Source organism: Manis pentadactyla, chromosome X (genome assembly GCF_030020395.1).
Source record: "Manis pentadactyla isolate mManPen7 chromosome X, mManPen7.hap1, whole genome shotgun sequence".
Lineage (NCBI taxonomy): Eukaryota > Metazoa > Chordata > Mammalia > Pholidota > Manidae > Manis > Manis pentadactyla.
The window spans coordinates 32,821,540-32,888,075 of record NC_080038.1 but is presented as its reverse complement, the minus strand read 5'-3'; the positions used below and the strand labels follow the sequence as shown (position 1 = coordinate 32,888,075).

The following is a 66,536-nucleotide window of genomic DNA, read 5'->3' as shown; positions in this document are numbered from 1 at the left end:
ATTTTTTTAAACAATGCTGCAGTGAATTTGGGGGTACATATATCTATTTGGGTTAGTGTTCTCATTTTCTCTGGATAAATACCCAGAAGTGGAATTGCTGGGTTATATGTTGGCTCTATTTTTTTTTTGTTATCATTAATATAAAATCACATGGGCAACATTGTGGTTACTAGATTCCCCCCATTATCAAGTCCCCACCACATACCCCATTACAGTCACTGTCCATCAGCATAGTAAGATGCTATAGAGTCACTACTTGTCTTCTTTGTGCTATATTGCCTTCCCTGTGCCCCCCCATGTTATATGTGCTGTTATTTGACTTTTAATAGCAGAGTTAATTGTCTTTCCAAGTGTTTAAAATTTGAAATTTTGGGGGGACAAACCCTATTTTGGTCCAATTTTTTTGGTTGGGTTCTTTTTTATTTATATTTTCCTTTTCTTCTCTTTAAACTTTGAAAAAGGCAAGCCATAGGCTGGGAGAAGATATTCACAATACATAAATCTGACAAAGGACACTAGCTATTTATCCAAAAGAAGTGTGAGCATTTGTCTGCCAAAAACCCCTTAAATATCCATAGCAGGTTTATTTATTAAAGCTCCAAAACTGAAAACAACCCAAAAGTACATCAACAGGTAAATGGGTTAATAAATTAAGGTATATCCATAAAAACAAACAAGTTACTGGTACGTACAACAATGTGAAATAATCTTGAAAACATTAAGCTGAGCAAAAGAAGCCAGGTACAAAAGAAATTTTGCAAAAGACAGTGTTAATTTATGACTGATGAAAAATCAGACTGGTGTTTTTTTTTCTAGGAGGTAGGAGTGAGGTAGGAAAATGTACATCTGGCTTAGGGTGGTAATTACATGGTATAACGGTACATACATCTGTCAAAGCTCATTAAAATATATACTTAAAATGGGTGCATTTATTTAACTTATGCCCCACTCAAGTTGACTTAAAAAGAAAAAAAATTTTTTGCTTCTAATTAAAAACATTTCAATTGTGCATTAAAGTACAGAAAATAATAGAGTAGTCACATATCCATCACTTTGATTGAAAAGATGTTATCATTTTGCCATATTTCTTTTAGATCTCTGTTCTTTTTAAGGAAGCAAACCATTTCTGACACTTAAGATGTGTCACTATTTATCCCTCAGCCTTCCTTCCTGTTCTAGAGGAAATGACTCTGCCTAATACGTTGTACCATATTCCCATGGATCATCATATTGTATATATGTATGTCTCTATACAAATACCCTTTTCCCCATGTGTTTAAATTTTTTTTGTAGATAAAATAGCATCATTTTGTATTCCACTTGGGGGAGCTGTTAGCAAACCAGCCCTTGAATGCCCAAGGGGCTGTGAGACCAAAGAGGCTGGTAAGTCCTAGCTATTATTGAGGGGGCTTACCTACAGAAGTTTGTCCTGGGTGGCGGTTGGACACGTAGATCTCCGCACTGCTTGGGGTTTAGGGAGGCTCATCTATAGAGGTATGGACAAACGGTCTATGTGCAGGGGGGCCATCTGGGTGCTTAGTCAAAGCAAGGGCTGATATCTTACCAATGTTGTTAGTTCCAACTGAGAGGTTATGAAATGCTCCCTGTTTGCAGTACATACAAGATGTGGGAAGGGAGTAAGGTAAGCTGTCATCATGGCAGATTTGTCAAAATGGCATTACTCTTGCTCACAGACATTTTATAATTTTATTTTTCTTAACATGAAGTTTTTGAGAATAGGGTTCATTTGTTCTAACTGCAGTAGGATATTCCTGTGTGCGAATTAACAGTCTAATTGTTCCTTTACTGATGGACATTTAGGTTATTTCCATTTCTTTCTCATTTTTCTAGGATAAACAATGCTCTGATGAATATCCTCATCTATACCTCTTTGGGCACAGGTTACCTTTTCAACTTTATTTAGTTTTGAAAAATTATTTTCTTATGTACTTGTACTAATTTACACTGTCACTGGCAAGTTTCTTGTATTCCTAAGTACTCAAACATATTTAAAGTTAATAATGTTATTTTTTGCCAATAATTTGAGTATAAAAATGTTATCTTATTATTACTTAGTCTGCATTGCCCTTATTTCCAGTAAGGTTAAACATTTTTTATAAGTTTATTGGCCATTTGGATTTTTATCTCTGTGGACACATTACCCTTTGCTTATTTTTTATTTCTGATGTTTTGGTCTTTTTCATACTGATTTGTTGGTAATCTATAAAGATTCTGAATACTAAATCCTTTATTTGTTATAATCACATTTACTGGCCTTTTCCTTTATTGTTTCTATAAACTACTTCTTATACTTTTCTGTAAGTTAAGCCTTTGCTATATAAAGTACATTATTCACAGACCAGTAGTATTAGCATCATCTGGGCACTTGTTGAAAATGCAGCTTCCTAGGGCCTACTCTAGATCTGCTAAATTAAAATCTGAATTTTAATAAGACCACTAGATGACTTATACATGAATTAAGGGTTTTCAAATACTGGACCAAATGTTTAAGAAAAGTGTAAGTTTTCCCCTTGGGGTAATAGCACCGTAGTTCCCACCTGCTTTATGCTGCTTTTTTATAAATAAAACTCCCTAGCTTTAGACCTGTGTGTCCTCAGTGCATATAACCTGGAGCTACAGTACAAAATTTCAGAGATCAAAGAAGCTATTAGAATCTGATTTGTAAATCTGGATATTTGTGCGGTTTCATGGTGGGGTTTTCAAAGTGGAGACATGCCTGTTTACCTGATTCCAGAGAGAGGAATAAACAGCGATCGAAGTTGCATTGAAATGCAACTCAAAATGCAAGCCTTGGAAATTTGTTGAATGCTGTCAAGAAAGGAACTAGTTCAGTGAGGAAGTATAATCCATCAAATGTCTCCCTTGTTCATATATGCCTCTATTTTTAGTTGATACAAAATGCTCCAGAAATGAAGAACAACTAAAATTAATAGGGGAAATTGCCAACAGTTGTACATGTTGTCAGATATGTGATGACTTCTGTACATCACCATGATTTCCTAAAGAGTGTGGGAGTGGTTGGCCATGTATGAAGCAGACACTTGAAGGAGCACATGGCTACAGTTGAGAATCATAAAATTATGCCCTGCCTTTTCCAACATGAGGGAGGTGACTCCACAGGTTGAAACCATCTGCCTAAAGGAATGTAGCAGAGGTATTTACTACTCACTGAATATCATGCGTGCTCCCACACTTCCCCACAAAACACTGGATCTGGCCAATAAGTTGTGGGAAGGCAAAATGTGTCATGTTTGACTGAAAACATTTAATGTCTTGCTTTCTCTCTCTCCTGACCTGCTATAGCAACCAAAGAGGTCAGGAGTCACCTATGATGTAGCCACAAAATAGTTGAGCCTCCATCAGTAACCTGGAGCCCTGAGTGACCAGGCAGAGGAGGCCCCCGGCCCCACTGACTCACATTGGACATGTAGGATGAGTTAGAAAGAGATGTTTTTATTTGTGGTAAGCCACTGAGATTTGGGTGTTGTGTGCATTGCAGAATATCCCAGATTATGCTAGTACAGTGAGCATAGCCAACTCTGCCTTATTAATAATAGCTAACACCGTTGAGTGTTACTCTATTCCAGTCACCAAGCTGTAAATTCTACATGCATTACCTAGTATCTCACAACAAGCTTCTGAGATAGACAATAATATTATCATATATCATATGACATCTATGATATAGATCTACATCACATATATCAATAGTATATAGGTCTATGTGTATAGATATATCATATATATCAGTAGTATGTTGTGAGAGGATGCTTTCCTTTTAGCTAAGGAGTCTCTCCTAGCTAAGGCCGTCCCTCCACATCAGATCTGGATGCCATCTCTTCCTCCCTTATATTAGTGATTATTCCTTTACTCTCCTGAATCTGTGTTTTTTCCCCTTCTATTCAGTTTGCACCTCAGCATTCTCAAGTCTCTCCAAGTTTAACAAAAGCCCTCCATCCACCTCCCGACCTTCTCCAACTACTATTACCTCTCCTCTCCTCTTCTCTCCTCTCCTATCCCATCTCTGTCTCCTGTCTCCAAAGCTCCAAACGCTCTCCAGTTGCAACCCTATTCCACAGGCTCTCCCTCTCCGGTTGCTCTAGCTCCTCTTCAACTTCATCAGCTGTTGCTGGGTGTTAGGTTTTGGCCTTCATCACGACTCATCTTAGCCTCCTTTTCTCCTCATTCTGTAGTCACTTTCCAGTCTTTCATCTAGCAGTCTTTCCCAAAGCTGCTGTGACTACATAGACCAACGCACCCCCAGCCATGTGGCTCCCTCTGGGGCTTCTGCTCACCAGTTGCCTGCTCAGCCCAGCACCTCCACTTTGATGTCAGTAGGCTGAAGACTGACCTGTCATGTTCTCCCCACCATACTTACCCAGCTCCAAACCCTCCTGCTCCTTCCTCAGTGTTTCCCATCTTAGTAAATGGTGCCATCCTCCCCCAGTTTGTTTATGTTGGAAACCTGGGAGTAGAGCTGCATCAATACCTTTGGGAGTGCACAGCAACAAAATGTGTTTTACTATAGTTTGAAATAAAAAAAATAAAGTATATCATAATTAAGTAAGTCTTTAAAAATTCGTATTCTCTTACTTCCTATAAGGATTGTCATGATGCTTTCAAAACGAATATACTATCCTTAACAAAATAATTTAGGGCCTATTCTTGGCTGTTGCTCTGAGAGCTATTTGGTAGCCCTGCACCGCCTAGGAGTCAACAGACACTATTTCATCCTGAAACAACTACCTCCTGAGTATTGCTGAATTTGCCTGCTCCTCCCTGGTACCAATGAACTGTATTCCAAGCCAGGGTGACTGCCTGTTTGAGTTTGGGCAATAGCCTCTGAATCCTCCTCCTTGCTCCCATTTATTTGCCACAAGGCAGCTAGGCAGAATGATTCCAGAAATACACATAAATGATCCTGTTACTCCACTGCTTAAAACTTCCCATTGCCCTTAGTATAAAATCTCAGATCCCCAGAAGGCCCAAGACGCTGCCACCTTGCCATGAGTCAGTGTCACCTCTCTGAGCTCCCTCCTGTAAAGAACCAAGTTCCTTATGAGCCTTTGCCCACAATTTACTCTCTGCTCAGAGTTCTCTCACCTTCCCAGCTTCTCCTTCTTTAGTTCTTAAATGTAATGACCTTTCTTCAGATAGATAAGCTCTTCTTAACCTCTCACACTAGGTCGATGCTCCTGGTTAAACACTTTCTTAGTAACCCCACTTTGATCTGTAAATAAATGATTATTGGTGTGTTGCATAGCTTCATTTCTCCTCCCAATTTTAATGCAAACTCCATGAGAAAGTCAGTAATGCACCCTAGCGCACACAGGAATTCAGGGATCCTTGAATCCAGCTTTGTCTGATTCTGGATCCTATGTCTACAACTACCACATGTAAATACATCTACTACATAACTTTGTTTTATGATGGCCAAGTGTTTTATGCACAGGAAACTAAGGATTGACCATAGAAAAATGTAACATCTCTGGGTGGATTCTAAAGCAATGATGTTCTGCACATGGTGAATCTCTTTGTGCATGTTCTTGTCAGTAGCCGATTGTACACCTCTGCCTTCTCTCCTTCAGCTGGAGGACGAAAGGCAGGTATTCAGAGTACTGGCTGGACTGGCTAAGCTGGACACCAGCTATCCCATGGCCTAATCTCCACATCCATAAATGAGGGTAACACTAACCATCTTACAGGACTGTAGTAGGGCTAACTCATTCCTAAGAATTTAATGATTAGCTCGTATATGCCAGGTCTTGGTTTAGATCCTGGAGATACACATGCGATTCAGGATGTTTAGCGGAGTGCCTTTCTCATTTAGTTATCGATAGTCACTATTACTAGTATTATTACGGTGTGTGTTGATGTTTGCCGGTGTTACACAGCTTGAGAGAGTGTATTTGTGATGTCTGTCAGTATCTGGACGGGGTCCCTAAGGGGCCTGTGTATCCATCAGTGTAAGCACGCGATCTCCGGGGCAGCTCTGCGCCGCGTGGCCGCCACTTTCCTCAGGCGAAGGGGCGCGGCTCCCACCGCCCCGCCCCCGCTCCGCTTCACGGGCGCCCGCCCTTCCGGGCCTCTAGTCCGCCGCCCCGCCCCTCCCGGCCTCGCGCCCGAAGCCCCGCCTCCGTTGCTCTTAGCTGCCGTTTGTTGACTTCCGGGAACGCGTGAGCCGCCGACGTTCGGAGGGTCGCTGTGGGTGTCCAGAGGACTTGCCACAGCCCGCGTCGGATCTGTGGCGCTGTCTTAGGCCCCGCCGAATCGCCCCTGCCGCTTTCCCGGCCCAGGGGCAGGCTCCCCGTGCCGCCCTGGGCATGGAGGAACCCGAGGAGGTGGTGCCGAGTGAGTCGCGCCGGCGGTCCGGGAGGGAGGGTCCGCGGGCGGCCAGGCCCCGCCCCCGGGTCGGCCCCATCCGGGCACAGGCCTGGTCCGCGGCCGCCGCACTGGGGCCCGAGCTCAGGCTGCGCCCTGGCGGAGGACTGCGAAAGAGAGGGAAAGGGGAGGAACGGGAGGGGTGACAACGGGGAAAGGGGTACCTGTCTTTAGTCTTCTGTTTAAATAAGCATTCGATGAGTTTCTCGAAGGCAGAGGGAGTTTTTACCGCCCTATAAACTTCCCAAAGTACCTGTTTCAAGTCCCCAGGACAGTTATGTATTGAATGCAGTAGAGAGTGGGTGGCCGGCAAATGAGGTAAAAGAGTATAGTGAAAACGACTTGAAGAAAGGGGGTAAAGAGAGAGCCACTAGCGAACATTTCTGAAAGACTTTTCCCTGAGTTCCAGAAATCCATATGCTATCGTGACTTGGTACCGCGTGCATACTGTGTCACAGAAATAGACATTTCATGAAGCAGTACTTACTCTAACTACTTGGGATGCGTTCATATCTTTTCTATAATAACATCCTTTAAAAATCGTCATTGTGACCCACTAAATTGATTTTCTGACCCACTAATGGATCATGACTAACAGTTTGAAAAAACACTGGATTAGGGCAGAATCATGCATACACTCAACTATGTATTGCATTCTGCCATGCTTTTGGTTTTCACATGATTAAATTCCTGCGCTCTTGAAGTTCACAGCCTAGTGAGAGAGACAACACAGTAAACAAAATGATAATTCTGTTTAAGATAAGAGTAAATGCTAGGGGGCCAGAGCAGAGCTACCAAACCCTGACTTGCGAGGGTATCAGGGAAGCCTTCCTGGGGAGCCAGAGCAGGACAGAATAGTTAAAATTATTCATTCTAGAAAAACCCAGAGTTGTTTTAGAACCTGGCCTCCCAATTCTCGATTCCAGTTTGAACTGACATGCCTCACAATTGTTCTCCAAAGCTGGATCTGGCCCGTGTGTGTGTATTTAAATAGTAGTTAGAAACTGGGGTTTTGGTCTCTTTCTAAAATGGTACTGGACCAAAACGATTTGTGAGTACTACTCAGATCAAGTAATATTTAATGACCTAATTTCAGAATGTTAAATCTCAACATCCTGCATCCTTATGATGCTAATGATGAAACTCAATACTGTCCTATTTCTCTGTGTGGAGAAAAGCCCTCACTCAGGGACTAGACCATGAAGGTCCAGTGCTGAGTAGGGCACTGATGGTAACAGCTCATTCCAGGGAGCCGATAGTGTACCTAGTGACAGCAGGACTATTAGTGATCAAAGACTGCTATCCTTGTGATAGTACATTTTTTTATGTTACACCAGTAAATGAATAATAGGCATTTAATTAGTAGATTTCATAAATAAGAGTAGAGTGAAATCTGAGGAGTAAGACTGAAGGTCGAATAAGGAGGGTGTAACCCCTGCTAGAGTAGAGGCAGAGCTGTCATGGGACAAAGAATCTATGTAGATAATCGGTATAGACAACATAGTAAAAATTGTAAAGTAGAAATTATTGTGTATTTGCAGGTTCAGGTGCTTTGTTTACATTTGGAAAAACCAAATTTACTGAAACTATTCCCAGCAAATTCTGGTTTAAAAATGATATACCTACATTTCTTTCATGTGGAGATGAACATATTGCTGTTGTTACAGGTTAGTACTAAAATCCTAAATGAAGATAGCAATCCATAGAGAATCCTAAATATTACAGATATGCTCTGTTTTAAACATGTTTAAAATATACAGAAAGTGTTGGGTGTTTTTGGCTTTACCAGCGAATTCTCGACAAATTGATTCATCAAGGGAGTCCTTTATATTCTGAAGTTCCCTTACTATATTTAAATGTTTTTTACATATTACTTGGAATAAATATTTTAATATGTAACTACTGTATAGTCTTAGAAATTCTTTACACCTACCAGAACCTGGTAACCTGTAGATAGATGGTTAAAATTATTCATTTTAACCTGGAGAAGGTAATCTGTTAAAACATGGAAAAGCAATGACAACTTTTAAGTCTAGTTTTTTTATTGCTTTGTGATGACTTCATCACACATTACTTTGTGTTGAAAATGCTTGTTTCTTTTTCTTTCCCACCAGGAAATAATAAACTTTACATGTTTGGCAGTAACAGCTGGGGCCAGTTAGGATTAGGATCAAACTCATTTGTGGGCAAGCCAACATGTGTCAAAGGTTTGGAGTCTTTCCTTATCACTTTAAATAATTAATAAACTGAAAGTCTTTAGCTCTTTATTTTATGATATTTACTTGAATAATATTGTCATTTAACTTTATTTTAGTATGATATTCAGAACTACTTTTATATGTTGGGGTCTGAAAATCACATTGATTTTAAACCCACAAGGGAAGTAATGATTATACAGTATTGTACTAGAACATCCTTTTTTTGTGTCTGTTTGTAAATCTACTTAAATATTGCTGTTATTGTATATACAGAGAATAAGCAGTATAATATGGTAGAATCCTGAGCTCTGTCTCATTTGTTAGGGTTGTGTATGTAGCTGCTGGTTTTATAAAACACACTTGAGCAGATGTACTGAACAAAACATCAGAACTAGGGGTGAGTTAGTCCTAGTGTTCTTAGAAGAACAACAGGACAAAATATTTTAAAGCAGAACTGTCCCAGGAAATATGGGACATAGAATATCTTCACAAAGCTTTCTTGCAGTTATGTGAAAAGCTTCTGTTTGGTTATAACCTTTGAACATCAGCTAAACTTGAATGGCGGTAGAGATTCCTCAAAATGTGACAAGAGCAGTATTCTTTATCTTCCTAGCCGAATTTTTAATTTCAGTTCACAATTTCAGTGTGATTTGTCCTACCCATGCTATTTATAGATAGTGTTAGAACTTTTAAGTCTTCCACCTGGACAAAACAGTATTTATAGAGCATAGTCTACTAAACCCTTGGGTTCTTTCACAGCACTGATGATCCTTACTCTCAAATATCTGATAGACCAGCTAACAGGATTGTCTACACCGTGTGATCCTTGAAACCAGGAACTCTTAGTGATCTTTGCAGTCCCTGTGCTAAGCACTTAGGAGATGTTCTGTAAATGTTTTTGAATATGTAAATGAATGAATAAAGAACTTTAACTTAGGTGTATGCCTATGAATATCGAACTTAAAGTGTTTCCTTTCAGAAGGTGAGTTTGATGATGGTAATGGCAGATTAGGGAATAGATCAGGTTGGTGAGGAGGCAGCATAACGGTGCAGTAGATCTCAGCATATATTAATTACTTGAGGGGTTTGTAAAAATATATAGGTGTCTAGGCCTTACCTCAGATCTACCGACTTAGATGCTCTAGGGGTGAGGCTGAGCTATCTGTATTTTTCTCAAAGCTCCACTGGTTATTATGATGCACAACTAGTTTTGAAAACTTTTGGTTTATTAGTTAGGAACACCAACTTTGTAGTCGGACACACACAGGCCTGGGTTTAAATCTCAGTTGTACCACTGAGGTACCATTTGATCTGGTTTATTTATCATTTTTCATAACCATAAGATATTTTAATTGTCATCTTTTTGTATTTTTAGCTTTAAAACCTAAAAAAGTGAAATTTGCTGCCTGTGGAGGGAACCACACCATAGTTTCAACAGGTATAGTATTCAATCTGTATGAGGATCTGAGGATCGAGGTCTCATTCCAGTAACATTTGTGGCTGTCAAATTAATAGAAATGGTACCTTGGCAACAATAAGATTAGGATTTTTAAAACTGCAAATGGTTAGCACCCTTGTTTGCCTTTGAAAATGTGTAGGTAAATGTTCAGTGGCTGAAGATAAATCTTTTCTTAGATTATGGCAAAGGACAGCATCTCCCTACCTGTGTGCACACCTCAAGGGCTGCTTGCTTCTGACCTTGTTCTTCCCTCTTCTTTTCTGAGGATGAGTGGAGACCACCCCCAAAAGGCTATTGATGTGAGTCCTCACAGTTGCAATCAAAATCCAAACAGGCTCTGTGTGTGTGTATGTAGAAATGAACAGTGATACTAAAGTTTACATGGAAAAGCAAAAGACCTAGAATAGGCAAAACAGTTTTGCAAAGAACCGAATTGGAGGACTAGCACTGCCTGATTTCAAGACCTACTGTTAAGCTACAGTAATCAAGGCATTGTGCTGTTACCACAAAGGGGAACAAAGATTAATGGAACAGAAAAGAGTCCAGAAGTAGACCCACACCCATACATGCCCAAATAACGTTTGACAAAGGTGCCAAGCCAGTTCAGTGGAGAAAAGGTAGTCTTTTCAACAAGTGCTGCTGGGACTCTTCGACACCCAGGCTCTGAGCACTGAGCAGTCCGAACTCCTTTTCCACACACACAGCTGCCTCTGTCTGGAGGCTGTACTCACTGCCTTGGCTCCTCCTCAGCTCTCTGCCCTCATTCATACTTTTCCCTTGCTGAAATATCTTTTCTCTTTCTCTTATTCAGATTCTAATCTTTTATGATCCAGTGTAAGTCTTACTTCCTCTGTGGAGCTTTTTGTGACTATTCAACTTTTTACTCAATTTAGTTCCGTGAACTGCTTTAGTGTTCTACCAACTCTGGTTTGTGCTGCATATGTTAAATTGTGCAGTGCAATTCCATGTGGCCTTGTAGTATCTTCCATTTGAAAGCTAGTCTTCTTTCCTTGCTTAGGTTTCTTTTTTTTTTCAAATAGTATATAATTTTAAACTTTTACTGATTCAGGCTGATTTTTGCCTTCAGTTTCCCCTATAATTTTCATGTGCATTTTAATGACAGATATAACCAATTTTTAACATGTGTATGTTTTTTAAAATCTTCATTACTTCAGAGCTCGCTGGCAATATTATCTAGGCATGAGATACTACTTTAATGATTAAAAATATATTAATATTAATATATAATAATAGAATACAATGAGTCAAATGCTGTTCTGATAATTTTATCAGTGTTTACTAATTTAATCTTCATAACAACTCTGTGAAGTAGGCACCATTATTATCCCCATTTTATAGGTGAGGGAAATGAGACACTGCGAGGTTAAATGCAGCTTGCCCAAGGTCACACAGCTGATAAGCAGCAAGTCAGAATTTGCACCTAGGAAGTCTGGCTCTGGAGTCCTTTCTCCTAAACACAATGCTGTACTGCCTTCCTATTCAGCTAGAAAGTTGAAGTCATTACACAACATGGAATTTTCATGTTTCTAACTGTATTCTTCTTGGATTTGGCTCATTTTACTTATTGGTTACCTATTATATCTTACCTTTAATGGGTGTAGAAGTTAAAATTAATGAACCACATCTCTTTTGAAATAGTTTGGGATTACAACCTGCTTTGGAAATTACTTTTCCCTTTTGCTCTGAATTAATAAAGTGCTGTGTTAACAAGAAAATCCATTCCACACATTCTGTGCATTTCAGTTGCTCCTTAAACTCTAGAGTGATTTATAAAGTCTCACAGAAATGTATAGCCTTGCCTGTTTTGCTTTACTTTTGACAATGAAATGAAGCTGTTCCCCAAATTATAATTCCAGCTTTCAACTTTCTTCACTGTTAGTAGAGGAAATATCTGGTAACTGGCCTGTCCCACAAAGATGGTGACTATAGTATACTGATGTTTTCTTTTCTGTGTGCAGAAGGAGACAAATTATATGCAACTGGAGGAAATAATGAAGGACAGCTGGGACTTGGTGATACCAAAGACAGAAACACTTTTCATCTAATTGGTTTTTTTACCCAGCATAAGGTTAAGCAGCTCTCTGCTGGATCTAACACTTCAGCTGTACTAACTGGTGAGACATTTTCCCATTTCAAAAGGGATACATCCTTTTCCTTTCGACTAGGATATAGCAACTCAGTAAAGTGAACACAGCATTGCTGTTTGGTTTTCTTTCATTGACTATGTGTTTTCAGAAGACATTTAAAGTAGAACTTTAAATCCTGACATACATTACACTTTTATACCTATTTAGAGTTACCTGTAAACATACATTTAGAAGGTAATTGTTAAATAAATTCTAAGCTGTGTTGTCCATCTGCTCCTTTAGATTTTCTTAAATATTATCTTGGTGTGTGTTCTGAAAATTATAGTTGCAGTTTTAATGAAGTTGCTGTCAGAAGCATCATAGAAATCTACTGGATGTGTGTTATATAATACGGTTTGGAACAGTAGTCATGTTATCTCTTGGCTCTCCCTGCCAAAAGCCCGTATGAGAAATTTCTTGAAAACTGGAGCCAAGATATAGGCCTGGACTCAGAAGAAGCCGCTGGTGTGCTGCGTTGTTGCAGCTGGGAGAGCTGTGTAACTTAGAGCGTTACTCTGGCTGTCAGCAGAGCCAGAGTTGGTCTGTAGCTCCATGCCCTCAGTTGTGCCAACCATACAGTTAGCCCTTTGCCATCCTTCTTTTGGCTCTTACTTTCAATTTTCCTTTCATTTGCCTTGTTAGCAAACACTTCAAAGATTAAACATTTTTGAATTAATGAAAAAATATAAAAATAAGTCTTGATAATTCCTTTCTAAAATATTTTTCCTAGTTTAACTTTTTCTGACATTGAAACCTTTATCAAAAGGAACATAAGTTCACCTGTTTTTGAGATGCTTCATATATGCTGATTTATCTCCTGCTCTGAAGCTAGATTATGTATTTTCAAGTGTAAATTATAAAAAAAAGTTACTGAAATACGTTACTTTTTTTTTCTTCCTTTAAAGCATCCACAGTGTTCTCAAGAACAAGGTCTTCTGGGGCCTTTTGACCTGGGACTTGTGCAGGAAATGTCCAGTGTGGCTCATGCCGCCATTCAGTTCAGTTGCGGGTAGACTGCTCAAAAGGAGGAAACCATTTTATGTTTGGAGACATTAGAATAAGAAAAGCTTATTATCGGAAAAAGACATTCTGTCTTTGCTATTGAGATAGAAATACAGACATGATTTATGTCAGGTTCTTCTCAGTCCTTTATCATTATAGAAGCATTTCATAATAGAAATTGAACTCTTAAGTAGCTAGCTGGTATAAATGTCTTAGCAGTACTTTTCTTTCAAGACACATAATTTTTCTAAATTAAAGAATAAATGGTCTGTTGGAAATATAATAACTCGATAGCCTTGCTATCTCTTAAAACCTTTTTTCTTCTTTGTGTTTTCTGTATAGAGGACGGAGAGCTCTTTATGTGGGGTGAAAATTCTGAAGGACAAATTGGCTTAGAAGATAGGACCAATGTATCTGTTCCCTACCAAGTGACCATTGGGAAACCAATCTCCTGGATCTCCTGTGGATATTACCATTCAGCTTTTGTAACAAGTAAGACAGACCATTTTGGATTTATCATGTTATCTCCTATTTCTATGTCATTGCTAAATTAATAATAAAATGATATAACATTCTACAATTCTATGGAAGTAATACCATGGTAGTCAATGTAATGAAGTAGTTTTGGTCTGTTTTAGCTCACAATATTTTTCCATTTCAATAATAAGAGTTTAGTATTTTAAACTGTCCAAAATGTTGATTTTTTTAGTGACTATTAGGTCTATTAGAAGCATAAAATGTGTATGTTAGAAACCCTTCTCAAACTTCTTAGACTTTTTGGCATTAAAAACAAGACTGATGGTTCACTTTCCCCTCGATTCACTTGCCTCTGTACTTCAATCCATTCTACTCTTGTCCTGATAATTTGCTTTTATTGTTTTAATAAGTGAGTTATAGACTTCTGTTGCAGGAACAGGGATTAAAATTATATGGGAAAGGGAGAGAGCCCAGTATGGGATATGATCTGCTTTGGTGGAATTTTCTCAGCATCCCCAATTTTTCTTCCCTCCCTTCAACTGCAACATTTCCTACATTAATTAAAATATTTGAAATGTTATAGTGTACATCTACACTAATACCAATAGGAGAAGTGTGATCATGGCTTTCTATCTACTGATGGTGTTTTTCTTAGTAAAATCACCTAGAGGAAATAGTTTTGTGGCCCCTCTTAGATATCTTTCTAAATCTTGTTTAATACTTTTACTCCTTATTCCATGCACCTCAGGTTCAGGTTTAGAAAGTCCTGGTTGATCCATCCCAGTGCCCCCCAGGTATACCAGTGCATTGGTAGCAGCTTGGTACCGAGAGAGGGCAACCTTTGACTTGGCTGGTATTGTTCACCAATGTATCACTTCATGTCTTGAACAAACTGATGATCAGTAAATACTATCAAATGAGGGAGTGAGTAAATGAATGAAGAATTGATTGTGTTCCTTGGGGCAATACCAACTTTAGGGCTCCTGGGGTTGGTGTAGTCTGTGCTCACAGTGTCTATGAAACAAAAACAAGGAAAAAAAACCAGATGGAAGACAACTGAAACAAAAATCCCAAGCGAAAACATCATCTTATATTTGGATTTTAATAAAACTGCCAGAATCAGTTTATGACTAAACTCTGCTTTAGCCAGTAGGGGAACAAGTGGAATTGTTGTTCATCTTAAACCAACAGATTTTATACTGAGTTTTGTTTTGTTTTGTTATGCCTTTTTAAAAAAGTGGAAGTGAAAAGAAACAGATCTGGACTTAGTAACTTCTTTCATGTGAGAGGCAAGAAGCATGAGGAGAAGGGGAAGGGTGAAGACTTACTGAGCACTTTCTGTGCCAGGGCTTGTTAAATACTTCATAGAAAACTGTGCTCAGAAAACTTTGTTTTCTGTGCAGAACAATACAGAAAATCAGTTTGTGATACTTGACCAAGTTTTAAGTAGCACATACCCTGTGTGTTGGATGTCCATGGCACATACCCTGTGTGTGTGTAAAGGGTGCAGAGCAAAAGCAACAGGAAAAAGACACGTATCCTCCAAAGGCCCAGCGTACACTTCCTAGTCCTTCCTCTTCTGAGGCTGCGCAGGGCATGCTTTCTCTTTGGCAGCAAACTACAGGGATGTGTGTGTAATGTTTACCTGGGGAAGCCCATTCTATTCTCAGGATCTGAGGCTTTTAAGGGGTGGGGGGAGCTGGTCATGTAGGCACATCTTAATAGCAAGTAGCCTCAGCAACTGAAACTCAGGTCCCTCAACACTGAAACCAGGATTGTATAATCAATGCTGATGTTTGTGCAAAGCAACCTTAACACTCATGCAGAACACTCATCGTTCCAGGTGTACATAACAAAACCATCAATCACTAATACAATGCACTCTCCAAGGGCCACCTTACCAGAGCTTGGGCAAGTGGTCGCTCATGGTAACCACATAAGCACCAAGACGTGCTGTGTTACCTTTGCTTCATACCATTTGTGATGTGTTCTGTGTCATTCTTTAACTTAGATTACATATTTACAAAGGCCTTCAAATTCCTGCTTTACAGAACTCAGTTCAGTACATACAAATGAACAAAAAAGTTTCTGCTTCAGCTCACAGTCTTACTATAATGTAGTAAGTGTAGTAACAGAAGCAAATGATTAGTATTAGTATGGACGAAACAGTGATTAAATGTCATGAGTTCCCTGATAAGAGAGTCTTTTCTGGAGAAAATGCCACCTAACTGCTATCTTAAGGCTCACTTAACATATTTACTTTACACATAAATGAGCTTCCTAAAACACGTTTCACTAAAAGCAAACATTCTTATTCAACAAGTGTTCATTCAGTGTTTAGTATACTCAACACTGTGCTAGGTTCTTAGACTACCATAGTGTGCAAGACAAAATCCGTATCCTTATAGGTGCTTAATGTCTAGTCATTTTGCTTTACTAAAAGGAAGTAGAAAAAGTAAGATCATTTTTATGTTTTATGAAACAGCTAAAATAATTTCCTAGTTTTTTTTGGTAGTCATGGTTGTGACTTCTTCATGAAGATTTTGGATTAGAGTGATCAAGAGGAAAATCTAGCTTTACCTCCTTACCATATAGTAAAAATAATTCAAGAAAGGTCAACTCTATTAAATTGTCATTTTCTAAATTTTTTATTGAATATGAGAACATGCACCAAAAAAGGACCAGTATTTTGTTCCTATTTTTGTCATCATTGGTCACTGTTTTTTTCTTTCAATAGCAGAGGGAGAACTGTACACATTTGGAGAACCTGAGCATGGGAAGTTAGGTCTCCCCGACGAGCTGCTGGCCAATCACAGAACACCCCAGCGAGTGCCTGGAATTCCTGAGAAGGTGATCCAAGTAGCCTGTGGTGGAGATCACACAGTTGTTCTTACAGGTATGCATGGAGCCTGTTGCTCTGTTCCAGGCCTTCCATGGTGGCTAACGAAAACATTATTTTTACACTCAACTTTTTTATTGTAATAAAATAATACTGAAAAGATAATTAACATCTGATCTACCCTCTTAACAAATTTTAAGTGTACAATACAGTATCAGTATCTACAGGCTCAGGGTTATACAGTGGATCTCTAGAACTTAGCTTGCATAGCTGAAACTTTATACCTGTTGATTAGCAGCAACCCTTCCCCTCTTCCAGCTGCTGGCAACCATCATTCTAGTCTCTGCTCCTAGGAGTTTGACTATATTAGATGCCTCATGCAAGGTGGCCTTGCATCTTTTTCCATTAAGATCCCCATCTTTTATTCCTGCAGTTCTGGCTTACGAAAGGAATTTTAAGTAGAAAAAATGAATTTTGCTAAATTGTTTTTGCCGACAGTTGACATTTTCATGATCTTAACACCTTTAATGGCAGCAGATGACATTGCTTTTAGCTCATTTGCAAGGACAAACTGTTTTTCTCATGTGTATATATCTATTCTATATTTATCTAAAATTGACAGTATTTTTCCTGAAATGCCTTTTTTCTCTGTTCATGCTATTTTCTACATGTCATTGATAACTCTTTTCTTTTGTATATATTCACAATATATAATGTGATTTCTCTCTAATTTTTATATTCTATTACAGCAATTCATTTAAAAGTGTTAACATTTTAAATTATAGCTAAAAGAAAGTTAGAACCTTAATAGCAGTATCACTTTTGGCTTCTGAATTTTGTATTGGGTATAACATCATTTCTCAGGATTCTAGTCAATGTATTAAAATATACCTACTCCATGATAATGTGCTTGCTAAATTGATTCTCTCAAATTTGTTTAGAATTAGATTTATTTTTTTTAGATGTATACAGATAATGCAATTAGGGAGTAAATTATGATATTTTTTGGTCAAAAGAATTTAACAATTTCTAAAGTTATCACTAAATCTTCAGTAACCCAAAGTTAGAGATGTTCTAGACAAATTTTGAATCATATCCAATTCTCAGATGATATGTTTAATGTTGCAAGGTGATTGAGCAATATTTTATCTTTAGATTTTCCTCTTTTACATCACTTTTCCTTGACTTCTTGTTTTAGTCCCAGTCATGTTTATTAAGCTGTGGTTTCCCAGAATTGCCATTTCCAGATGAAATATTTTTCGAAGTTAGATATTTTTTTTTCAAGGCCTAAATTTGGAAATAATTCAAAGTTTAAGATTTCTTTGAATTCCTGCTGACAAGATGAATTTTCATACATTTTGAAAAAGATTTGTTCTTGGAATTAAACTTTGAAGTGTATCTTTATAAATTATTTGAAAATTCTATAGAAATGCAACTTACTCTTTATGTGTCATATTTTCTCTAGTTTATACATTACAGAAAGAATTAATATATTAGGGGAGTGAGGGTTATTCTGAAGGACACAAATGTTGATTATATAATAGTAATGTCATTCAACTGTATAAATATTTTCCTATAAAATGAGCTCCAAGATAATCCATGATACTTTCAATTATAATTAAAATAAATGCACTTACTTAAATGTGATATTTTCTTGCACGTAAGTGTGATATTTCTATAATATATAGAAATATGTATATATAGAAATATAATGTAGAATATATAAATATAGAGAATATATAAAATTATAATATTATAGAAATATGTATATTACAGACATTTAGCTTCTGTGGACTTAGTTTTTTGAGGTTAAAAATCATGTTGCCAGAAAATGTTTTCTCTAGATTTTTGAAGACTTTGGGAATCACACAGAGCAGTAAAGCTTTTATATTTTAAGTTTTTAATTTTGTAAAAAAAATAAGAGAACCAACCTCCAATTTAAATTTGGCTAAATTATGGACATTGCAAAAAAATGCAATGTTTTCACCATCACAAAAGGAGCATTTTCAAAATAAAAATTAAAAAGCTCTTACTTTTATAATAAAAGATACCTCCTTAAATTGTGTACATTTATCTGTGTGGAAAATTCACTATTTTACCTGTTTTTCACATTTTTCCATGGAGAGCTACCTTATGATCTAGCCCTGGTGGGAAACCTATTCTAGAATGCACTGTAGACAGAAATATTAAGTATTTAGTCCTAACTGATGAAGAAATGGACCTGAAGAGTATATTGATCATCTATTTAACTAAGTACTAAATTGAATATGTAAGAGTTTTAGAATACTTTGCAAGACCTTAAAAGAAAGAATAGCTAACCATCTGTTCTAGATCATTCACTTCACTAAAGGAAAGGGCTTGGATTAGATGATTTTGTATGGATCCTCCCCAGCTTTGTTTTTCCCTGTGTGGGGTAAATTGCAGGATTTCCAGGAGCTCCCTTCTAGCCTTTGTCCATTTACATATCAGTAGGTGTTTACAGCTTCAGCCTCCCACAGCCTCCAGGGCAAGGGGTGGAGAGATAACAGCTATTTTCTCCCACCCCTTCTTCTTTCCTGGTATGTAATTGGTCTGGCACCTGCCAGTCACCAAGGACCTGCCAATGGAGTTCCTCCTGGAAGGGGTGGGTGGGAAGGAGAGAGCACTAGGGCAGGAGAGTAGGAGTGGCTGCCAGAGGAGAGGGACAGGGCTGGGCTTAGCTATCAGATTCCAGCAAACTGTGAGCAATAAATGGTTTCTCCTAACCTACCCTTTCCCTTGACTTAGTTTGGTTTCATCGGTTTCATAGAGGATACACCCCAAGCTGGGAACACCCTTACCCCCAGAGCCCTTGTTTCTGTAACTCTAATCTTAAAATCTATTTGAGTATCATTTATTAAAATACTTTAAAGGTAATGTAAATTTGTTCATTGCTGATGAGTTTATTCAAAACATAATATTTACTTGTGACTATGATAAGTTGGAAAATAACAACTACTGCTTGTAGTGATGTAGATTAGTTTCTCCTTAGACTCAGAGAAACAATGGATTGCTGCTGAGACAGTGTCAGACTGGAACTTGGGACACACTAAGGCCCAGTGAGAGACAGAATCTTGTATGTCATCCACAGCAGTTACCCAAAGACAAGAAAGCCCTGGTTATACTGTGGGGTTCACAATGAAGTCTGGATCCCAAGGAAAAATAAGAATTTGTATTAACTTCTCTAGATTATGCTTGGATAAACTTAAGCTCTCTACAGGGCAACAAATTACTAGTCAAGAAATCAAATGTATTCTGTGAAATTAGAGTATATTGATGTAAAGCCACCTAATAATATGTTTTCCAAATTTAGTATTATTTATTTACATTGAATAATGTGAATTGTTAAATATTTGTTAAATAACTGTTAAATGTTACAAAAGGGATATGACCAAAAATTAAGTTAGCTGTTTTATGTTTTTTGATAAAAGAGTCTCAGGTCATTAAAAAAAATAGAAACTATTGTCATCACTAATCATCTAAGCACCTGAAAGTGAACCTAGCAGGATAAGAAACAAAACTTGGCCAGCTGGAGATAAACTGTTGTTTTACCCAACATTCTACTATTAAGCTGAACATTCAGAACAGCACATATTCCATGTGATTATGAAACAGAGAGATGGTATTTCTTACACTAAAATGAGGATCTGTTTTTGCCATTGCCTCAGTGTGACTTCATATCCTTCACACTTTGACATAGCATATTTTCATTAAGAAGTGATATCTATATGTCTTATTTATGAAGTAAACATTCTTATTAGAAAAAAATAAAAACTATATGACAATAGTTATGTGTATGTCTTATTTATGAAGTAAACATTTCTATTAGAAAAAATGTAAAACTGTACAATAGACAGTTATATGTTCATAGATATCTTCCATTGTCAAAATGAGTTGATTAAATTACTTTTTAGAAAAATGTTCTTTACAACTCAGTGTTCTTTAATGTTTTAAAATCTGTCTGAATTTTTCTCATTTAAACCTTCCAGCAACTCTATTAGATAGGGATTGTAACATCAGAGAATTTAAGTTACTTGCCTATTTGCCACAGCTAGTACTATTGAAGGTTTGGGCTCCTGCCCTAATCCAAAGTTCTTGCTCTTCCCCTGGTACCCGGAAAGACAACGTACTCAACTATGGAGAAGCAGATGAATGTCAGAAACTGTCAGAAACACTACACGACCTCACATAGTGGCGTGTCTTAAGAGGGCCCTTTGCCCACCACTCATTTATCCTGGTTTTATGCTTTTCCATTACTAGAGCATATATGAGCTAATATGTACTAAGTTATAGGAGGTCCTTTGGAGTCACTTTTAAAATAGTAATATAGATAAGCTTTTTCCTTCCTTTCATTATGGTCACATTTCCTAGTAAAGGAACTTTAACTGTGAATAAAGCTAGCATATCTATTGTAAGTTTGAATTCTCATGCAAATTCTCTTCTGCAGCTGTTTTCTAAAATAGATTATTATATTAAACCACTTTTAAAAGTAAGGAGTTTTCCTATAGAAAATACTATTCATTTTTTTATTTAAGGCAGTGAAAAGAATTAGCCTAATGACAATTGATGCTTTATAAAGAATTAAGTGGAAATCATAGGACACTTTAGGTAGTTCACTGTGTGTCTTTAGCAAATGTGTCTTTAGCAATTCCTTTTATGGCTATATGTAAAAGATAAAATCAGGCCCATGCCATAATTTTTACAATTGTGTGTCTTGTCACTTTTCTCTTCCTTCATCATTGAGAAATGTATATTTAAGGATTAGGTATTCTTATATGGGTATTTCTTTCAGAGGCACTTAGCCTTAGTTATAAAACGTTGACTCTCACAGTTTTTCTAGCTATAATGGTGACAGTGTCTGCTTCCCTACAGTCCTGTTCTTGTGTCTCCCCATTGCTTTTCAGAGAAGGCCGTGTACACCTTTGGCCTGGGACAGTTTGGTCAGCTAGGTCTTGGCTCTTCTGTTTTGGAAACTTCAGAACCCCAAATGATTGACACTTTTAAGGATCAGAGAATAACTTATTTTTCCTGTGGAGGAAGTCACACAGCTGTGATAGCAGGTACAGATCAGAATTTCTGTTAAATAGTTATAAAACTGGGTGTATTTTATTACAAAATAAATACTGTATGTAATGAATGTATCTAACTTAAGCAAAGGAATTAATAACTGAAAAAACCAGAATTCCTTGTTTAATATGCCAACATACAAAGTTGTAAACTCTTTTTTAATATTTTAAATCAATTTAAGATAAATGTAAATGATCCAAAGATTTAGAACCTCAGAATATATCAGTGCTGTCAGAGGGAAGACCCTAGTATTCTACTTTGGCAGAAAGCTGAAATCTTTTTGAAATTGTATCAGTTTGGAGACTCTTAATTCTGCTTAGGCCAGAAGGAAAAATCCTACGAGAAAGAATTTACTTAAAACATTCCCCCTGTTCACAGACAGTGACATTCAGGCCGAGTAAATTCTTATGATGCTTTTTGCCACTAGGAGGCGTTTTCAGGAGTGACTCGTCCCTATTTCCACAGTGATAGAAAGGTATTTCAAAGACCACTAAATAAATACCTGGATCCTCTAGGTCTCCCACTCTGTAGTTTCTCCCTTATCAAGGAGATGCTGCTATGGGCCTACCTCTCAACCTCAGAAACTAGGTCCTGCTAATATGGACTCAGTAAACATTCTCCCCCAAGAATGACTCACTTACCTCTAGCTAATTGATAAATCCCACAATTTTAACTGCTTTGGAACAAAAGGCTCTATAATTTCATTATTTCTAGCCTACATTCCTATCTAAAAATGAGGTAAAGCATTAAAAAGTCAGAAATCATAGTATTTTGAAATAACCCAGATACTATTAGTTCTGCAGTTTTTTCCTTCTTTCTGATAAAGCTACCACTACTATGGAGCTCATCTAATGGTATCTGGTTAGGGGAAGTAGGAATCAGAAAATACAAGATACTACTATACACTGTTCCTTCTTCTCCAAAGAACCTTTCAGAGAGCGCTACCTGCCTATTTTCAAGTACTGATGTCCTTGTTAATGTAGTATGAAATAGAACTATACAGAGTGTAAAGATTATTATTCACACATAGTCCCGGAAGAGTTGTTGATATGTATCTCTTACTGCAGGGTCTTAATCTCAGTATCCTTACTACCATTTTTCATAAACTTTGAATTGCCATTGATGGTAAATATTTATTATGGATCATCTGACATATAACTGGATTATTTGGTTAAGCTTTCATACCTTTCCTCCTGATAAAAGGAGTTATAGCACAAAAAATTGAGCATAAACCTCATTTGCCTTTTTGCTCATGAATCTTCCCCAGGGGACATATGAATTTTCTTTCCTCCAGGTCTGATGAAAGGTGTGTAGTGAGTTATTTGTAAGTTCTTGCCAGTTCCCCGTTACAGCTAGTGGCTCATGTTTTAAAAAGCTCACTGAGGTTGGAAGTGCAACCAGATAGCTTAGATTAGAGTTTATTTTTTTCTGGCTAAAGATAATGAAGTTAAAAAATGAAGCTTGAAAAGCATTCTGGATAGTAAGAACTTTGAGTCTAAATTTGGAATCTAAACACTGTTTTTGCTTATTTATAAGTAAGCTATTTATTTTTGAATAATAATTTTTATACTTGTCACTTTACTGAACTGTGTTATTTTCTAATCATTTTTCAGTCACTTCTCTTGGATTTTCCTAGAATGCAATTTTTTGCCAACTTAAACTAGAAGTCCCCAAATGTGATCGTATTTCCTGCATTAAAACTGTTCATTTAGCTTATTGCCCTTAAGGTAGTGTTAAAAAATTCTTACTATGAACTAGTAGGATCTCCTGTGATGTGGTTCCTTCTTACCTCTGCAGATTCACCTCATGCCATCTCCCCTTTGTGCTCCAGGCTTATTGGTTGCCTTTTGGCTTCTTGACTGTAATGTTTTCTCTTGATTCAGAGCGTTTATATGTACTTCGGATTTCCTGGAAGTTTCTTTGCACCCACCTTGCAGCTAAAGCCCTAATCATCCTTTAAGCTTCAGTTTGAAAGCCTTTTCCTAATCCCCAGACTAGAGAGACATCCCCCTCCTCTGCACGCATACCGGCACCATTGCCTTCACTTCTGCTCCTGTGGCACTTACCCCACTTGAGATGGAGAGTGTAAAAGGGGGCTTGAGAAGAGTGGAGGTTCAGAGTAACTGCTTTAGCAGTGGGCAGAAGGGTTAGAGGGCTAACTGGAGAGAAGCAACAGGATTACTCATCATCATCATGGACCCAGCTATAGAGGGGACCCTGGTAATAGTATAGAGACTAGTCAGTATGGCTGGGGTATGGTAGTATTCCCTTCAGCAGCATTCTACAGCCCGGTTGTAGAATTAGTAGGAGAGACGGTTAGATTGATCTAAGCCAGTAGTTCTCCACGAGTGGTGATATTGTTCCCCCAGAGGACACATGACAGAGTCAGGAGATGTTTTTGATCGTCACACCTGCAGAGGTGGGGTGTTCAATGGGCATTCAGTAGGTAGAGGTCAGGGCTGCTGTAAACACCCTACACTGCCTGGGACAGACCTGCACAAGCAAGAATTATCTGGTCCCAAAGAGTGGTACCAAGGTTTAAGAAATCCTGATCCAGTTAATGTCCCGGGGATGAAAGAAAACAGATATATTGGGATGTAGGGGGTCAGAATACAAACACAGCCCTCCCCTTGAGAAGGTGGTATTCATTACAAGATCCCATGCTGGAGCTGCTGCTCCACACAGTGCCTCACACAACTCGGCTGCAACTTCACAAACCACCAAGCGCTCTGTGCTTTAGTCTCAGACTATCTACTGCCTGATATTATGTGCAGAACCAAAGAGACCATAGTGTGGAAACATCAGTGGCTCAGAGTAAATTCAACATGGAATTTGAAGGGAAAATTAAAATTGTAATGTCAGTTAATATATTTCTCTACTTACAAATAGATCCTTACAAGTAACTCTGTTTTTTTTTGCATTTCAGATATGGGCATTATGTATACTTTTGGAGATGATCATCATGGAAAATTAGGGCTTGGAGTAAAGAATTTTACCAATCAGTTCATTCCCACTTTGTGCTGTAATTTTTTGAGCTTTACAGTTCGATTGGTAAGGGCATCACATTTCCCAATTTACATTTTCACATTCCTATATTTGAGTCTGTCAGTATTTCATAGAAAATTTGTACTTTTATGTTTGTATGAAAGAATATCATGGCTGTATCTAATAAATGCACTCATTTCCTAATAGCCAAATGTCACACATCATGCCACTCTGAATATCTGTCCATTCCCTCATTTTCATGCTGTAACATCTTTCTTTTTACCCTGGTCTTGACTCTTCTGCTTTATTCTCATCTGTCCCTTGAGAGCCAGGACTGTGCTATACCTGAAAACTTTTCTGAATCTCCCGTACCACCCAACAAAGTACCTTCCTGACATGAGTCATCTATAAATATTTGTTGACTTCATTATTACTACGACTCTCAATCCTGCACAAGACAAAGTCCAATAATAAATTAAGAGTTTTGAAAATATGTTTTCCTGGCTAAATGTTATTTGGATAAGACGGTATTGTTTCAATGTCATCCCAATCAGGTGTCGTACCTCTATTGTCTCTAACACTTCTGCCAATTAAGAACTATGGACTTGAAAATTTCATTTACTTGGTGATGGTAATATCACTTGAAATTTGTTCTGCAGAGACTCAGTGCCTCATACTGTGGAACACTTCCATTCCTTTATTTGACAACCATTTAATGAATGCCTGCTTTGTACAAAATGCCGGACTAAGAAGGAGGGATAGAAATATACACTGACAAACAAAACAACCAAATCCTCATTTACTGAGCTAATAGTCATATGGGGAGGTTTTTAAAAGTAGTATACAAAAAAAGAAATAATTTATAAATTTTAACCTTGAAGATATTATGAAGGAAAGGTTCAGAGTTTGTTAGTTTTATGCCACCATGTAGAACACTGTAAAGCTGGAAAATACCTGTGTATTGCAAATACTACACAATTTTTTAAAACATTTTGTTAATCGGTATTCCTCAAAATCCTGTGGGGGCTGATTTTGTTTTTCATTGTTCCATCATTGTAAATGCTTGCATTTTGCTCTAAGGACTTTTAAGCATTAAACTTTAAAGATGTTCATGTAAAGAAAAAGGTTTAGAGACATAATTAACCCAAGAAGCTGATTTATTCTTGGGTCACTTTTGTCCAAGTAGAACTTAGAGAAGTTCTACTCTCTGAGTAATTTTTTTCAAGTTGTTAATGTTGCTTCCAGATTAAAATAACATTTGCAGATGTTTAAGGAGAAATATAATGTGCCAAATTTTTTTTCTCTATACTATATTAAATTGAAAGTAAAATGGTGTGTTAAATTTGTTCTAATTTTCAACTGTCATATTTAAAGAATATGTATTTTGTAATTCATATATAGAGAGAGAGACAGTATGTCAGTGTCAGTGTAGGAAATCTACTGCTAAGTAAATGTTTTGTAGCTGAACACTTAAAAACCCATTTGTGTTTGAAGCCAATGTTGATGAATTTATCTGTGGATTTATACTGCAGGTGTCTTGTGGTGGATGTCACATGCTAGCTTTTGCCACTCCACGACTTGGTGTGGCAGAAGAAGTTGCGTTAGAGAAAAGAAGCAAATCTTGCTTCTGTGCAGTGGCTTCTCTATCCATCAGTGATCAGCCCTCAGGAAATGTACTGCATAGAACTTTATCAGCACGTATGCGACGAAGAGAGAGGGTACACTTGTGGCCTATTCTGTTTAATAGTATTGTCTACCACTGCAAAGAAAAGTAGGGAAAAAAATTCACTTCTTTTTAAATCAAAGAGGGGTCTTTTCAGATAAATCATTTTAATGATTAGAGTTGAGGGCTTACAATCTTAAAGCAAAGTCAGAGTTAGCTGTTAAGCATAAACACACAAATCAGAAAATTCAAATGCTCACAGATAACCTTTGCTTATATATAGTGGGTACAAAGCAAGTATATAGAGCATCCTTCTATAGGCCTATCTTACCACCTCAGATTGAATGCTGAATTGTTTTCTCAACTGTATGTAGACTGACTTCTACTTTGCTTTTATCTTTTATTTACACCTCATGAGCAGTAGAATGTTACCCACTCTAAACAAAATGAAACATGGAAAACAAATAAGTAGGGAGTTTAGTTTGAGAGAGGGAATATTATTTCTCAATTAAATTTAAAGATTTTCATTCTGTGAAGTTATTTCAATGATACATTTTTTTAAATGCCAAGCAATTTTTAAAGGAGGCATTTCTTCTATAAAAAATTACTTTTAAGTTCTAAAACGTATTCCTTGAGAAGTAAAAAGGTTAAGTTTGACTTTTTATTATGAAAAGTATATATGCAAAAAATGAGAAATATCCCACTGTGTGGTTATTTGTTTATGTCTCACGAGTAATTTTTTGTTTCTCAAGGAAGGCAGAGAAAACACTTACACTTTGCCCCATCATATGAAAAACAGGCTTCCAAACTGACAATTTAGAGCAACTTAGATTCGGAGATAACAGAACATTTTTGAGTCCTTGGGGATTATTAAAAAGTGAATGTTGTGGTATGTTGCCCAGTTCTGAAGTCTCTCTCTCAAATATGCTTAGTAACTGGAGGGTAGTTTATGTCAATATTAAATATATAACATCATCTAACATTTGATTCAACCTGTTTATTTTAAAGGAGAAATCGCCAGATTCTATTCAAATGACACGAATGCTACTTCCTCCCATACAACCTGTTGGTTTCCCCCCCAGTTCAGTTCCTTCCGCTACGTCTACAAGTATTCTGCCAGAGGAAATGATATCTGAAAAGAAGGGTCCCATGCAGCCAACAGAGCCAGGTACCTTCCCATACTCTGCCTGCTCTCAGGAGAAATGTACATTTTATTTCTGTTGTTTTCATGTTTATCTTAAGTGTTATTTGGATAAGATGAATAAAATATCTTAAGATGTTCTCCAATTAATTAAATTGTTCCCTTCCTAGTTTAAGACTGACATCTCTCATTTGAACTCAAATCTAGTAATACTTACAAACAGAAAGCTTCATCAGTGACCCTAAAAACCCACGTAACAGCAGCACGTCTTTTTTTTAAGCAAATGTGCATCATAGTGTTTCAGCAGTCCCCCACCACCTCCCCCTGCCCCTACCTACTCCCCTCTGCCTTGGTAACCACTTGTCACCTCTCAGTGTCTCTGAGTCTAATCCTGTTCTGTACCTTCTGTTTTGCTTGATTTTTATATTCTACAAATTAGTGAAATCATATGGTATCTGTCTCTCCACCTGGCTTATTTCACTGAGCATAATACCCTCTAGATCCATCTATGTTGTTGCAAATGGCAGGATTTCTTTTCTTTTTATGCTGAATAATATATATTACATTGTCTGTATGTGCCACCTCTTCTTTATCCATTCATCTGTTGATGGGCCCTTAGGTTGCTTCCATATCTTGGCTATTGCAAATAGTGTGGCAATAAACATAGGGGTGCATATATCTTTTCAAATCAGGGATTTTGTTTTCTTCAGGTAAATTCCTAGGAGTGGAATTACTGAGTCAAATGGTACTTCTATTTTTTAGTTTTTTGAGGGACCTCCATTCTGCTTTCCACAGCAGTTGCACCAGTTTACATTCCCACCGACAGTGTAGGAGAGTGCCCATTTCTGCGCATCCTTGCCAGTCAGCAGCATAACTTTATAGAGCAGTGTATAGGCTACATAGTATCTTCTCTTACATTACATCCTTTAAACCCTGAAGCAACTCCATGAAATAGGTGGGAGTTATAAATTCAGTTTTATAGATGAGAAAAGCAAGCCTTGAAGAGATTGAGTGACCTGTCCAAGGCCACTCAGCTTATAAATGAAGTGAACAGGATTTGAATGGAGGTCTTTTGGACCTTTGTGCAGTTCTGCACTTAGGTAGTATAACATAATGGATAAGAGCATGGGGGATGGAGTTAAATTGATTTGGTGTCAGATGCCAGCTCTGACATTTATTAACTGTGTGAGTGACTTTGGGAAAGTTACTCAGTTTCTCTAAGCCTGTTTCCCTGTCTTTGAAATGAGTTTAATAATACTTACTTTAGAGAGTAATTGTGACAATTAAGTGTGATGAGACATATAAAGTACTTAGCATTGAGCTTAGCACCTCTAGAAGCCCCTTAATAAATATAGGCATGGTTATTATTAATACCTCTACCTCACTGCCTATCAGATAAAGATTTCATGTTTTAAATCATAACCCCAGCTCTTTAGCTGTTTTGCACCTTTTCTAAATAATATTTTTTCTAGATATTTGTGTATTTTAGGGGTATGTATATGTTACAGAGTATGTGCTTGGATGATAGGGGCAGGACAAGAAGCCAGGGCCAGACAGAGTAAGCAGAATTAAGATTTGGAATTAAGATAATCTGGACATCTGGCATTAAGAACCATGGCACAGATAATTTTTAGTGTCTTTGAGATCAGGAACCTAGGCAAAAAGCTGAGGTGATGAAAGATCAGAACTCAAGCAAGAATTGTGGGCCAATGGAATGGAATATTATCTACTACTAGGACCTTAATAATGGCCAGTTTTCTGCATCTCACCCACAACTTTTGTATGTTTCCTTTTGAGGTAAGAATCACTGGCACTCTTCAGCCTTGTACACAGCAAAAATAGGTTCTCAAAACAGTGTGTACAAGGAAAAAAGAAGTGTATGGTCTGGAGGAAGGTTTTTTCCACTTTAAGAGATTTGAATGTGAAGATATACATACTTTTGTAGCTAGATCTTATCTACAAAGGAAGGGCCATCTCTTAGCCTTTTGGTACTATTTGCTAAAACTGTCTTAATAAAAAGTATTCTGAAAGTTCTATCCAACATATAATGCAACTTTTTCTAAAATTATTTGCAGACTTCACTGTTTATCATGAAGTGATAGAGGTCAGAGAAGACCTTGCTGAGGATGTGGCATTTAAACCAAAACATGAGATATAAGAAAGAGCCACCACACAGAAAGAGAGGATATATGCATTGCAGGCAAATAAAATACTATAGGCAAAAGTTTGGAGACATTTTATAAGGGAAGAAAACCACCGAGGCTAGAGACGAAGAAAAAAGCAGGACAGGATCATGTTAAAGAGACAGTGAAAGTTATTCATGGTTTTATAGGCCATGAGAAGCCTATGTAAATTGAGTGTTTTCTTAAGTACAATAGAAAATCATTAAAGGGTTTTAAACAGTGGAGTGATGTATTCCAATCCAACTTACATTTTAAGATGATCACTTTTGCCTCTGTGGATTGTAGGGAGGCCAGACTAGAGGTAAGAATACTTAGGAAACTTTTTCAAGAGATAATGACAGTGTATGGACCAATATTTGCAGTGGAGATGGAGAGAAGGGAGCAGATTTGGAATACATTTTAGACATAGAACCAACGAAACTTGCTAAACTTGTTTATGGATTACACACAGATGTGAAGGAAAGGGAAGAATCAAGGATGATTCCTAGGCAGAAGAATGATAGACAAATTTGAGGGGAAAATTAACAATTGAGCTTGAGATAACTCTGAGACATCTACGTAGAATTATCAAGCAGGCATTTGAAAATGCAAGCCTGAAATTCAGAATAGACAGCTAGTTCAGAGGTAGAAATTTGGAAACCATCAACATTGACATGTTCTTTATATTCCATGGAAGTGGTAAAAATCACCTATTAGAGAATAGAGTAGAAAGAGAAGAGACCCCAGGATTTAGCCCTGAAAACATCGAACATTTAGAAGGTCAGGGAGGAAGACCCAGCAAAGCAGCCCTTCTAAGCCTCATCTGCCAGCAGGGTAGAAGGAGGGAATATAGGCAAGAGTATGGTCATGAATTCACAGTACTTCTCAAAGGTCAGTGAAAAGCTCAAAGAAGTATCCCATGGATCTAACATCATGGAGATTACTGGTGATCTCAACAAGAGTAGTATCAGGAGAAGATCAAGGCAGAACCAGGTTGAGGCATGAATGGGAAATGAGGAAATGAGAAGATATGGTGTATAGATATTCTCTTACATATTTTGGTCATGGAGAGGAGCAGATAAATATTTCAATGGGAAATATTAGAGCATATTTGTATGCTGATGGATGTGAGCTAGTAGCTCTGAAGAGATTTGGTAGGACATGCGAGAGAGGGTGTAACCAAAGGTACAAAGCTCTTGAGAAGACAAAGGGGCTGGCATACAGAACAGTCTCTGGTAAGAGGAAAGATACATCCTACATTTTAATAGAAAAATGTAGATAAATGTGTACATTTGGTGAGAAGATAAAGAAGATCAGGTCTGACAATTTCTATTTTCTCAGTCAAATATAAAGCAAGGCCATGAGCTTAAATGACCTACTATCTATTTTCCAAACCCCCATTCTCTGCCATGTCTAATCTGTCCTGCTTAAGCACTTTCTACCTTAATCTCCTTAAGTGCAGTTCAGTTGCCGTCTGCTCCAGTGTCTTTGGAGGATGTCTACTATTTTTGAAAATAAGTGTATATCCCCCCCATATAACTCCCACCTGCTTTTCTAGCTTCATCTCTCAATAGTCTTTTTCTTATAACCCGAATGTTAGGTCATGAATCTGCAAACCATGGCCCATGTGCCAAATCTAGCCACCTGCCTGTTTTCATAGTTTAATTGGAATCCAGTCATGCCCATTCATTCCTTTATGTGTTGTCTCTGGCTACCTTCACATTACAGTTGTAGTTTGAATAGTTAGGACAAAGACTGTAAGTCCACAAAGCCTTAAATGTTTACTATGGCCTTTTACAAAAAAAGTTTGCCAATCCCTGATTTTGATCAAACTGAGCTCTTCACAGACTTAGTGAAAAGTCTATGAAGTCAAGACAGACCTGAGATTGACACTTGATGCCTAAAAGTCACTGGACCTTAAAATTTATTTTTTGTGAAGTAGAGCTATGATGCACCTCTCTTGTTCTCATGAGGTTAACCCAACATGTATAAAAGCATATGTTCCCAGCACATGGTAAGCCTTCAATGTAAGCCATTCTGTTGTTTCTGTTAGCACTGCGCTTCATTTCTTCCCTAGCTAGCTCCATCTCTGCCTCAGAATTCTACTCATCCTTCCCTGAACCCCCTTAGTGAAATGCGTCCTGATGCCCAACATTCAGATGAGCTTTCTTATTTCCCTATATCAGATATTCTATATTCCCTTCTAGATTACAAGTTCATTAAGAATTAGCAGTTATTTAGTTGATATCTCTTACATGTTACCTCACATGGAATGGATAACTGATTATATGCTTATTTGAATTGAATTTACAAGGGATGGAATGGTGGGGACTGATGTTTTTAGTGAAGACTTCATTGAGGAGCTCCTCTCAAATATACGGGTGCTAAGTGGAGGTGTAGTAATTGAGAAAAGTGTAAAGTCAAATAGAGCTTATAACTTAATTGTCTGCTTTATGATGTAATAACCTTGCAGTTTTCCATGGAAATTTCTAGGTGCTTGTACTAGTTACCTGTTGCTACATAACAAATGACCCTAAAACTTCCCAGGTTAAAACCACAAACATTTATTGTTTCATACAGTGTTTGAGGGTCAAGCATCCAGGAGCAGTCTAGTTAGTGGTTCTAGCTCAGGGTGTGTCAGCAGTTGCAGACATGCTGTCAGATGGAGCTGCAGTCATCTGAAGGCTCAGCTGGAGCTGGAGGCTCCTCTTCCATACCCACTCATGGCCATTGGCAGGAGGCTTCACTTCCTTGGCACATGGGCTTCTCCCTAGGGATGCACACAACATGGCTTCTCACAGATCAAGTGATCCGAGAGAGTGTGTGGGATCAAGACATAAGCCACAATGATATCACAATTATATCTGCTTTATTTATTGGCCCTACAGACCAACCTGATAAAATGTGGGAGAGAACTACACAAGGATATGTGTACCAGGAAGATGTGGGTCACTGGCACCCTGTTTGGGGACTGGGTGTCACAGTGCTTGATACTTGGGTAGTATTTACCCCAAAGGATAGCATTCACCTGTTTGTATGAAGCGGTTGTTATTTCATCAGTGTCAGAGTCTTTAAATTTTCAAAAGGAGATTTTAAAACCCGTTATCACTGTGAATCAATTCCCTTGACATAAAGCTAAAGTCCTTTAGTAAAATTATACCTGCACTTTATATTACAGAATAATTTCTGTTTATTGTCCTGTTGCCTTTCAATTTTCCATTGAAATCTGGTTTACTCCTTTCCCTTCTATCAGGTTATTTTCAAGATAAAATGATCAAAGGGAAAGAGACAGACAGTTATTCAACAGCAGATTCAGAAAGCCTTGGAGAAACTACTGACATCTTAAATATGGTAATGGTTTTCTAATTTACCTATCTAGATGCAAGTTTGAAGTTTATTTCATCATGCATTTCTATGTGTGTACTTCCTATACTGTTATATGCATAAAAAAAGCTTTTCGTTTTTGTTTTGGTTTCATTTTGTTTGCTATTTTTAAATCAGCTTTATTGAGGTATAGGTTACATACAATAAAATTCATTTGGATCATCATTAATATATAATTGAGAGTTGATTATATTACTGTGCACTGTCTTGTATTAATTTTATTTATGCATTTTTAGAATTTTTAGAATATATATATAATCATGTATATTGTCTTTTATTCTTTTTAGAACATATACTTGTTTTATTTTTTTCAGACACACGTTATGAGCCTGAATTCCAATGACAAGTCATTAAAATTATCACCAATTCAAAAACAAAAGGTATACTATAGAAAGTCATTTTCATTATGATGGGGAAGAACAGTTAAAAAAATTTTTTTTGAAAGATTTCTGGAAAGAACACCTGAAAGATAAGCGTTCAGTTATTTTAGAATTCAGAAGACAGAGGGATAGGATACATTGTAGATAACCTCATTCGTGACTTCTCTGCTGGTATGTATTTTCTATGATGCAACAGAAGTGACAGAATTTCATTGCTGAAATTTTCTCTTTGGAGTCACTAACAAGTCATAATAGCTGTGCTTTCTTACCATCAAGGTAAAAGATCATTAGTAGTTCTTAAGTATTGGAAGAGGCTAGCATTCATCAGAGCCTTTGGTTGAGTATGACTTTGGGTGAGTTACTCTTCTGACCTTACAGGATGTTAGATGTTATTAACATCTTTCCTAGCTCTGAAATTCTGTGGTTTTAGTGAAAATATTTGATAACTGCTTTTCCAATGTCTGGAATAGGATTTAACTTATCAAGGAAATGATAGCATAAAAACAAGATGAAACATTTGGAAATTAGTTAGAAACTGTGCATGGGTTATAAGAGTCCTTTAATGATTAACAAATGAGCAGCCAGAGGAAGGAATAGTCTGGTATTTATAACTCTGGAGAGATAAAGGACTGCTCTACCAAGTCTCCTTTAGTGAATGAAAAAAGATGATAGTATTTCCATGTATTAATTTTAAACTTGTGCTGTTCTAATCATTTCTCTAGCAAAAAATGATGTCTTTGTAGGCCTAGGACTCATCACAGTTTATAAAACTTGATTTAGTGAGGCTTTGCTATCCAGAGACCCAAATTCATTGAATATTTCAGTCCATTAGCTTGTAGAATATAGGTCAACAATTTGATTTCTGCCTTATTTTGTCCGGCAGGAAATTAATTTCCTATTCTTAATGTATCATTCAAACCTTAATGTTTAATTTCAGTTTTTATAAATCTTAGATTTTACCTTCAGTATTTTTTCCTCTTGGTGGTTTTTTAAATGTACGCTAACTATTATAGTTAAAGAATGTAACAGGTAAAAGGGAGAGGGTCAAAAATTTGAAAACTCAAAAGGTTTTGTTTTGAAAGGAAAAATATATTCATTATTATTTAGTGATAAAAAGATTTCATTTGTACTTTTCATTTCTGATTTTTTCTTCAAAAATTAAGCTATTCATCTTTTCTAATTCCTAAAAAATTTCACATTTTCATTTATTTTCTTTCATTTTGTGAGTTTCACAGACTCAAAAGACCAATCAAAATTTAACAATTAAAATAATAGGGAACATAGAAAAAATTGAACTGCACAGCATGCAAGAGAAGTATACATTTTGAAAAATCAGTTTGGAAATGTATTATATTTAAGAATTGGTTCAGATTAAGAAAAGGGGAAGAGAATAAATATTGATAGTAAAACAGGTAGTAAGAATTTGAAAGTTAAATACAAGTACATGTTACTAAATCAAAATTAGATGTACCATAGAGTTAGAGAGTGGCACACATTATCCCTAAAGAAAATAAAATCTGAGCAAAATGTCTGGTAAAACTGGACATTTTTATTGTCCTAGTTACACTTATCATGCATAGTGTTGACAGTATTTTGTAGCAGATACGTTACCTTTGTCAGATGCTAGTAGTATAACGATTGCTTCAAAAAATTTACAGAAACGAAAAACAGTTAAGAAACTGAAGCAGCACACAGCTCATACTGAAAATGACGATAGTAGTGAATATGCAAGTGAAGAGATGTCCCAAAAAAGGAAAGAAGGGAAAACATATAAACAGGTTTTGGCAAAAAGAATACAAATGATGCCACCAGGTCTGACTATGGAAGCATTTGCATATGAGGGCATAAGTAGTGACTCAGAGCAGCCTGGGCTGCAGGCCACTGCTGATACAAAGCATTTGCAAAAAGAGATATTCAGATGTAAAATTACATGCAATATTTATCTACCTGATGCTAAAGAAATAGAAAGGGAAAGGGATGGTGAACACAGTCAGAAGGATTCAAAAGCAGAAGATACAGTCTCTGAGAAGGACACTGAGCTGGCGGCAATGGCAGGTCTGAAGGACATACAAGAAAGTGAAGCAAATATAAGAAAGATTTATACATTCTTTGGTGACTTACCAAATAGAGACATGAATATTGAAGATGAAGAGAACAAATATATTCTTAAGGAAAGTAAAAGGAACAAACAATGTGAGACCTTTAACAATGAAAAAGACTCTATAGAAGAGCCAGACAATTACTTGGAAGGTGAAAGTCCAAGTCAGCAGGATACAGCTGACTGCTCCGAAGAGCTTGAGTCAGTAGAGTTTAGTAGTGGCGATACTGAGGACGATGAAGTAGAAAATGAGCATATCTCGTGGTATACCAGAAAATATATTGAACAAAGACGGTGGGAAGAGAATGAACACCAAGTATCCAAATTCTTGGCAAAATACGAGTTTAAGTTTGACCAGTTGTCAGTGATTCAAGAGGAGGAGTCAGGAGTGAATTCAGAAAGCAGTCAAACAGAGAAGCAAGAAATAGAGGCAAGTGAGGAAAATGTGGAGGCATCTGGAGGAAAGGAAGATGAGGAAGCAGAGATCCTATCAGCTGGCCTTACAGACAGAGCAGAGGTGAGTGAAGGCAAGGGGAAGTCAGGCAGAGAGGCAGACCGTGTGCCCAAAGGCGGAGGTGAGGGAATCTGGAAGGAGGGTGCGTCAGGAGTGGGATGGAGGCAAAGTGAGTGGGAGGAGGAGGAGAAAGACAAGGGAGGAGGAGAAATGGCGATCCCGGGTATGGGAGAGAAAGACCTAGAAGAAGAGGAAGAACAGGAGCAAAAGGAGAGAGAACAAGGCTGTCAGGAGGAAAGAAACAAAGGGGTGGTGAAAGGGGAAAGGGAGGAACAAGGAGAGGAGGGTGAAAGCGGAGAGGAAGAGGGGGAAGAAGAGGAAGGAGACAGGGAAGAGGAAGAAGGAGAAAAAGAGGAAGGAGAAGAAGAAGGAGAGGGGGAAGGAGAGAAAGAGGGAGAGAGGGAAAAGGAGGAAGGAGAGGAGAAAGAATGGACAGAGGAGGAGGGAGAGGAGGAAGAAACAGAAGGGGAAGGGGTGGAAGGAGATGGGGAAGGAGAGGGGAGAGGAGAGGAAGAGGAAGGGGAGGGGGAGGAAGGGGAAGAGGAGGAAGGAGAGGAGGAAGGTGGGGAGGAAGGAGAGGTAGAAGGGGAGGAGGGAGAGGAGGAAGAAGAAGAGGAAGGAGAAGGAAAGGAGGGGGAGGAAGGGGAGGAGGGGGAGGAAGGGGAGGGGAAAGTGAGGGAGAGGGAAGAGGGAGAAAACAGGAGGCGAGGAATAGTGGAAGAGGAAGAAGGGGAAGACAATGAGGAAGACGAGGGGAAATATCAGGAGGCAGGTGATGAAGAATTTGAAAGGCAGGTAAGACCAGGTGAAGGAAGAGAGTCCAACAAAGTGAGCCAAATCAAAGGATTTGTGAAATATAACAAAGATAAAACATACCCAAAAAAGTTTATTACTAACACAGAGGGAAAAGAGAAAGATCGTAAAGTACAGAGGTTCAAAATACCAGGGCAGTCAAAACAACGTTTAGAAAATGGGCCTCCAGGTTCCAACAAATTCTGGAATAATGTATTACCGCATTATTTGGAATTGAAGTAACAAACTTTAAATTTGACCTGATTATGCCCAGCCAAACAATTTGGATGCCCTATACATAATAGGCACTCAGTATATTTTATTAAATTGATTTGATGTCATGGTTACTTTATACATGGTATAATAATGACTGATGAAAACAACATGAGGCACTGGTAAATTTTGGCTTCTCTTAAACTAATATTTTGGTGTATTTTCCCAAAATTATAAATCTATAATTAGAAAGTATCAAAATACCAAAAGGTCATGGATTATATTATATGTCCCTCATTAAAGATAGCTTTAGGAAATGAGTATTCCGTTAGAGTATTTACTTTGTGTGTAAAAATCAGTCCCTTTGAAAATGGCACAAATCTTTACAGGCTCTAAAAATGTCTTAGTTTCTTATATGTATGTTAGCACAATTCCTTTCAGTCTTTGATTACAACTTGCCTACCACATAGGATAATTTTATAAGCATGGATGATACTCTAAAGTTAAAATGAGCCATTCCCATTTAAAAAACAGTGCTTTTTACCTTATATGTGTCCTTTCTGTAACAATCTACCAACTGGCAGCTGGGTTCAGAGCTTATATCCTAATAGCGTGATTTCTTTTAGTTACTGTCTAGACAAATGGCAGTATATCTAATGAAATGGAGATTGATTTATGCATATATTCTAGAAGTATGTAAAACTTTTAAGTATTTATTAGCCAAACAAAGCTACTTGTTGAGCCTCAGTTTCCTCATCTGTAAAATGGAGTGGATTAGATTATAAGTATAGTTCCTTCTAACTTGTAGAGTCTGTCACTCTAATAGGTTGACATACTCACTCATGTTTGTTATTTGCATAAAATTTTTAAGGAAGAAAAGTTACACTTTACAATTAAATTAGTCTTCTATATTGTTATTTACTCTTAAGAAGTTATGACAGGTTGAATGTCTCTTGTCTTCTGTAACTCTGTATTTCTCAACTCCTATAATTTCTTAGTTTTAACTGTACTATCCAAACCTTCATTTCCAGTGTCTATTATGTACCCTGCATGTATTCTTTATTGACTGTTCTGTAATTCTCAGTTTGTCTGTTGGTTGTCAGATTATTTCAAGTAAAATAAAAATTAAATGTGTGCACTCAGTGATTGTTTGTGAAAAGAGAAACTAATGTTAGATACTGATTTCTAGAGAGGCTAGATTTCTACTAGAAAAATTTCAATCTTTCTTTAAAATTTTCAGTGTATATAATACAGCTAGATTGATTGCTGGTTATTCCCAGTACCCTTTCCAACTGATTTCCTTCCCCAGTCTATTCTGTATCTTGGACATGAGGGATTTCTTATACTTCCTTTCATCAAGGAAGATTTTAATGGATAAACTTCCTATGAATTTTGTGTAGTTGAATTCTTTGCATATTTGATTCTCCATGAATGAGCAAGAATATGAGGAGAAAGGCAATGAATATGAAGTGAGGAGATTCCTAGAAGCAACTGTATATTTTGCCTTAGCTGGAAGGATCTCTGGTAGCTTCCCATAACTAACAAATACTCTGGATTGCTTGGCATTGCAGCATTCTACCACATTCTACCCCCTTTACTAAGTGTTACTAGAATAAAATTGAGACTTTGATAAAATATAAGTGCTATGCTGTTAATTCTAGTGTTAAACGTGGTTATTTAAAAAGTAGACTTAAAATGTTTAAATAAGATGGATGATAGAAGTGGAGTTCTTACACCAAAAAGCCTTCAGGGAGATGAGAAACTCTTAAACTCAAGTTATTAATGTTAAAGGTATGGATGGACATTCTTCCACCAAAGAGATAATCAGCCAGCAATACTGAAATGATGTTCTTAAAATATGCCCATCTCAGTATTTGAACTGGTCTAGATAACCACTTTGAAGCAGCATTTCTTACCATTTCTTCACATTTTCCTGGCCAAAAACATTTTCCTGCCCTTTTAGAAGTGGTAGTTCAAATATAGGATAGTGTCTGGTCAAAAAAGCACAGGCCTAGTCATTGTGAGACCTGAATTAATACTTGGTTAAGTAAACTGGAATAACTGGTTCCTTTTTTATTGTCCGCATCTGCTGGTTGACGAAGCTTTACTGTAGTTGATCACTGACCATTACTGAGGCCAGTGTGAGTTGTGTATGTAGAATCCATTGAGTTACAGTTTCAAATGAGAACTCTGGCAGAAAAATACCTTAAGGTAAGCTGCAGAGGGGTACCACAGAAGCAACTACTGCTGCTGAAGAGCAGCACTCTAGGTGAGTGTGATTAAAATGTTGTATTATTTCTCCATAAAGTTGCTGTATGCATATATTTTTAAAATAAAATGGAGGAAGGTACTGTAACTCCTTCCTTCATCATTTCTATTGTGAAAATAAAATGTGATATTATGTGCCCAGTACCTGAGATATAAGTTAATTTTTGATACATATTATTCAACAAATAATCATATACCAAGCAGCAAAAAAAGAACAGAAGCCTACCCAAATCAGGAAGGTCTCAAATAATGACAGCTGCTCACAGTCACCATCCTATGACCCTCTTATCTATCCAGAATGTTAGGTGGGTATAGATTTCTTGAAGGGACACCATGGGAAAGGAGTTCCTGGGGCTCTGCCGTAACCATTGTGTGACGATCGTCTTGCGCTTCCTGACACTCCCACGGGCTTAGCCAGGACTGCCCAAAGATGAAAATCTGATCGGAAAACAAATCTATGGCTTTCCTCCATTAAATCCCTTAATTAATTAGAAGAAAATATTTTTGTGCCTTGGGTATGCAGAGAGTAAGATATGGCTCCTGATCTCAAGGAACTCTTGGCTGTTCCTAGAGGTGGACCAGAAGGTTTGCCAGTACACTAGTGCTTTAGGAGTGGCACTTCAGCTGCCACAGAGAACCGTTAGGAAAGGGTTTCCCAGAAGTGATGGTGAAGGCGAGCTAAGTCATGCAAAGTAAAGCCTAACCAGGCCCAGAAGGGAGTCAGGGATTTCCAGGCTGATGGGAGCCACGAGAGCTTCAGTGTGACTGCAGCCTGGAGTGTCCTTTGGTCATGGATAGAGAGGCAACAAGCTTTATGTGTTTGTAAAGGTGTTAAACCAGTAAGATGATCTTGGGCTTTCATAGCTTCATTCTGGCAGCAGTACGGAGGGTGGGCTAGAAGAGAATGGGACTCTCGGGCATACAGTTAGGAGGCCGTTAGAGTAAACCAAGAGGAGACTGAAGGGCGGCGGGACTAGGACAGTGGGGATGGAGGGTTGGGGATGTGTATTATCACAAGAAATTTAGGGATAGAATTGGAAGACAGTAGAGATGTAGCTGGGAGGGAAAAGGTCAAGCTTTTCTTCCTTCTGGTGTGGAATACTGGACAGACAGTGTGCCATTCACCAAGGCTGAGAACAGAGGAGCCAGAGCAGGTTTGGGAGATTGCTTGGGTCTTGTTGATCTAGGACATGTTCAGCAGGTCTGGGTCTGAAGCTCGGGGGATTGCTGAGTATCACCGGCTTATATATGTACTTAAAACTGTGAAGTTGAGTGAGAGGTGGTGTTCATAGTAGGAAAAGAGAATTGAAGACAGAATTCAGGGAAACATCAGTAGGTAAGGGGAGGTTGAGAAAAGGGAAGTCTAAGAAGGAGGTGGAGTGCCACTTGGGCCAAGGAAGAAGGAGCAACAGAGGGCTGCAGAGGGCCTGGGAGGTCCAGCAGAGAACCAGGCAGAGCCTGCATTGCCAGTCAAGAGTAGGCTCCAAGAAGTCTGCTTCCCAGAGAATCAGAACTAATCTTTGAAAAAAAAATGTCAGACACAGGGCACGACTGGTGTATCTCTCAATTTAAGAAAGGAGATGTATATTCTAGAGACTCTGGTGCTCTGGAGAAAAAATCTAAAAATTTTATTTGCTATTACTATATGCAGTAGTACATAAGTACAGGATATTATTGGAGTGAGCTTATCAACAAAAAAGGAATCTATAATGCTTTAAATATCAGTGAAGGGTGGGGGGAACAACTTTGAGGGCAGCCATTATGGTCTCCAAATTATTGGGTCACAGTTGGAAAAATGCATGGGCTCTGGAGTCCATTAGACCTGAACTGGTCCCAAATTCCAGCCCTTTACTGATTAGCTCTGTGGATTCCTGGTATATATATATCTTTCTGAGTCTTTTTTCTTTTATAAAGGAGTTGGGGGGAGGTCTTTTGATAATTAAATTACTTAACACATGAATATGTTAGGGGTACTCAGAAAATGTTAACCTGTATTACTATAATTATCCCTTCTGATCACATGAAGTCAGGTGCCAAACTACCTGCATGAATCTCCAAGTCACTGATATACATGGGTTTAGTCCTGTGAACCTGACTTGTTTACACACAATATGGCAATCCACCACTACCCCACCACCACCGCCCAGAAAACTGGCTTTTGGAAATAGATCTGTGGGAATGAAATAGATTACAATAACGATAACCCTTAGATATGGGATAGAGTGAAACTCTACTTAACACACCATACATGAGTCATATACTGTCCCTCGATGTTTGAAGCATAAAGGAAGGCTGGTTGCATTCAGGTTAGCCTGCAATTCAGATGTTAGTGCTGTCATGGGACAACAGATTTCCGTGTCCTAATGTTTTTGTCAAAATAGATTAAAAAATAATTCACACATAAAGTATAGTTATGGATCGTGCATTTGTTTGAGGTACAAAAGAAAAACAAATTTTCTAAGGAAAAAGGAGGGAAATAGTAAGGAGTAAAACTGAAAATGAGCATAAGATGTTCTGTACCCTGAAGATAACATTCATTTTGCAGGCCTGCTTGTCAGAGTCAAACTGAATGTATCTGGTGGTGAAAATACAAGATTAGGAATGAAGTAACGGATTGGCACACAGAAGGAAGTGTTTGGAGATCATAGTGTTATTAGAAGCCAAGACTTTGGCGGTCACCACTGGCATCCTATTCATGTAATCTGGCCTGCAGGCTTACTTTGTTATACATGGTGGTTTTTTAAACATTTGAATCTGTTGCCAACATTGAAGTAACAGGAGATTTTACTTTGAAAACGCGTTTTTCATACTTCTCTTGGAAAGCCTAAGGGTCTGGAAGCATCGTGCCCTGTGGCAACACCAGCCTGCAGCCCAGCCAAGTCACCTTTCTACTTCCCTGCTGTCCTGGGGCTGTTCCTGACAGGCATCCCACCTTCTTCCCCGCCTGCACTAGCTGCTGGACTTCAGGCAGAACATAAATGGATGCATTCAAGAGCATAGAACACATAAGTCAACACTTTAATTGAACCATTATCCAGTGATAAAATCTTGGACATTATGGCCAGTGTCCAAGCTTCTTGTTTTTTTGACAGTCCTAAATGCACAGGAGGCATTCTATCTTACTTGTTATGGAAGGGCCTTTACAAAATCACTTATATGTATATACAAATACTTATTATTTGTTCATGTTACTTTCTCTGTAAATAATCTTTCCAGTCTTGGTACAAACCCTCCAATGTAGGGGTTCCTAATGTCATTTTCCCATTTTACAGATAAAGTACGTTAATTAGGCACCTTGCTCAGGCTGTGAATGATGGAGCAAGGTTTGGAAAGCAGTGCTTGAGTCCTTGTATTTAATGTCCTTTCTACCCTCTACTCCTGCCTCAGCGACTTCCAGTGTAGTTAAAACATGAACTTACATGTTAACTCTTCTTGTCCTAAAAATCCTTGAAATTGAGATTTTAAAATATATAGTTTCCCACCAGATAGAGGTTTATGCTTTATTAACCTATTTGGAAAACATTCTTACCCTATGTGACATTGAGGCATGTCATAAATCCAGAATTGTAGCATAAAATGTTCCTTTGTAATCCTTTTTTTTTTCATTTTTTAAGAAACCATTGAAGTGTAATATGCGTGCAGAAAAATGCCTATTTTGTGCATATATAGCTCGATGTATTTTCCACAAACTGAATATGCCTATATGGTCAACATTCAGATGCAGAAAAAGCACTGTCAGCTCCCTAAAAGCTCTTTGGCCCCCTTTCAGTCATTCGTAGCCCCCCCAACTTCTGATAGCAAGCTCTACTTTTTATTTTTATAATTGTTTTTTACTTTTTTAAAACATTTTTGAAGTATGCTTGATATACATGACTACACGGGCTTCAGACATACAGTGTAGTGATTCAACAATTATGTACATTAGGAAATGCAATCTCTAGTTTCAAAAGCATGTAATGTAATCATATCCTTAAGCAAGCTGAAACCTCATGAGGAACATTTGGTTTCTTGATATTCCCCATGAGAAACGTAAAAAGCATTTTCCTGGGCCAGACAGAAGACTGCAGCTCCCTGTGCTGTGCCTGACCGATGAAACAAGGGTCCTTTTGTAGGAGACAGACCCATTCACTTCTTGCGCCAAACACAAGATGCATTTTTCCTGGCTATTTTATTCTACTTCTTTACATCTAGTACAGTTCTGGTGATGAGAATGTATTTAAACTTTACCCTTTCTTCTTATAAAATAACAGTATTCTGCCAATCTCTCCTAAATTGTTTTAGTTTGAGGGGAAGTACTATATGTGATTTAAAGTAGTTATCCAGGTGTGTACAGATTAATTTTAAATATGCTTAATAAGTGTAAAGTGCTATAATTGATGTAATTTGTAGTGAAAATGTCATTTTCTAGAGCTTTTCAAATTTATAAAATGATAGTTCTAGGTTTTCATTGTTAGAGATTTTCATGAAGTTAATGAGTAGATTGTAGTTTGTTATATAAGACAAGTGTCTTTCTTACTTGTGAAATAAGATAAAATGCCATGATCTTTTCTATAATAGCATACTGTCCTGTGGTTACATGAATGCCTTTGTTAGCTGGCACTGCTGGAGCTGACCCAGGTGCCATCTCAGCTGAACTCTCCAAGCGGGCTTTGCCGGAACCTGGCTTCCTGGCCCTCCCTCTGGGAGATGGACAGGCAGGCTAAACTTCTCCATCTCAGGAGCACAGTTGGACTTCATTTATATACATTTATGAATATATCTATTTATCATCCATATATCTTACATCTAGTAATCTTGCTTCCCATTCTCTTCCAAAGTTGTCTCTGATCATGTTAGATACCCATAATGTGTACTGGGCTAGGTATAATATACAATATAAGTCACTTAGAGGGTAAACTGTACAGAAAAAAGGAAGGCTTTAGGAGTTCTTAGTAAATGGTAGGTACCTTGTAGTTAACCCTTCCCAGCCTAAACATGCAGCACACCCTTTCACATAGCTGTCTGCCCTGATGCCCTCTTCCCGCCTCCCATGCACCACCTCATGACCTTTGATTAAGCTAAGTAAGTCAAGTCCTCCCAGAGTAACTTCTGAAACTCTTTTTTAAATCTCAAGTCTTCACTTCTGGATTGCTTGTCTTCAGTGAGAATGCTATTAGGTCGCATGCTTAGTTCTACTGGCCTAAGAATGTCCCTTATATCTGTTACTGAAGGGTAAAATATAAACATATCTTCTCCCTAGCCTGAACTCTTACATTTTGTATTTTTGCTAGAAGAAAATGAGTTAATTATTAGAGGCATTGTTTTCAAAACATCCACTAAAGATGCTGTTGAGTGTCAGGCTTGTCCTTAGCCATACAGTCACTAGAAACATGACCACGAAAAGCTGGTTACAGTGCTGAAGGGATATAAAGGGTATATATGGTCTGAGGCAAATATAGCCAAGGTGAACCTTGTAAAAACATTCTTCAAAGGAGTGAATGGCACTGATTACATATTGCCTCACCTATTTTTAGGGGCCATTATACCTTCAGTGAAGCACATAAATGAAAAGCATTAAAACAAATCCAATAAGGAGCCTAATCTCTTAATGACAAAAAATTAACAGTATTCTCCCCAAAATATGAAACTGCAAAATAAATCTCAGTATAGAATAAAAGATAAAATTAATATTTTCTGCCTATACTTAGTATGCATTACATGATCACTATCGGTCTGTCAAATCTACAGACTTTTGTAATTTGGGTTAGCGGTAGAGGAGCCAGATGGATCAAGTTTTGCCTCTCTTTTACCCTCTGCCTTAAGTAACCAAGCGCAAACAATTTAAACTGCCTATGTACCATTATCTTTTTCCTGATTTGTAAGTTAATTATACTTCTTTCTCGTGAATTTCAGTGGATTGTACTCCAGAAGTGATTTTACATCCCTATGTTTTGAAAAATGAATGTAATGCTTAGATAGCATTATGTTATAATGCTATAGTAGAGAGAAACCTTTTTAGCTTGTCTAAAGTTTAAAAACACTCTTTTGAGACAACCCAGAAAGCATATTTAATTTTTTTTTGTATTTTAACCTTGATATAGGTTGCTAACAAAATTTTGGGATTCTTAGTCATTGAAAATTTTGAAATAGAGCAACTTGCATAAAACCTTTAGTAATATAGACTTGATAGGCAGCATGGGTTATGCAGTGTTTTATTTCTTTGACTTCAGTATTTGAATTCGTATTCTATGTGTTCTTTGAGATGGTATAAATTATTTATGACAGCAATATAAAATCTCTGTTGTTTAAAAAGAAAATCTTAACTTTTCCCTGATTATGAATTTTGTCACAGGGTCATACATTTTCAGAAAGTGGAGAACCGGAAGACGAAGATGAAGACCTTGATGAGTTTCTGGTAGGTGATATGCTAGCTGTGGGAGGCAACAAAAGTGTTCCTACAGGTAACAACTCAGTCAAAAAGGTATTGACACCTATTGAACAGGTATGGTATGTGCTTAAATCCTGAGATTCTGCCTAAGAGAAACTATAGATTCCATAGTCTTTGCAGAGGGCAGATTCCAACTTCCTTTGGAATAATTTCTATGAATAACTTTGTACGTGTGCTTTAGGAAAAGCTTTGGCAGATTTATGAATCAGGCACAGTGTGTTTCTAACACTCTCCCCACACTTTTCCTGCATGAGTGGAAATCAACTGATATAGTCCAGTGTAGTACACTGTTGAGAAGTTAACCAAGAAGTTCAGCACTGGGTCCTTGAAATGCTGAAATTACGAAGTTAGGAGCCCTGTACTGGTGGCAGAAATGGGATGTGTGGGTGCACACATACAAGTTTATGGACAAATAGAAGTGGTTTATAGCAGTGTTTGAGGTTGTGATGAGTTCTGCACAGATGAGGTCTAGAAGAAGGTATTTACAGGAGGAGTCAGAGGAGATATAATTGAGGAAGAGAAAGTCATCCTGAAAAGTGAATCTTGGGATGCCAGTAACATCCCTCCTATTTAGCATTTTTGCCTAATAGAGATCATGCAAGGAGACAGCTGGTAGGCATGAAATCATTCATTTGCTAACACTACCCTGAATTAATTTCGGAGGTATGGAACTCACAAACTCAAAGTGAATGACACTGTATTGATTCATTTTCGTTTTCATTTTTTGGACCTCTGGCACAGAGTCCTGAGTAAATCATGCCTTCTCGCTGATGAAACACTATCATCATTGGTCTGGGTGGAGCTCCTCTCTATTTAAATTGATTCTCTTTTAGCCCCGTTCCCCTTTTCCCTAACACAGACAACCTTTGGAACATGCTTGTCCTTTTATTTGAATGTGTACTTGTAAAACATGTATTGTTTTATACTCACATATTTTTCATTGACAAAATGGTATTGTGCTATAGAGGTCATTCTCTTCCTTGATTCCTTTGTTCCAAACTCTTCCTTTTACTGAGAAAAAAAAATGTTCTAGTAGGCACTGTTTCCTTTCAGAGGTCAGGATAGGTTCTGTACATAACAAACACTTATGAGTTCCAGTTAGAACACCTAAAATTCTTTAGCACAGAATTATACACCAATTTGACATTGTTGAACATTGAGCCAATTCATATACCAATTAATGTTCCTGAATCTTCTTTGAGCAGAATTCTTAACTCTTATAATATTTTTAATCACACAGTTTTAAGCTAGGAGGGACATTAGCTTCACTCAGCATTTAAGCAAGTCCAGCAAAGTGAAGTAATTGTCACATGTCTGTGTTGTTAGCTGGAGGACAACTCTAGAATCCTGCTTAGAACCCTTAGAACCAAGACTAGATTTTCTAGCCCAGCACAATTATGTTTTTGATTATACTGTTTCTTTATTGTTTCTAGGATGAAGAAGACAACAAGAAACGGGCTATTGGTAAGTACAACAAAAAACCAAAAGGTGTGAGCACATTTGACTTCAAAAGCATACTTTTAAAAAGACTTGATACATAACATACATGCAATATGTACATACATAAATATACACATACATGTATTCTGTTTTATACTTTCTACTGTCACATGACCCTCATAACAAGCTGTGAAATAAATATGTAGCACGGGCTTATTTGTTCTCCTTGATAACTACCACAGCTTCGTAAAATATTCTCATTACTCATGGCTGCTTACATGTCAGTGTTAAGTGGTTTAGGACAGCCTTTTTAATACTTTTTTTTTCAATCAGTATTTTTAAGTTGGGCTTTTGTCCCAAATCTCAGTTTATGTCTCTGGTGAGCACTGCCAGACCCTTTTGCCAATGACCAGGCTGGTCTAGGACCACAGCAGGCCATCCAGTTATTTCTTCCAGATCCCAGACCTTTAGTCTTTACCATGGACATTAAAGAGGAGTCCTTCCTAAGCCTACCTTTTGGTGTCAGGGAACAGGTGCCACAGAATAGAGGCAACTGTGATCACCCTTGAGACCTACATTTCTACACCCAAATCATCTGTTATTTTTGCTGAATGACCTCTACATTATGTTTCCACACCATCACATCACAGTGTGTTTTTTGCTGTGTTCTCATTGAAAATAACTGTCCATACTATAGGATATCTGATCTGAAATTAAGCAGAAGGAATAGTTACCTTAATACTTTTTTTATTCTAACTTCTTCTGAAAGAGTAGTAAATTTTAGGATATTTTAAGCAAAATGTTAAGATGTCTATCATCTCTGTGTATCCTTAGCATATAGCCTAGTGTTAAAAAGAAATTAAGTATATGATTTAAGTAGTTGATAATGTAAAATTAAAAGAATGCACATGTTTCATGAGTGTACTTTGAAGATCACTATTCAGCTATATGACATGTGGATTAATATGAAACACCAAAACATAACATGTCCATTTGAGTACAAAGCATTTAATTGTAACTAGGTTAACTTAAAAAAAAGATAATTTATAGCTTACAGAAGTCTTCCTTTCCTGACATCTACTGCTACCTCTGTAGCTATATTTGGGTGCTGGTTATTTGAGCATATACAACCTTGGTCAGGTCTTTCTGGGATTTTTGTCTTAATTTTTCAGGAAATGTGCAGTGTAGACCTTGTCCACTACTCCAGCAGTATGCTCTTTCAGTGTTGCCCCATAATTTAGGGTTGATAGAGGGTCACTGAAATTGTCAGGACTTTCCTTTTCCTCATTAGTGACAAAAAATATTCCTAAATGTAACATATTGTAGGAAGCATGTATGATCGTGCAAAAAGCATAGAAGTCCTGGGAGAAAAGGAGTTGGCAGCAAATAAAGAAGTAAACAAATCACAAAAGGTAAGTGAAATGATTTTTCATTTTAGTGTTAAGATCAAAGTACTGAATTGCTCCTTCTACTTTTTATATGGCAATTCATGTCATTTAACTCCCTTAATATGAGTTTTTATGGCCCAAAAACTTGGGAAGAATTTCAGGTAATGCTTCACATTTCTATCATGCATATTTATTTATTTATTGGACTTCGGATTTTGAGTCAGGTTGCTTTGCCAAAATTTAATAGCATGTTCTTTTCACTAATGCCATCCATGCAATTCATCATACAATAAAAAATACATAAAAGAACTTTTTTTTGCTTAAATTATAAGAATATAATAATCGTGAGAGTCTAGAAGAGAGTTAGGCAAAGCCAAGGAATGGAAAGGATGAATGAAAAAATAAAGATGATGGCCATTAGAAAACATTACAGCATGCTACTTCAGTCTCTTCTGACTGATACCTGCTTTGGAGTTGTTAAAAGTCTGATGGATATGTTCCTTCTTGGAAGTAAGTTACTTTTTCCACTTGCAGAAGAATTTTCTTTAACCATGAGACCACATTTCAGGGCAGAAGTGTTAGAAGGGAATGTGGCAGAAAAGAAAAAAAAGGCCTTGTTAATCCTTATTCAACCTTCGGGTCTCAGCTTAAATGTTATTTCTACATAGAGGTCTTCTGTGACCAGCAGCACTTACATATATTATGTTCCATTATTATTTTCTCACATAGCACCTATTTCTTATTCTTTGGATTTATCACAGTTTGCAATTACATAGTTATTTATACAGTTGACCCTTGAACAACATGGGTTTGAATTATGCAGGTCTACTTCTACACAGATTTTTTTTCAATACATATATTGGGAAATTTTTTGGAGATTTGTGGCAATTCGAAAAAACATTTTCTTTTCTCTAGTTTACTTTATTGTAAAAATATGGTATAGAATATGTGTAACATACAAAATAGGTGTTAATCGATTGTTTATGTTATCCGTAAGGTTTCCAGTCAACAATAGGCTATTAGTATTTAAGTGTTTGGGTAGTCAGAGTTATACATGGATTTTTGACTGCACAGCAGGACGAGCACCCCTAACCCCTGCATCGTTCAACGGTCAACTGTGCATGTGTTTGCTTTACCTCTCTATCTTCCCCACTGGCCTCAGCTCCATAAGGACAGGAGCTGTTTTCTGTTTTGCGTTCCAGTGTACCTTCAGGATTAGCATAGTGCCTGGTTCATAGTTAATGCTCAGTAAATATTTTTGGTTGATAATGAATTATAAAATATAAGGAAGTAAGAAAGAGGAAAGAATGAAGAAGGTAAAACCGGGACCTTTTGCCATCCTTCGGGGATATATGCCTCTGAAATTCCTGTCAGAATTAATTGAGAAATTTCAAGTTATTTTGGCCCAGGTCTCCATATTATCTTTTATTAAAAATTACTTCATGACCATTTTCATCCTTATAAAAATTAAAAGTTTACATTATGATACCCAAAAGAAGATAGCTTGGCTCAAAGATATTCCAGAATTACTGTCCTTCTTAGAATTATAACAGATGTATCACCAGAAGAGTTGATCAGGGTTAAGGAACTGTTTAGATTCTCTGTCTACTAGAACAGACCATATAACAGATACCTTACTGTACTTCACAGCCTTCCTCTGAAGACTTTTTTCCAATTATAAGAGCTCAAGGAAAGACTCTGGAAAATAAAATCAAAATGAGGAAGGAAGGTGAAAAGCAAAGGATTCAGGGACATAAGAATCTAAGGAGAGGAAAAGTGAAGTGAAACAGCAAACAAACAAACAAAAAAATAGAAACATACCTCTGATCAAATGAAATGTGGAATTTAAAACACACAATCGAGTTTCAGGAACTTGCCAGGCTCTCCAGGCTTCAGCATTGCCTATAGGTGGTAGGATACAGTTTTCCAGACTATAGCCAATGCTGATTATTTGGATCCACAGGTAGCCCCTAAGAAAAATGTTATTGGCTTAATTTCCATCTAAGTAAGTTAATGAGAAAAACAGCAAGCTTTTCAGCAATTAAACATAATTTCTGTCCATCATGGAATTAGGTCATTAATGTATTTGTTTAGCATATATTAATTGAATATCTCTGAATGTGCCAGACACAAGACTAGAGGCTGCAGATACAGAGGTTAAAGCTCCAGTGCCTTCCCTCAGAAACTAGCTGGAACAAGGCAGATTCCCAGGATAGTTCCTGTGCCAGTTCACAGCCAGTAGATTTCTTACTCACTGTCACCACCATAAATGAGAATTTCTCTACCAGAGAGTATGCCAGTGGGTTGTTACCCTTCCCTAGGGACTACCTTTTCAGAGATGCTCTGCTTTGTTCACCACTGCAGCTGCAACTTAGCACATTCAGCTCAAGTACACAGTTAGTAGCTTTACTCTATGTTGTGAGGAAAACCTGAGGTAAATTATATATATGGTCTCCTGTCATTGTCTGTTTTTTTCCCAGGCTTATATCTCTAAGACAGTCTCTTTCAGGCCCACCCAATAATTACTCCCCTGCTTTAAAAAATAGCTTTATGGAGGAATAATTGACATATATTAAGCTACATATTTATAGTATTTAATTTGATTAGTTTTGACATACACGTACTCCTTTGAAACCATAGTCACAGGAGAGTGAACAGTGCCATTATCTGCACGTTCTTTTGTGCTTCTTTGTGCTCCCTCTCTACACCCCACTTGCCCCATGCCATCCTCAGCAAACCACTGCTTTCCATCATTATACATTATTTTGCAAGTCCGATTTTTATATGAATTAAATTCTATACTATGTACTTTTTTTTTGGTTTGGCTTCTGTCATTCAGCATAATTGTTTTGAGATTCATCCTTGCATGTAGCCATAGTTCATTCCTTTAAACTGCTGAGTAATATTCTATTTTGAGTTAATTTTTTATATGATGAAAGTATGTACTGAAGTTCATTTGTTTTGCATCTGGACATCCAATTGTTCTAGCACCAATTGTCAAAAACAGACTACCCTTTCTCTACTGAAATACCTTAGCCTGTTTCTCAGAAATCAGTTGTCTTGTTATATGTGCACTTATTTCTGGATTCATATTCTGTTCCTTCAATCTGTTTACTGTTTACCAATCTGTTTACCGATACCACACTGTCTTGATTACTGTAACTTTTAATAAGTCTTGAAATCAGGAAGTGTTAATCCTCCAACTTTGTTCTTTTTCAAACTTGTTTTGGCTATTCTAGACTCTGCATTTCCATGCGAATTTTTAGAATCAGTTTGTCAATTACTGAAAAAAAAAGCCTGCTGAGATTTTGATTGGGATTGCTTTTAATCTGCAGATGAATTTGGGAAGAAGTAACTTCTTAACAATATTAAGTCTCCTAACTCATGAGGATGATATTTCTCTCCATATATTGATGTCTTCTTAAATTTCTCTTAGCAAGGTTTCATAATTTTCAATGTACAGGTCTTGCACATATTTTGTCAGATTTATTTTATGTCTTCTGTTTCTTATTCCCTGACTAACTCGTTAGAAGTTTATCAATTTTCAAAGAACCAGGTTTTGGTTTCATTGATTTTTCTATATATTTTTTTAATTTATTGATGCCCACTCTGATCTTTATTATTTTCTTTCTTCTACTTTGGTTTAATTTACTCTCCTTTTTCAGTTTCTTAACATGGTAGTTGAGGTCAATGATTTGAGACCTTTCTTATTTTCTAATATAGGCTTTTCATGCTATAAATTCCCCCTGAAGTACTTGGACATATTGTGTTTTCATTTTCATTCAGTTCAGAATATGTTACATTTTCCCCTTTGATTTCTTTGACTCATGGGTCATGTAATTTCAACTTACTGGGGATTTTCCAAAGATCTTTCTGTTATTAGATTCTAATTTCATTACACTGTGATTGGAGGACACACTCATCATGAATTAAGTCCTTTTCAGCTCTGTCTTGGTAAGTGTTCCCTGTGCACTTGAGAAGAAGTTTGAAAAGAACCTGTTTTTGGGTGGACCATTCTATCAATGTCAGTTACATCAAGTTGGTTAATAGTGTTGTTGACGTCTTCTCTATCTTTCCTGATTTTCTGGCTACTTATTCTGTTTTTGAGAAAGGGGTATAATTGTAGATTTGTCTATTTCTCCTTGTATTTCTATTAGTTTTCACTTCATGTATTTTAAAGCTGTTATTATGTTCTGTAACATTTAAGATTATCATATTCTTTTGATTAATTGATGCCTTTATCATTATGAAATGGCCTTCTTTGTCCTCAGTAATATACTTTGCTCTGAAATCTACTTGGTCTGATATTATATAGCTTTCTTTTGATTAGAGTCATCATGCTATATCTTTTTCCATCCTTTTAGCTCAATTGTAATTTTTTATTTGAAGTGCATTTGATAAAGGCAGAATATAGATGTGTCTTGCTTTTTTATCTGAAAATCTCTGCCTTTTATTTAGAACATTTAGACAATTTATATTTAACCTGATTGTTGATGCATGTAGGTTTAAATCTATCATCTTATTATTTGTAGTATTCTATTTATCCCTAAAAATGCTGAAGTTTATTTTATCTAATATTAATATAGCTGTACTGGCTTTTCTTTGGTTAGCATTTGCCTGATAAATCTTTTTTTTCATTATTTTACTTAATGTTTTTGATGTATCGCTTATAAATGGCCAATAAGCTGGATTTTGTCTTTTAAATTTTTAACATGCGTACATAAAATCTAAATAAAGCTAATTAATGTTCCTGTCTTTTCCCCAAATAATGTTAAGATCTCAGAGTTTTTCTCCAGTCATGTCTTCTTTCCCGTTTTACATGTTGTTATATCCAGTGTTTTAACCTCACCAGTCAACTATTATTTGTTATACCACTTGCTTTACTCTCCATTTCTTTTTATATCTCAGATATCCTTCCTGGGATTCTTTTTCTTCTCTCTGAATAAATCTTTTGGACGTTCCTGTCATAGATTTATTTTTATAGTTAACTTTTTCAGTTTCTATTTATTGAAAACAAATGATAGTATGGCTGGTTGAGTCATTTTGTCTTGGTATCTGCTCCCATTTTTGCTATTAAGAAATTTGCTTTAGTATAATTGCTGATAACTTTGTATGTAATCTGTCATTCTCTATGACTGCTTTTTAATTTTTGTGTTTTGATGTGCCTCAGTCTGTGTTTGGGGGAATTACAAAGCTTTCATCTATTTCATAGTTTCTTTTCAGCTGAGACTAATCTGCTATTTAACCTACTTACTGAGTTTTAATTTCAGTGATTATATTTTTCACATTTTGAAGTAAAATTCTGTTTTGATTCTTTCTCAAATCAATCTGCTCTTTTAAAAACTAGTATCTTGTTTTGTGCTCATGTTTTTTATTCTAGCCCTTTAAATAATTTGGCCATACTTATTTTATATTCTGTATTTAGTTACTGTAATGTCAGGCATCCTTAGGAGTCTATGTTCATTACTTTGGTTAAATTACTAATACTGTCTTGTTTCCTTATGAGTTTTGAAATTTGGATTGTGAGTTCATATTCAACTGGGATGTTTTTCTGTGGAAATCCTTTAAGGCTTAGATTAGGGTAAATCCATCCATAGACAATTTATATTATCCTCTGTTAGCATCCCTGGGTGTTACCACTTCCAGGTCTGCTTTTAGTTAATTTCTCAGTTAAGGGTTTCCCACTCACACCAGTAATGTAAATGTGAACCCCAAACTCACATTAGGAAAACATTCTTCTCTTCACTCAAAGCCTACGCTGAGAGAGACATGTTATTTTGTTATCTCCCAATGTTTTCAGGTGGACTTACATTAAGGGCATAGTACTTAGTCTCCACTCTATGTAGAGGTCTAAGTTCCAGTTCTCCTCAGTTTGTGAGATCAGATCTGTCAAAATCTAAGTTATGAGTTCAATAAATGGCATTTGAGTGTTTGCTCACCTAGGAAGTTTCCTGCTCCCTCTTCATTTTTTGGTCCACAGGGATTTCTTTTCATATTTTTGTGAGCTTACCTACACATTATAAATTTATGTTTTTATACTTATTTAGCATTTCTTGGTATTTTGTAGTGGCAGAATTTTTCAAGATGTGTATTCCTCCACAATAGCAGGAATAGGAGTTGCCCCATTTTAGTTCATAGACCCTTTTCCTAGACTCTGACTTCTGGGTTATAACTTCTCACTCTGGTTCCTCCATTCTTTCAGGCTAAAGGTAAGCTATTACTGTTAGCTCCATTTTGATTTCTGATAATGCAAAGTCCTAACCTGTGTTTTGTTTTGGCATCTTGTCAAAACTGTTATTTGTGTTGTCACACTTTTGGAATCCTATTTTCTCTCGGGCGAAATCGTTAAAGGGCATAAATCAAATGGAACTTTTCAATCATTATCTTCTGTGATCTCTCCTGCATGTACCCTATTTGCCACTCTCTTCTGGATATATTTTCCTCCCCTGGCTTCTGAGCTGCCTCTTCTTCCTGATTCCGTTCCTGAGAAATTCATTCCCCATGGTTGGCTCCTCTTTCCTGCCTACCTCACCCCTGGGTCTTCCTCAGTCTCTTTTCTTCTGTTCCTTCTCCTGCCTAAGATCCCTGGTTATGGGCTCTACTTTCTCCCCTTCAGCTATTACCTGTATTCTGTCTATTTGAAGCCCTGGCCTCCCCGGAGCAACAGATCCATATATCCAACTGCCTACCCTGACCCCTGGGGCTCCCATAGCCATCCTTGGGCAACATTAATATTTTGCCAGAAGTTCTAATCTACAGGGATGGGGAGATATGTCCTCCTCCTCCATAATACCCCAGTTTTCATATTTTTTCCTCTTGTAACACAACAAAGTGAAATACTAAATTGTTCTTTGAAGAAAAATGATAATATATTACCGAGGCACTGATAGTGTTGAAGGTTAAATCCTGAAAGGTCTTGTTTTAGGGAGGAATTATCATTGCCATTGGTAAAAAAAAAAAAAAAAAGGATGATAGATTCTAAGAATGCACCATTGTACATGTGGTGCCCCCATAAGGATGTGATGAAATAATATTAAGACTTGTGAAAATTATACCCCCCAAATACTATTAAGTGAATATTTCACTTACTGAAATTAATTTTTGTATGTGGGTTTTTTCCAGATTTCCTTGTTTCAAAGTATATTATCGATAGATCAGAAAACTACAAAGAATAATAATGAGCCACTCAAAGAAAAAAAGCCAACAGGAGATCAAATAGCTGTTGAAAACAATAATGAAGATGCCAGCCAGATCCACATGGGGCAAAATAATCAAGATACATTAACCCCAGATATGAAGAGAACATCTAAATATTGTACAGTACTATAAACATATGTTCATGGTCACCAACACTGTAATTTAAACTGGAAAAACACTGACTTATGAATAAAAGCTTATGGTAACAAAGTTTTAAATATGTAAGTTAATAATTTCTCCTATTTGGTTTGACTGGTACAACCAGTTTTGATATTTATGTATGCAACTGTTTTTGACAAGCAGTTTCAAAATATGTGCATCTCAAACTCTTCTTCAAGGGTTGTGCCTTTAACTGTTCAGTGTTGCAATAAAAAATATATTTTTATATGTGAAGGTTAAATTAAGGTATTTCATAGTTTTTACTTCTTTATAATTTCACAGGGAAATATTTGCAATCTCAACACTATAACAGTTTTTAATGTATTTGCAATTTTTCAAAACTGAGTCAAAACTGTTGTTAGTGAACATACTTTAGTAAACTATGTCTGGTTGTTTCCACTAAGTGAATCTGATCCATTTAAATGGGTAAATATGAATAAACTTTGGAGGTACTTGGAGTTATCAGTTGACAGCATGAAGGCAAAAAATCTAATTTTTAAATAGTGAGAGATGCACATTTGCCTCTGAGTAAAGAAAACTGTAAACAGTACATCTTTGTGGAAAGCTGTTGAAATTTCTTCCTGCTTCCCATACCTTTGTTTAGAGAGATGCTTTGGTATGAAAATATTGAATATTATGTGGTGTGATCCTGAGTGCTTGACCATGCCACAGATCACCACCATGGGAGAACCGAACACAGCCAGGCTTGCTCATTTCAGCTGTCTCTAGCATTGACAGTGGAAACCAAGGTTAACTCCATTACACAGTGCTCTACCACAAGGAATAGGAAGGGTAAAGCTGTCAGGTATACTCTGATAGAGACATTGCTTTCCTAGGCTCATGGATGCTACTTATTTAATGGAGCAAACTACTTTCATTTGCCCCATTCCAGCTTCTGACTAAAATATTTTTATTCTTCACTCACAGTGAACATTACCTCATCTAAACAAAGAGAAAAAGAACTCCATTTTTTTAATTTCATGCACAGAGGTTGTATGGATGTTAGTCTAGAGCAGATGTGATTTTTTTTTCATTGTCCTTTTTTTTTTCATTTTGGTATCATTAACATACAATTACATGAGCAACATTATGGTTACTAGACTCCCCCCATTATCAAGTCCCCACCACATTCCCTATTACAGTCACTGTCCATCAGTGCAGTAAGATGCTATAGAGTCACTACTTGCCTTCTTTGTGTTATACTGCCTTCCCTGTGCAACCCCCCACTACATTGTCTGTGCTAATCGTAATGCTCCCTTTCCCCCTTACCCCTCCTTTCCCACCCATCCTCCCAAGTCCCTTTACCTTTGGTAACTGTTAGTCCATTCTTGGGATATGTGAGTCTTCTGCTGTTTTGCTCCTTCAGTTTTTTCTTTGTTGTTATACTCCACAGATGAGTGAAATCATTTGGTACTTGTCTTTCTCCGCCTGGCTTATTTCACTGAGCATAATACCCTCGAGCTCCATCCATGTTGTTGCAAATGGTAGGATTTGTTTTCTTCTTATGGCTGAATAATATTCCATTGTGTATATGTACCACCTCTTCTTGTATCCATTCATCTACTGATGGACACTTAGGTTGCTTCCATTTCTTGGCTATTGTGAATAGTGCTGTGATAAACACAGGGGCGCATATGTCTTTTTCAAACTGGGCTGCTGCATTCTTATGGTAAATTCCTAGGAGTGGAAATCCTGGGTCAGATGGTATTTCTATTTTTAGTTTTTTGAGGAACCTCCATACTGCTTTCCACAATGCTTGAACTAATTTACATTCCCACCAGCAGTGTAGGAGGGTTCCCCTTCCTCCACAACCTCGCCAACATTTGTTGTTGTTTGTCTTTTCGATGATGGCGATCCTTACAGGGGTGAGGTGATATCTCACTGTAGTTTTAATTTGCATTTATCTGATTAATGACGTGGAGCATCTTTTCATGTGCTTGTTGGCCATCTGAATTTCTTCTTTGGAGAAGTGTCTATTCAGCTCCTCTGCCCAATTTTTAATTGGGTTACTTGCTTTTTGTTTGTTGAGGTGCGTGAGCTCTTTATGTATTTTGAATGTCAACCCCTTATCAGATATGTCACTTATGAATATATTCTCCCATACTGTAGGATGTCTTTTTGTTCTACTGATGGTGTCCTTTGCTGTACAGAAGCTTTTTAGTTTGGTATAGTCCCACTTGCTCATTTTTGCTTTTGTTTCCCTTGCCCAGGGAGATACGTTCATGAAGAAGTTGCTCATGTTTATGTCCAAGAGATTTTTGCCTATGTTTTTTTCTAAGAGTTCTATGGTTTCATGACTTACATTCAGGTCTTTGACCCATTTCGAGTTTACTCTTGTGTATGGGGTTAGACAATAATCGAGATTCATTCTCTTACGTGTAGCTGTCCAGTTTTGCCAACACCAGCTGTTGAAGAGGCTGTCACTTCCCCATTGTATATCCATCATTTCTTTATCACATATTAATTGACCATATATGCTTGGGTTAATATCTGGACTCACTATTCTGTTCCACTGTTCTATGAGTCTTGATTACTGTGACTCTGTAGTAGAGCTTGAAGTTGGGAAGTGAGATCCCCTCTGCTTTATTCTTCCTTCTCAGGATTGCTTTGCCTATTTGGGGTCTTTTGTGGTACTATATGAATTTTAGAACTATTTGTTCCAGTTCGTTGAAGAATGCTGTCAGTATTTTGATAGGGGTTGCATTAAATCTGTAGATTGCTTTAGGCAGGATGGCCATTTTGACAATATTAATTCTTCCTACCCAAAAGCATGGGATGTACTTCCATTTGTTAGTGTCCTCTTTAATTTCTCTTAAGAGTGTCTTGTAGTGTTCAGGGTATAGATCTTTCACTTCCATGGTTAGGTTTATTCCTAGGTATTTTATTCTTTTTGGCACAATTGTGAATGGAATTCTTTTCCTGATTTCTCTTTCTGCTAGTTCGTCTTTAGTGTATAGGAATGCAACAGATTTCTGTGTATTAATTTTTTATCCTACAACTTTGCTGAATTCAGATACTAGTTTTAGTAGTTTTGAAGTGGATTCTTTAGGGTTTTTTATGTACAATATCGTGTCATCTGCAAACAGTGACAGCTTAACTTCTTCCTTACCAATCTGGATGCATTTTATTTCTTTGTGTTGTCTGATTGCTGTGGCTAGGACCTCCAGGGCTACGTTGAATAAAAGCAGGGGGAGTGGGCATCCTTGTCTTGTTCCTAATCTTAGGTGAAAAGCTTCAGCTTCTCACTGTTAAGTATGATGTTGGCTGTGGGTTTTTCACATGTGGCCTTTATTATGTTGAGATACTTGCCCTCTATAACCATTTTGTTGAGAGTGTTTATCATGAATGGGTGTTGAATTTTGTCAAATGCTTTTTCAGCATCTATGGAGATGATCATGTGGTTTTTGTCCTCCTTTTTGTTGATGTGGTGGATGATGTTGATTGATTCTTGAATGTCTTACCATCCTTACATCCGGGAGATGAATCCCACTTGATCATGGGGTATGATCCCCTTGATGTATTTTTGAATTCAGTTTGCTAATATTTTGTTGAGTATTTTTGCATCTGTGTTCATCAGGGATATTGGTCTGTAGTTTTCTTTTTTTGTGGTGTCTTTGCCTGGTTTTGGTATTAGAGTGATGCTAGCTTCATAGAATGAGTTTGGGAGTATTCCCTCCTCTTCTATTTTTTTGGAAAACTTAAAGGAGAATAGGTATTATGTCTTCTCTAAATGTCTGATGAAATTCAGTGGTGAATCCATCTGATCCAGGGGTTTTGTTCTTGGGTAGTTTTTTTATTACTGCTTCAATTTTCTTGCTGGTAATTGGTCTGTTTAGATTTTCTGTTTCTTCCTGCATCAGTCTTGGAAGGTTACATTTTTCTAGAAAGTTGTCCATTTCTTTGAGGTTATCCAGTTTGTTAGTATATAGATTTTCATAGTATTCTCTAATGATTCTTTGTATTTCTGTGGTGTCCTTTGTGATTTTTCCTTTCTCATTTCTGATTCTGTTTATATGTGTAGATTCTCTTTTTCTCTTAATAATTCTGGCTAGGGGTTTATCAATTTTGTTTATTTTCTCAAAGAACCAGCTCTTGGTTTCTTTAATTAATTTTTTCTCTTGTTTTATTCTTCTCAATTTTATTTATTTCTTCTCTGATCTTTATTATGTCCCTCCTTCTGACTTTAGGCCTCATTTGTTCTTCATTTTCCACTTTCAATAATTGTGAATTTAGACTATTCATTTGGGATTGTTTTTCCTTCTTTAAATAGGTCTGGATTGCTGTATACTTTCCTCTTTGAACTGCCTTTGCTGTGTTCCACAGAAGTTGGGGTGTTGTACTGTTGTTTTCATTTGTCTCCATATATTGCTTGATCTCTGTTTTAATTTGGTCATTGATCCATTGATTATTTAGGAGCATGTTGTTAAGCCTCCATGTGTTTGTGAGACTTTTGTTTTCTTTGTACAATTTATTTCTAGTTTTATACCTTTGTGATCTGAGAAGTTGGTTGGTACAATTTGAATCTTTTTGAATTTGCTGAGGCTCTTTTTGTGGCCTAGTATGTGGTTTATTCTGGAAAATGTTCCAAGTGCACTTGAGAAGAATGTGTATCCAGCTGCTTTTGGGTGGAATGTTCTATAGATGTCTGTTAGGTCCATCTGTTCTCATGTGTTGTTCAGTACCTCTGTGTCCTTGCTTATTTTCTGTCTGACTGATCTGCCCTTTGGAGTGAGTGGTGTGTTGAAGTCTCCTAAAATGAATGCATTGCATTCTGTTTTCTCATTTAATTCTGTTAGTATTTGTTTCACATATGTCAGTGCTCCTATGTTGGGTGCAAAGCTATTTATAATGGTTATATCTTCTTGTTTGACTGATCCCTTTATCATTGTATAACGTCCTTCTTTATCTCCTGTTACTTTCTTTGTTTTGAAGTCTTTTTTTTGTCTGATACTAGTACTGTAACACCTGCTTTTTTCTCCCTATTGTTTGCATGAAATATCTTTTTCCATCCCTTGACTTTTAGTCTGTGTATATCTTTGGGTTTGAGGTGAGTCTCTTGTAAGCAGCATACAGATGCGTCTTGCTTTTTTATCGATTTCATAAGTCTGTGTCTTTTGATTGGTGCATTCAGTCCATTTACCTTTAGGGTGATTGTCGTTAGATATATACTTACTGCCATTGCAGGCTTTGGATTCTTGGTTACCAAAGGTTCAAGGGTAGCTTCTTTACTATCTGCCTGTCTAACTTAACTCACTTATTATGCCTTTATAAACACAGTCTAATGATTCTTTATTTCTCTCCCTTCTTTTTCTTCCTCCTCCACTCTTTATATGTTGTGTTTTATTCTGTACCATTTTGTGTTTCCCTTGACTAATTTTGTGGATAGCTGTTTTATTTTGTATTCAGTTTGTATTTGGTCGGTCTACTTTCTTTGCTGTGGTTTTATTTTCTCTGGTGACATCTGTTTAGCCTTAGGAGCACTTCCATCTAAAGCAGTCCCTTTAAAATACACTCTAGAGATAGTTTGTGAGAGGTAAATTCCCTCAACTTTTGCTTATCTGTTAATTGTTTAATCCCTCCAAATTTAAATGATAATCTTTCTGGGTAGAGTATTTTTGGTTTGAGGCCCTTCTGTTTCATTGCATTAAATATATCATGCCATTCCCTTCTGGCCTGTAAGGTTTCTGCTGAGAAGTCTGATGATAGCCTGATGGGTTTTCCTTTGTAGGTAATCTTTTTTCTGTCTCTGACTGCCTTTAATACTCTGTCCTTGTCTTTGATCTTTGCCATTTTAATTATTATATGTCTTGGTGTTGTCCTCCTTGGCTATCTTATGTTGGTAGATCTGTGGACTTCCATAGTCTGAGAGACTATCTCCTTTCTAAGATTGGGGAAGTTTTCAGGAATTATTTCCTCAAAGACACTTTCTATCCCTTTTTCTCTCTCTTCTTCTGGTACCCCTATAATGCAAATATTGTTCTGTTTGGATTGGTCACACAGTTCTCTTAATATTCTTTCATTACTAGAGATACTTTTTTCTCTCTCTGCCTCAGCTTCTCTGTATTCCTATTCTCTGGTTTCAATTCCATAACAGTCTCTTGCACCTCATCCAGACTGCTCTTAAATCCTTCCATTGTTTGTTTCATTTTTGTTATCTCCCTCTGGAATTCATCCCTTATCTCTTATGTATTTCTCTGTAGCTCCATCAACATGCTTATGACTTTTATTTTGAATTCTTTTTCAGTAAGATTGGTGATTTCAGTCTCACCAGGCCCTCTATCTGGTGTTTGGGGGATTTTGGACTGAACAAGGTTCTTCTACCTTTTCATTGCAATGGAAGTGATCGCCAGTGAGTGGGGTGTTTGTCATCTGGGAGAACAACATCCCTTCCTGATTGCTGGTCACCTTGCCCGTCTCTGCTGCCTGTGCCAGTCAACCACACATAAGGAGCAGGTTCTGGGTTAATCCCCTGAGCTGCTGTGAGTGGGGAGGCCCTCAGGATGGCCTAGAGCACTGGCAGGGGTCGCATGCGACCTGCATGTGTTCTCCCACAAGAGTGACACCCCTTAGTGCTTTCGGGACTCTGTGCCAGTCTCTACTGCCTGTGCTGGGCAACCGCACGCAGGGAGCAGCCTCTGGGTTTATCCCCTGAGCTGCCGTGGGTGGAGCAGCCCTTGGGATGTCCTGGGGTACTGGCAGTGGTTGCATGCGAGCAGTGTGTGTTCACAGTGAGAACAGAGCTCCCGTGTGCTTCCCGGATTCTGCGCCAGTTTCTTCTGCCTGTGCCATTCAACCGAGTGCAGGTGGCAGCCTCTGGGTTAATCCCCTGAGCTGCCCTGAGCAGGGCAGCCCTCAGTGTGGCCTAGGGTACTGGGGGTGGTTGCAGGCAATCAGCGCATGTTTGCCATGAGAACAGAGCCCCTACTTGTTTTCCAAACTCTGCGCCGGCTTCCTCTGTCTGTTCCACTCGACCTCTTGCAGGGGGCTGCCTCTGGGTTAATCCCCTGAGCTTCCATGGGTGGGCGGCCCTTGGGATTGCCTAGGCTACTGGCGGGGGTTGCAGGCAAGCAGCGCATGTTCACCATGAGAGTAAAGTCCCTTTGTGCCTTCTGGACTTTGTGCCAGTGTCCACTATCTGTATTGGTCGATTTCAGGTAGAGGACAGCATCTGGGTCTGGTCCGATTAGCTGCATGCTGTAAGAAGCCTCTGTGTCGTTGCTGTGGGCAGGACTGCTTCCCGGTTGCTCCACAGCAATGGCAGGTCTGCTGGTTCGCTTGCAGTGCCCGTGGGGGGGAATGAATGGCAGGCTGCTTATCGCTGTGAGGGGCTTTGGTGCTGCGTTGCCACCCAGGGGTTTAGGGCACCTGAAGCTCCTTAAAGTTCCCAGCCGGCTGGTCTGGGTGTGACAGGACGATTTTGCCCACCTGTTAAACCCTTGTTCCTTTAAGAGTTTTAATGAATCTGCTTTTCTTTTTTCCCAGGGCAGCCAGCTGTGGGAATCTGTTCACAGTCTTAGTCTCGGATTTTGCTTTTCCGTTCCTCTAATATCCAGTACACCACGCAATGTGTGTCTGTGCTCCCAGTGCAGATTACTAGGGCTGTTTATTTAGCAGTCCTGTGCTTCCACTCCCTCCCCACTCTGACTCCTTTCTTCTTGCTGGTGAGCTGGGGTTGGGGGAGTGCTCAGGTTCCATCAGGTCACAGCTTTGTATCTTACCCTTTTCATGAGATGTTGAGTTCTTGCAGATGTAGTTGTAGTCTGGCTGATGTACTGCCTTCTGGTCACTCTTTTAGGAACAGTTGTATTTGCTGTATTTTCAAAATATATATGGTTTTGGGAGGAGATTTCCACCTCCCTACTCACGTTGCCATCTTGAGAATCTCCCTAGAGCAGATGTGATTTTGAAGTCTTACTTTGTGTAAATGTTACATTTAGTAGAATTCTAATTTTGTTATTGCCATTTTAGTACTAGTACTATATGTAGTACTGTTTTTGCAAAACTACTTTAACAAAATTTAAACTATAGGAGCCAAGTGTAAATAAAGCTCACATGTAGTACTAAGACCTGCCAGTCATGGTAGGCAGAATTCTAAGTTGGTCCCAAGGTACCCATTTGCTGGTACACTTGCCTGGAAGTATCACTTCCCCATGAGTGTGGGCAGGACCAGTGAATATGATGAGATATCACTGTATTGCTTAGATTACATTATATGGAAAAATAGAAAGATTTTGCAGATGTTATTAAAATTCCTTGTTAGTTAGCTTTAAGCAAATGGGAGGTAATCTTAGATGGGCTTGACCTAATCAGGTGAGCCCTTTCAGAGAGGCTCTGAAAGTCAGACACGGAAGAAGTCATAGTGATTCAAAGCAGCGAAGATGCTCTCCTGTTGGCCTTGAAGTAGCAAACTGATAAATTACAGAGAGGCCCATGTGCCAGGAAATGGTGGAAAGCCTCTAGGATCTGAAGCCCTTCATCCTACAACTGCAAGGCACAGAATGCAGCAGACAACCAGGAAGCCTGGAAGATGAACCCAGTCCACATATTAGACTGCAGCCCTGGGTGTCACTTTGATTGCAGCCTTCTGAGGCCCTGAAAAGAGGAAACAGTGCCCAGGCTCCTGACCTATGAAAATTGTGAGATAATAAATATATGTAGTCTTAATCTACCAAGTTTATGGTAACTTGTGCAGTAATAGAAACTAATACCAGTTTTATGCTGGAGAAATGCCTATGTGGTGACTCCTTCATCAAAGCCAGCAAGGGAATTAAGAAAGACTACTAGCAAGACAGGGATCACAGTCTTAGGGAACATAGTCACGGAAGTGACATCTCTCATCTTTGACGTATTCTGTTGATTAGGAGCAAGTCACAAGTCCCACCCACACTCAAAATGAGGGCATGACATGAGGGCACTGAAGAGCAAGGGACAAAGATCATGGGGACCAGCTTAGAGCCTACCCACCATACTAGTCATTTGGCTGGCCATTGAAAAGGAGAAAGGGGTAGTTTAAAGACCAAAGAAAGGATTAAGTCAAAGCACATGGAAGAGGTGGTGTGAGACAAGCATAACCAAACTGATAAAGTATCTCTGGTTTTTCAGAGGTCTCAAAGCAATTCAGACTTTTTAATAAGATGGTTGGAGAGAATCGTCAATACCAACAGTTAATTTCAGTGGTACAAGTAAACACTTTTTAAAAGCCATTATAAAAACACTATACCAGCCATAGGCCCTTGGATTGTAAATGCCTGTATTATATTTATTTTCTTTTTTTAATTGAAGTATCATTGATATGCAATATTACATTGGTTTCAAGTATACAACATAGTGATTCCATAGTTATCTACATTATTAAATACCCCAATTAGTGTACTTTCTGTCAACGTAGAAAGGTATTACAGTATTATTGACTGTATTTTCTATGCTGTTCTTTCATCCCTGTGACTATTTTATAATTGAAGTTTTGTGCCTCTTCAACTCTTCACCTATTTCACCTCCCACCCCAACTCCCACCCCAACCCCCACCCCCACAGTAACCACCAGTCTCTTCTCAGTGTGAGTCTATTTCTGTTTTGCACATTTGTTTTGTATATTTATTTTCTGAATTTGGTTTCATATCTAGCTTTGACTTTGAAGAAATACCGAGCACTTCCTATGTGCCAGATAATTATGCTAGAAACTAAGGAAACAGACTCACAGTTACATGGGAATAAAAGGAGGAAAATAGAGCATGATTCTGCATTATCAATCGGAGATAGTAGAACAGTTTTAAGACCTAACTTTCCTCATTGGATGAATAGGAGATTAGTGAACATTAAGTTTAAACACACACAAAAAACTAAGCTGACATATTTGAGAACTCTTAAAAACAGAAGAGATCACTGATAGAATTGAATAGAATGACCAATTCATACTACTTTCAAAAATAAAAGGAGTTACATTTACTGATAATTTTATAGCTTTAATAAAAAGTGAAATTATTTATCTTAATTCCCAAATTATTCATCTTCATTATGTTTTCCATTCATTTCTTTTTCCTCTCTATAATAATGTTGCTTTGGACATTTTTTTTTTTTTAATTTATTTATTTTTATTTTTTTTTATTGAAGGGTAGTTGACACACAGTATTACATTACATTAGTTTCAGGTGTACAACACAGTGATTCAACATTTATATACATGATAATTCTAAGTACCAGCTATCACCATACCAAGTTGTTACAATATTTTGACTATATTCCTTATGCTATACATTACATCCCGGTTGCTTATTTATTTTACAATTGGAAGTGTGTACTTTTTCTTGGTTGTTGTTGTTAGGGCATCTCTCATATTTATTGATCAAATGGTTGTTAACAACAATAAAATTCTGTATAGGGGAGTCAATGCTCAATGCACAATCATTAATCCACCCCAAGCCTAATTTTCGTCAGTCTCCAATCTTCTGAAGCATAACGAACAAGTTCTTACATGGAGAACAAATTCTTACATAGTGAATAAGTTACATGGTGAACAGTACAAGGGCAGTCATCACAGAAACTTTTGGTTTTGCTCATGCATTATGAACTATAAACAGTCAGTTCAAATATGAATACACATTTGATTTTTATACTTGATTTATATGTGGATACCACATTTCTCTCTTTATTATTTTTAATAAGATGCTGAAGTGGTAGGTAGATACAACATAAAGGTAGAAAACATAGTTTAGTGTTG

At 37.5% G+C, this 66,536-nt stretch overlaps 1 protein-coding gene across 4 annotated transcripts; it reads left to right on the top strand.

Moving 5' to 3' along the window:
• Positions 1-6,143: 6,143 nt before the first annotated feature.
• Positions 6,144-56,278, top strand: RPGR (retinitis pigmentosa GTPase regulator). Of its 4 annotated transcripts, none has more exons than XM_036879500.2 (17): positions 6,148-6,372; positions 7,944-8,069; positions 8,517-8,609; positions 9,976-10,038; positions 12,039-12,194; positions 13,551-13,700; positions 16,426-16,581; positions 21,447-21,602; positions 24,536-24,660; positions 26,127-26,312; positions 27,266-27,425; positions 32,814-32,911; positions 33,259-33,324; positions 45,541-45,603; positions 47,070-47,124; positions 48,403-48,488; positions 55,587-56,278. In XM_036879500.2, the coding sequence occupies exons 1-17, from the start codon at positions 6,345-6,347 to the stop codon at positions 55,791-55,793; spliced, it is 1,974 nt and encodes a 657-aa protein (XP_036735395.2). In that variant the 5' UTR covers positions 6,148-6,344; the 3' UTR covers positions 55,794-56,278. The 4 variants fall into 4 exon arrangements, with proteins under 4 accessions (XP_036735393.2, XP_036735395.2, XP_057351478.1 ...); XM_057495495.1 differs by having other exon boundaries at positions 6,149-6,372; positions 16,423-16,581; positions 47,070-47,100; positions 55,587-56,275; XM_036879499.2 differs by having other exon boundaries at positions 6,149-6,372; positions 16,423-16,581; positions 55,587-56,275.
• The last annotated feature ends 10,258 nt before the right edge of the window (positions 56,279-66,536 follow it).

Coding starts and splice junctions, on each gene's coding strand:
- RPGR (XM_036879498.2), top strand. CDS start 6,345: ATGGAGGAACCCGAGGAGGTGGTGCCGA. Junction 6,373..7,943: donor ACCCGAGGAGGTGGTGCCGA/GTGAGTCGCGCC, acceptor GTGTATTTGCAG/GTTCAGGTGCTTTGTTTACA. Junction 27,426..32,813: donor CATGCAGCCAACAGAGCCAG/GTACCTTCCCAT, acceptor CCCTTCTATCAG/GTTATTTTCAAGATAAAATG.